Consider the following 54336-nt stretch of genomic DNA (forward strand, 5'->3'; position numbering starts at 1 on the left):
AGAATTCAAAACTGAAAATAAAATTGAATTTTTAAAAATTCAATAACTTTGAAAAAGTCAATTAAAAAAAAAAGACATTCTATCTCTAGACTCCAGGAATTTTCCCTGATTTTTGCTCGTTTGCCTTCCGAGTTCCTTCAAGTCCCAGCTAAAATCCCACCTTCTACAAGAAACATTTCCCCATCCTCTTTAATTCTAGACCCTTTCCCCCTGCTGAGTATCTCCAGTTCATGCTGTCTAGATCCTGTTTGTACATTGTTGTTTACGTAGTCTCCTTTATCAGAGTGAGCTCTTCGGGGGCTGGGACCGTCTTTTGCCTTTTTGTTAATCCCTAGAGCCTGACACATAACAGGTGCTTAATATTTATTGAATGGCTGCTATTTGCTATGTCCTACTGGGCCTGTTGACACTCATTTGCTACCTTCATTTTACTACTGTGCTCAGAAGCTGCTCTTTTAATTTCTGGGATAGTGATGGTGTCTTACTGGCCAAGGTGGTTCCATCTGGAAGTGCTAATAGAGCTTTGCATTTGAAAGCTGTACCGAAGCCACCTCCCAGACTGCAGGATAGAGGCAAATGTTCCACTTCTGAACAGAAGCAGCACCTTCACCAGGCAATTGGTGTGGTCCAGAGTGCAGGCTGCCTGGCTTCCATCAAATCAGGTTGGGAGGTCTCCAGAGTGCAGGGCAGAGGCTGCATTCAGGACTGAAATGGGTCATTACTAGTGGTCTGGCCTTAACAGGAACCTCCCCTGCAAAAAGGAGGGGGCCTCCGTAGTAATAAAACAGGCTTTCAACATGACAGTACTTTATTACTGAAAAAAAAAATTTAAAAAAATTACTCAGGGTAGATCCCACCCTTGAAGGCTCTGTAACAGACCATAGAAATTGAAAGGTAGGGATAAGGGAGACAGTGGTCTTTTAGCATCATGGCACCTCCCACCCCAATGGATGAAGAAGTAACGGACAAAGGTGGCCAATGGCTTTGCAGAATTCCTGAAGCCAGTTCCGCCCCGCCCCGCCTCCCTCCAATTAACTGGCTTCTTCCTTTGCCTCCAGCAGCTTTCTCCTCAACATACCTTTATTAAGCACCTATTGTGTGAGAAGTCCTACCTCTAGTCTGGATTGCTTTCTCTGGACCCAACCCCGGTTAAAAGGGAAGGCCCCTCAATTATTAATCTTAGCCTATCTTATTTGTACCTGGTTTCAGTGGGCCTGTGTCCCCAAAAGCCTCCTAAACATCTTGCTGTAATCCAGGGTCCTCCTTTCTCGCTTGTCCTTCAGGGTCTTATACTAACCCCCAAAGCTGCACCCACAGGTTCCCAGAGGGCATGGATGAAAGGGGCAAAACGCCCCCTAAATTAGCAGGGCTAAAAGCCACTTCTTTTCCAGGCATTTTAATTAGCAAAAGAAAATAATTACAAAATGAAAAAAATAAAAAGCTCATGCGGCTAGGAATGGGGGAGGGTGAATGAGAAGAGAGACAAAGGACGATCAGACTGTGGGGTACACTTATTTACAGGGCAGGCCAGTTGCTTGGCTTTGTACAGAAAATGTCTACACTTTGGGGCAGTGTATAGAATAAATTAAGGAATAAGGCACGGCCTCTATAAGATGACAACCCTCTCTCCCAGCCCAGGTGTTCATGCCTCTCTTTCCCCAGCCACAGATGTGAATATGCAGGGATGTCTAGATATACCACTGTGTGGCTGCATTGGCAGGTTTACGAAGGCAGGTGAAAGGCACTGCCACTGTGAGGGAAAGGTGGCACTGACCCTGGGCCCACAGAAGTGGGGGCAGGGGTCACTGGCTGGGGAGGTGGCACCAGGTAAACCCTTGTTATTGCTTTGCTGGGTGCAGAGAGGAGGATGGCTGCCTGGCAGACTGAGATGTGGGGGAACGGGCTTGTTGAACTATGCTGGCAGAGCTGAGAGGGCCCTTAAAGACCATCTACGAAATCCTTTGATGAGGAAACTGAGGTCCTGAGGGAAAGGACTAGGTCCAAGGTCTTCCCACTCCCATTCCAGGGCTCCTTCCACTGCACCCCAGGTGGAAGGGGAAAGCCTAAAGCCAGGGCCCTTGCTACCACCTTCCAGACTGGTAAGAGGCTATGAAAGCTGCTAGCCCCATGACCACCATACATGTGCACACACACACATATACAAACAGGAGCTCCTGAGGTGACAGTCCCAGGAACAAAGCAAGAGGGGCCAGGAAGGCCTGAGAACAGGTCTAGGAAAAGGGAAGGAATGGGGGCCATGGCCCCTGGCTGAGCATCTCCACAGGGCACAACACTAGCCACCCTCAGGCAGGAAGAATATTTACAGAGATGGGAGGGGGGTGTTAAAATTAAATAAATAGGCCAAGTCAGGGCTTTGTGGGGGGGGGGAGTTATAAATACAGGCTGAGGATAGGTTCTGTTGAACACCTGGGATAGCACACACAAAAGGGGGTAGGGCAGAGATCAGAGCTTAGAGGGAGGTGGGAGAATTGGGGGTCCATCTCTGGGGGTATTGCTGTTGGCTGTGGGGGGCCTGACTGAATAGTGTTGGCTCCCCACCCCCCAAAAAAGAAAGGCACTAAGTAAAGACTCTCCCCTCCATGAGGCCAGAGTTAGACACTGTCCCCCCCCTTTGGTTTCTATGGGGGTGTGTGCGCAGGTCTACCCAGATGTGCCCAGCCTGTCTCCCCCTTCTACCTCTGTTGGGGGGTGAGGGGAGGCCTGTCCATCTGTAGTCTCCCCTGGTGGTAAGTAGAGATAAAGGCCCCCTACCCCCCGGGGGGAGGCAGAGAAGGGCGATGAGCTGTGTCTGTGGGGAGCTGAGAAGGGGGATGGGTTGTGGGGGGAGGAAGCAGAGAGAAGGGAGGGCGGGTTGCTGGGTTCCCCTCCCCAGCCTCTCAGCCCTCAGCTGTTGCTGGACACCAGGCTGATGACCTGCTCCAACTTGAGGCGCAGCTTCTGCTTTCGGCAGCCAACATCTCGGTCCAGGGCAGTGAGGATCTGTGGGCCAGACAAGGCCAGGTGAGGGAAGGCCCAGAAGTAGGTCCAAGCAGCTGCCTTTCTCAAGCAACCCTTCCTTATTTTCCTCTCCAGGGGCTTTCAAAGCCCTACAACCTCCCTGCTGCCTTTGCTCAAAGGAGGCCTCCAATTCTCTGAGGCCCACTCACTTGAGGTCTGGCCCTCCCACTCACTGGAACTCTCTGCTCTTTGCCCGGTAGAGGGGGACTCCTGATCCAAAGCAGTGGCCCCCTTCCTTCTCACTCACTGGCTTCTTTGGGGTGCCTGTGTCACTATTTTCCTCCCCAGCTGCCTTGGGCATGCTCTGCTTTGCTCTCCTCTCCCTACACTCTCTCCCTTTACAATCTTGGCCACCCCTGTGGCATGTGAAGTGCTTTTTATGCATTTTATGCACTCATGTCTGTATTCTGGGTGAACGGGAGTGGAAGTTCCTGGAGCACAGGAACTACTTCACTATTGTCTGTGTCCCCAGCACCCGGCACAGCTAATACGATGTTTATTATATAGTGCTTTAAGGTTTGCAACATGCTTTAATTAAAAAATTAATAAGCCCTTATTAAGCATCTACTGCATGCCAGGCGTTGTTAAGTATTTTTACAAGTATTATTTCATTTGATCTGCCAACAACCCTGCAAGGTAGGTGCTCTTATTTATTCCCATTTTATAGATGAGGCAACTGAGGCAGAGGTGAAGTGACTTGTCCAGGGTCACACAGCTAGTAAATGCTAGAGGTCAGGTTTGAACTCAGACCTTCCTGACTCCAGGCCCAGTGTTCTATCCACTGGACCACCTACCTACCTGTCTCTTGCATTTGCCTGCCTCTTAGCAGGGGCTTAATGAATGCTTACTGAATTGAGCAGACTTGCCTCTGACCTCAAAACCTCCAGCTATGAGATCCCAGTCCCTTCCCTTGTCCCACATTCTCACCTGCCTTCTGGAAATTTCCAAATAAACACACCCTCTTCCCCCAGCCTAACTACCCACTTCTGTGAAGACCATCTCTGTCCTTTGGGCCTGTCAGGCTGGGGCCAGATGGCAGCTGGGCCAAGGAGCATGATATACATTCAAGAAGGAGTACAAAGGCTACCTATGGGGAAGGCCACCTACTCATCCACCCTGGCAGTGTGAGATGAACTGGAGGGGGAGGGTGTGGTGGGGAGGCAAGGTAGGAAGGGCCTCCTCCAACACCCTCGGGAAGAGACCTTGTGGATGGCTGTATCTCCCCTGTCCTGAGCCAGGCGCAACTGCTCTTCTGTGATATCATACACACCTCTCTGATAAAAATACCCCAATGCAACCTTTCTCTTCACTGCTCCCCAGCGTACCCTTCAATCCAGCTATTTGCCAAGTCCTTCCAGTCTCTGCACCTTTCCTGGCCATCCCTCTACCTGGAATGCTTTCCACTTGTCCTGCCCCTTCAAGGCCCCCAGCTTAGAAACACACGCACAGGCCTCCCTATCTATGCCAATCATAAGCCCCTTTGCTACATGCTTTGGTGCTCCTTAAGGCAGGGTCTGGGTTTCACTGATCCTGGGCCACAACTTCAAGCCACCCCATAACCCAGCTTAGGTCCCGCAGGTCCTAAATAAGCAAGTAACAATGAAGATGCAAACACTAGAGTTTCTGAAGAATCCTGAGAACACAGAGCTGGGGCTGAAGGCCTGAAACCTCCTGCTCAAGGAGTAAAGGATGGGGGATGTGGGTTGGGAGGTGGGTAGGGGCAGTGAAGAGTGCCCCAACCTCTTCCCGATATTTGTTGATGTAGAAGTAGAGCTCGCTGAGGGCACTGAGGGTGTTGAAGTCATTGGCGTGGAGGCGGGACTGTTCCACGAGGTAGGCATCCATATCTTGGTCGCTGATTGATGCCATCTTTGAGATATCCCGATAGTACCTGTTAGGTGGAGGTCATAAAGGGAAGGAAAGGGAGATTCCTTGGGAGGTCCCACCATCTCCCTTCCAGAACAGGACAGGGTGGGCAGCAAGGATCTCATTTCCCATCTCTCCATCACTGGAGCCACCGCCCCAGCTGTTCTCCCATACCACCCCTCTCTCCCCTCTGAGAGCCCCCTGTTACAGACAAGGATGCTCTCCAACCCCTCCCACCAGGCCAATATTAGCCTCCATATACCTTTGCTCACACTGTTCTCTGTTCCAACCCTACCCGGATTTTGAGGCCCAGAACAGGCCTTGCTCCTCCCTCTCTATGGTCTCTGCGCCATTCATTTGGTGATTGGTAGATGCTGCTTTGTAATGTTAGGTACACATCTGATCTCAGCTGCACTAGAAATTCCCCAAGCAAGGCCAGGAGTACAAACAGTAGGTGCTCAATAAATGGGAACTGATTCCCTACCTAGCCCATTCTTCTATGCCCTAGACCATTTAAAGACAGGGGGCTGCCCCCTTTCCTGCTCTCCTTCTATAATGAGCTAAAGCAGTATTAACACCTTCCCTGCGTACCCACTGCCCATTCCACTGCTGCCATTAATGGTTCTGGAGGGGAAAGCAGCTGGCAAGCTACTCCTGTCCCTGGTACCCAACTTGTAGCCTCCACAGCTGGACAACAGTGCCCACCTCTCCACCCAGGTCTTGTAGTTGGGGATATCCTTGGCATAGAGGAGCTTGTTGGAAGGTGAATCCTTGCCCAGCCGGTGCTCAGAGGTGGAGCATGAGTCCATGAATGTCTGGGCCACCACCGACAGGCAGGCATCTGTGATACTGTTCTTGTGAATGTCGAACACAAACTGCGGGTTCTTGAGGACGTTCACCCAGAAGCGGAGAGGGAGGCTGTCAGGGATTCCCAAGGACTCCAATGAGGGCAGGGTCTACCCGACTGGCCCTCCTAATCCTCCCACCACATACCTCTCCCCGACTTCCTCCACAGCATTATGGTTTCCCCAGCTGGCTCTTCCAGTTCATGAACTCCTGACTCACCTCTTCATGCTGGGTCCCCCACTAAAGCTTTAGTGCAGATGCCAGGCCAAAGAAGGTATCTCTACGCCTCTCAGCTCTTTTTTGGGGGGAGGGGGAGCAGGGAGGGAGATTAGGTGTTACAGTTCTTTCTAGTGTAGGAGGAGGGCAGGGGGATTAAAAAAATACACTCTTTTCCGGAGCTCTGCCCTCTTCAGGATTTGAGTAACTATGCAGCTGATTTCAAAATGTGCCTTAAAGCCCTTCCTTCAGCTCTGGCTAAGTCAGACTTTTCTCTAGCCCTCACACAAATGCTAGGCTCATTTCCTGCCTCCAAGCCTTTGCTTGTGCCACTCTCCCTCCCTCTTCATCTACTCTGAAAAACCTTCAGGGATAAGTCACGGTATGCTACTAAGAACTGCCAGGTCCATGAATAAAGTAGAGTTGATTTCATTATGGGTGCCCCTGGTTTTAAGCAAACCCAGTATGTGAACACTGGGATTTCTTTAAATAGAAGAGGAGGATGTGGTCTCTGGAAGGCATTCCTGCTGGGTTCAGCCATGTGGCTAATGATCCACAGCAGCTCCTCACTTTACACCAAGTACTTCAGACATTCAGAGAACTTCAACTTACACGTGGCCCTTCCGGGGACACCCTCACTGGGCATAGTGGGGCACACCTGGGAGAGGCAAAGTGGTATGCAGAGATGGAACAAGCCACCAGGTTGCCCTAAGGTCCTTAAGCAAACCCCAGGAGGCTCTGCCATCTCCTGGAACAGTAGTACCAACTGGCAGGTAAAAAGAATTTATAAAAAGAATCCTGTGTTGAGCCTGACTTATATCTGTGCTCTCTCCCAACCACCCCCGGGTAGAACTAGAGGCTAGGCCAGCAGGACGGGCAGATACCAATTGCTTTTCCAAGTGTGTCGCACATCAGGGTCAGCTATCTGCTGCCGGTCTGCCTGCTCATCCAGGAAGTCGAACATGTACTTGATGGCAAGTGGCAAGGCTGAGCCCCGGTGGGCAGTGCTGAACACTGTCTCAAAGAGGTCATCTACAAACTTCTGCAGGGTACCCTGGGGAGAAGAACACAGGATATGTGCCCACAGGGGTGAAAGTACAGGAGGCCCCCGGAGGCCAGGGGCCATGGTGAAGAACCGGAACCTTAAATTTATCTCATCCAAAGCACTTCTTTTCTACAGGAGGAAACAAAGACCCAGACAGGGTTTGTCCAGGGGCAAACAGAGAGTGAATGGCAGTGCCCAAACCGAAGCCAGGGATCCTGGCCACTGTTTCCACTCCATTGTCACTATTTTTGTCCAGTACTACTGAAAAGAGAGCCACCACTGCCAAGTGATGTGCCCACAGACATCCAGAGGCACTACTGAGTCACAGATGTGCGGGGAAGCAGGGCTTTGGATGAAATAACCAGTGAGAAAATCAAATCTGTGCTGAGAATAACCTACCAGAGTCTTTTAGAATGTTATTCTTCTGCCCTAAATTCTCTCTGATAAGACATGAATATACTATTTCTGATGCCTATCCAATTCCTCCTCTGGGAAGGCAGATGACCCTACCCTTGGGAAGGCTCTTTTGGGGGCAACAGCTTTGATGGTTTGACTAGAGGGAATGGCTTCAATCTCAGGCCTGGGGACAGAATGAACTGCTCTGCCCCAAAAAAGAGAAGATCAGTACCAGCTGTTATGGCATCTGAGGAAACTGAGGCCACCAATGAGTACCACTGGCAGGAGGAAGTGAAGGAATCTGAAACTGATAAAATCTCAACCTGTGGAATAAGGGCAGCCCTGGGTGAACACAGCACAGCTGTGGCTTAACTCTTAACCCTGCCCGGTGCCCACCCTACCTCCTGGCAGTGGGGACTGACCTTGGTTGCCAGCAGCCGCGTCAGGTAGATCTCAGATACCATCTTGCTGCCCCGGTCACCCTCCCTATGATCGGCGTGGTCATGGTTTTTGACCAGGTGCCACAGCTTTGTGCCTGTCTCCTGGTCAGGTGTGATCATGGGTGCCCGAGAGCGGAGACTGTCTGGACTACTGGAGGTGCGGAGCAAGCTTTCTGTAGGAGAGTGGGGGAGAAGGGAGGGGCACTGGCATGAGGCGGCGGTGAGTACTTGAGAGTGTGCCAACACACAGATTCAGAGGGGCCCCAATGCCACCTCTTCCCAGGAAAACATGTTTGTGCTGATAGAGACATCTTTGGCTTTGATATCATCTTCCTCTCCAAATCTAGGATGTCCCCAAAATCTTAAGTCTGTTTTTAGCTATTAAAGCTTTTGGGATATGCCATATACTTTCTTTCTCTTAAGAAGAAAAAATCAAAACCAACCCATCACCTGTGTCTGAAAATACATGCGGCCATGCCAGGGTCCCCTCCAGCAGCAAGGCCTTTATCTTAGAAAGGGAGGGAAACAGGCACAGAGTTCTTTCTCCAACACCAGGCCAGCTATGAAGGCCAGTTCCAGGCCCAAATGGAGCTGGCCTTCCCTGAGTAGAGATGCCAGGCCCCAGGGATCTCTTCCTGCTCTGGGCTTCCTGACACGCCTGAGTGACAACTTCGCAGATATATACTCCTGCACAATTAATCTCTCTCTCTCTATCTGTCTGTCTCTCCCTCTCCCTCTCTTTCCCATCTTCCCTCTTCTTGTGACTGAGGCCTCAGCAGCCAAAGGCCAGCTCTGACACTCGACAGCTGGCTGGGGAGAGGAACATCTGACAGAGAGGCCAGGTACAGTGAAGGCCTCCACTGGTGGTCCCTGCTCACCATAGCGGCTGAGGGAACGGGTGAAGGTGAAGGAGTTAGCGATGTTGTAGGCAGACACTTGCTTGGGTACCAGCGCAACTGAGGAGCCATCTGTCACCTGGGAAAGGAGCGAGCACAGTAGGATCACAAACCTAGAGATGGAAGGGCCCTTGGAGGTCACCTAGTTCAACCTCCTTCCTTTTACACAAGAGGAAACTGAGGCCCAGGGAAGGGAAGGGATTTGCCCAAGGTCACATACAAGTAGTAAGGGGCAGAAGTAGGATCTGAACCCATATCCTCTGACCCTTCAAATCTTTCTCCTATAGCAGAGGGGAAGAGGAAGCTAGGGTCATAAAGGGGGGGGGGAAGTGGCAGCGGTGGAGCGGGCTTCCCTACTGAGAACAAAGTACTGAAGGGAGACAGGACAGAGGAAATAAAAGGGGAGGAGGACAAAGGGATGTGCCAAGGCTCACAGAAACATGAAGCCAAGCAGCAAGAAACTCTCCCCACCTGGTAATGTGCCAAGGAGTTGAGTCTCTTCCAGTCGCACTCAATCTTGGTGGTAACATCCTCATCCTGCAGAATGATCCGGGTCACCCGACCCTGACGCCATTCTAGAGGGATGAGGGACACAGCTGAATGGAGGATGGGGAGAGATTGGCCCATGACCCTGGGACACACCTGAGCCCCTCCCAAGCCTGAGGAAGGAAGCCCAGCATCCCAAATCTGAAGGGCCGTCAGAGAGATCAGCAAGGCATAAACACGTGTTTGATAGAAGAGGAAACTAAGGCCACAAAGGGAGAGTGACCCACTCAAGGTCAAACGGTAGAATGGTTAATAAGAATTATTATAATAGCTAATATTAATATAGTGCTTATTATATGCCAGGCACTGCGCTAAGCACTTTACAAATATTTTCTTATTGGTCAAGTATCAGAAGGTAGGTACTCTTATGAGCCCCATTTTACAGAGAAGGAAACTGAGGCAGACAGAGGCTAAATGACTTGCACAGGGTCACACAGCTAGTAAGTGTCTGAGGTCAGATTTGAACTCAGATCTTTCCACGTCTAGGCCTAGCGCTCTCTCCACTCTGGTGCCCCCTAGCCGGCCAAGAGGATCTGCTGACTTTCGGTCCAGGGCTCTCTATATGTGCCTGTGTGCCTGACTGGGGTAGGGCCAGGAGGGGGACAGCAAAGGAGAGCTGGCAATGGCTTTGCCAGAAGCTACCTAAGTCCATGTCATCTGCCTTGGGGCGCTGGGAGTAAGGAATGCCCTTGTACACGGTGTCCAGCAGCTTGTCCTTGGCCTGAGTGATGGTGTCACAGTTGAGAACTTTCACAGGGACCTCTACGTTGCCCTCACTCTCAGGACACACACAGTGCAGGGTCTGGGGAGGAAGGAGGAAGGTGGCAGGAGTGGGCTCAGCCTTCCTTCTCTACCTTTGGGAAGCTGCCCATGACGGTACCTTTCCTTCTATTGCCCCTTCCTTTCCCACCCCCACCCCCCATGCCCCAAAGGGCTCTCCTAGCAGACATGAGGTCTATGTCTCTTCCCTTTCAAGTGGTCAACAGCCTTAGCCCTCACCAGCATCTTGTAGTCAATCTGCTGGCGGATGAGTTTGTCCTCACTCAGGGAATACCGGGCTTCCCCTGTGATGGCGTCGATGGGCCCCTTCTCCATCTGCTGCTTGATGGCACAGAAGAGCATGAAGAGGGGTTCCCCTGCACATTCCTGGTCCAGGGAGAGGCTCAGTGAGCACCACAGGAGACAGCGCAAAGCCTAACTTTCTAGGAACTTCCTGGACTCTTGGGTAAAGGCTCCCACCAGAGCCAGGGGCTCTGCTCAAAGCCTGGGGGGTGGAGGGAGGGAAGCAGGAGCCCAGCTAAGCAGCACAGCTAAAGAAAGGCCCAGGCCTTCTGGGAACCTTCCAGGACAGGGCAAGGCCAGAATCTCCCTTCCCTCAGACCCCTGGGCCTTCAGAGGTTCAATTACCTTTAGGAAGCGGTGCAGCAGGAATGTGAACCAGTTGGTCAACATCTTTTCTGCTACTGATTCTGTCCTAGGAGATTCCATGAGGCAAAGGGAAATGAGGAGAGTTCATTTGTGGGCACATAGAGTCCCCAGCAGAGAGTCACAAACAAGGGCCCCCAGAGATTCCACCCGCCAACACAAAATCCACAAGAGATAAGCTAGAGACCTGAGATGCCAAGATGGCCAGAGACACCCAGACAAAGGTGGAAGAATCCATCCAGACAGTGATCTACAGACAACTGCCCCCATCCTCAAAATGTCTCTGAGGCCCTGAGCGATAGGCAATGGGGGTGAGGGAGCGGGGAGGGCTGCGGGCACCTACCTCCGCAGCAGCAGCTTGGGGTGGTTCTTGCTCTCCAGGTTCTTCTCGATGAGGTCAGCAAGCAGCTGCTTGAGGAGGCCAGTGGCATAGTCCATTCGGCCCTGCAGTGCCACCATGGTGAGGGAGGCCACGTTGCCTCGGTCACGCATTGAGAAGCTCCTCTGGGCCTCCAGGGTGTGGATGAAGGTCAGCACAAAGGCACGACTGTGCAGCAGCTGCCCAAACAGGTGTAGCGCCTTCTCCATGTTGGGAGGGGTCTAAGGAAAATGGCAGGGGAACAGAATGGGAGTGGGAGGCAGACAGGATTAGAGTGGGGAGGGGGGCAGAAGGTGACCAATGGGCAGGATTAGAATGGGGGAAGGGCCAGAAGGGGACCAATGGGCAGGATTGGGGGGGGCGGAATTGGAGTAGAGGGGGCTAGAAGGGGACCAATGGGCAGGATTGGGGGGGCAGAATTGGAGTGGAGGGGGCCAGAAGGGGACCAATGGGCAGGATTGAGGGGGGCAGAATTGGAATGGGGGAAGCAGAACTGGAGTGGAGGGGACCAGAAGGGGACCAATGGGCAGGATTGGGGGTTGGGGGCAGGCAGGATCTCAGTGCTTTGCCCCAGGGATGACTCACATCCAATTCTTTGAGTACAGGGTGCTCTTCAATTCCGGGGAACAACACTCGCATGGCGTAGGTTTTATAATCCAGGAAGGGGATCTTGACCCCATCCATATTATTGGTCAGTTCATTGATATCTGTCTGAAGCTCAGCAAAGGCTAGGGGGAAAAGAAGACAGAAATGCAAAAGGGCCCAAACAGACCCAAACAAGGAGGAGGAGATGGGGCAAGACAAAAGATGGGGCTTGGCTAGAGGACTCCCCCAGCAAATGCCGATCTCTCCGGCCTCGTCTCCCACAGCACTACCCCTCCCTTCACACACAGAAGTACTCTTGGCCTAGCCCTAGGTCTGATACCTTCCTTGCACTCCAGGGCCACGCGAGACTCCAGGTTGTCCATTTGTAACTGCAGCCGCTTGAGGGTTCGGTCAGCATCTCGGGTCTTGCGTTTGTAGGCAATGAGGACAGCCCCAATGGCAAGAAGCAGCAGCCCACCACCTGCTCCGAGGCCAGCCATGGCTGGTAGGGTCAGCGCCCGTTCTGCATAGATGTGCAGTGTCCCTGGCCAGAACTCCAGGCCCCCCACCAGGATCTGCCAATGAAAAGCAAGGTACATGGGACCTAGCTGGACTCCATGGCCCTTCCTTCATGCCTGATAACAATCTGGCTTCTTCCACCCACCCTATCCCCTGCTCCACACCCGCACCATGACAGGCTGCTTGCCAGTCTGGGTCGGCGAATCACAGAGAAGCTGAGTGTCAGAGACAGTGAGTGCACATGGCTGGCCCCCAATCAGCACAGTGTAGTTGAGCCGGGAGCTGCCTGATGCCACTGGAATGAGGTTCTTTCCCTACGGAGACAAAGACAGGCCAGAGTCACATTTGGGTGCCCCAAGTGGGCCCATGCCAGCCCAGTGCCCTGGCTAGCACCCTCTCTGGCTGTTGTCATGCCCTTCCAAGGGCCTGCCGTTCCCCCAACACCTTGAGAATGATATGGGAGCCCGGCTTGATGTCCAAGATGCCAGTGGGGCCAAGGGGCTCAAAGCTGGGATTGGGGTAGTAGGTGAAGGCTGAACGGTCCAGGGTCCGAGTAGCCTGCACATGATCCATTAGGAAGCCAAACTCATCTGGATGCTCTCCTTCAGAGGGTGGGTGAGAATGCCCATAGAAGATGCCCGGGGCCTTGCAGAGCATGACAGTGTCATTGAGCACTCGGCAGGTCTGAGGGGGAGGGAGAAGGAGAAGGTGAGTGGGGAGGGTGGAGGAGAGGGAAAAGAGGGTTTGGGGGGAGGGAGGCACATTCAACTTACATTAATTGTCTCAATGCCACGGTACTTGGCTCGAACTCGCGGCTCCTGGACTGTCAGCAGATGGGTTCCCGTTACAGTGATGGTCGTACTGCCACTATAGTGGGTAGGAAGGGAAGGAAGAGAGCTGAGGCCCCCTGCACAGCCTGCCTAGGCCAACCCAGGCCAATCCCTCACCATGGCACAGGACGAGACTCAGCCAGGAGGCCCAGAGGGCACAGGAAGCCTTGGTCACCCTGCACCAGGCAGTACACATAGCAGAAGCAGGACCCCAAGCTGACTCTCTGGAGCGGCCCATTTGGCCTTGCCTGGCTGGGGAAGAAAAAAGATGCTCACTTAAAGATGCTCCAGGCTGGCTCCAGGAGGGTAATGGTGGGATCCTGAGTGTAAGTGTAGAGCACGGCTGGGGTGGAGATGTTAGCACGGTCAATGCAGACGGTGATGGCAGCTTCGCCAGGGCCCAAGCCTGAGCTGGGGGAGATGCACAGGATTTCCTTGGCACTTCTCCTAAGGACAGATGGATCAGATCAGGGTGAGGGGGACCAGGGCCCCAGCTACCATACAATGCTTTCCCCAACAATCCCCTTGCCCTGTGTTGGGCTCCTTACTTCTGGAGATTCCTCCATCTATATATCCAGCCTCAGTCTCTCTCCTGATAACTGTCCCACATCACCTACTGGACATTCTACCTGAATAACTTCTCAAACTCAACATGTTCCAAACTGAACTCATTCTCCTTCCCCTGTGACCTCCCCTCTTCCCAGATTCCCTATCGCTGCCTAGGGCACCACCATCATCCTCCCAGGCCATCCTAGACTGCTCCCTCTCCCCCTCCCTCACCCTCCCAGGCAAGGAATTGCCAAATTTTCCTCTTTCCAGCCAGCTGGCTCCCATAGTTACACTCTTGTGGCTAGGTCCGGGCCGGCCCTCAGGCCCTGACACACATTCTTTCCTCATCCCCACCTCTTTAGAATTCCACAATTTCTTCTGGGCTCAGCTCAGGTACTCCTGCTACACAAAGCCCTCCCCAATCCTACGCTCATGCCCCTCAAACCCTCCACTGCATTTACTGGCCTGGGCACATGTCGTTTTCCCCACTAAAAACTGTAAATTCTTCTAGGGCAGAAAGTATCTCTCATTTTTATCAGTGCCTGGTGTTTAGCACATTGCCTGGTACTAAAGGCCTGAAGACTGAGTACTGCCCAGGAACAGTATCCTCCCCTGCTCACCTCACAAACTGGCACTCTCTGTTCCTCACAGCCACAGCCACACTGCTGCCTGCATCCAAGTGGCTGCCAGAGATAGTGAGCTGGGTGCCCCCAGAAGCTGGCCCTTGGGTGGGGTTCACTTGGTCAAAAGTTGGGGTCTGCAGCAGAAGGAGAGGTCCTGAGAAAGAAAAGGATCTCCCCTTTTTAGCCAAGCCCACCCCTGAGCCCACCCCAGAAATCACTCCACAGGACCTTTGGGGAAGAGAAAGAAGGAGGGAGGGAAGGAGGGAGAAAGGGGGGAAAGGAAGGATAGAGAGAAGGATGGAGGAAGGAAGGAGGGATTTATTAGATGCCTACTGCGTGCCAGGCACCGTGCTAAACACTTTACAAATATTATCTCATGTGCGCCTCCCAACCACTCTGGGAAGTTAATTCCTATTATATTCCTTATTTGGGGAATGGGGAAACTGAGACAGATAGAGGTGAAGTGACTTCCCCAGGATCACAAAGCTAGTAAGTGTCTGAGGCTAGATCTTCCGGACTCCAGGCCCCAGAGGTCTTTCCATGGTGCCACCTAGCTGCCTTAAGGGGGAGAAGGCAGGGGCCAGGAAAGAAGGCTTCATTCTGGGGAAACCAAGGCAGGGAGGGAGAGTGGCTTGCATGGGTCCCAGGGAGATCTGAATCAACGGGCTGAAGGGCCTACCACGAAGGTGTATAGCTGCTCTGACTGGGTCCGGTAGTCAGCAGAGCAGTCGCCCACACACAGCTCCACAGGCCCTGGCAGAGGGCTGGGCACCAGAGACTCCTCCATCTCACACACTATCCTGGCAAGCAAGAAAGTGCAATGAGTGAGTGGGTGCAAGCACTGAGGTCGCCAGGGCCTGGGAATGAGCAGGAGGAGAAGCTGGCCCTGGCCAAGCACTGCCAGCTCCCTACATTGCTTCAACTTGCCACCCTCTGCCTGCCTTTGCTGGGGGTGGGGGGGGTGGGGGGAGAGGTGAAGCAGAGAGAGAGGAGGGGCCGGGAAGCACGAGTACACATGTGTCTGTGTTCAGAAGAAGAACAAACAGGCTGCTGTGCTGGGGGGGCTTTCAGCTTGAGCGATGGGGGATGGGCCAGGGGAATGGTCTGGGTGCCCACGGCTCGCTTACCGCTCAGCACTAATATATGCAGCAGGGATGGAATTGCAGCGAACGCCTGCTACTCGCACACCAACTTCATGGTATGTCAGGCCTAGGTTCTCCCCCAACACAGTCACCTGCGTGCCCCCTTCCTTGGGGCCCTTCACAGGATAGATCTGTGGGAGATGGGGGCAAAGCAGGGTGTAAGGAGCTCCTCTCCTCACAGCTCCCCTATCCCAAAACAGAAAGAAGGCCCTAGGATATGGGCTCACCTTGGTGATGCGTGGATGGCTGCATCGTGGGTTCCTCTTGCTCGGGTGCATCCAGTTGCCCTTGGGCATAGGACAGTGGGCCCGCAATTGACACTTCTTTTCCGAAATGCACCAGCCACACTCAAAGCGGGGGTCAGCCTTCAGACACAAACCACAGCTCTCCCTCTGGGCCCAGCACTTATACAACAGGGCTGTGGGTAAACGGCCAAAGGGTACGTTAGTGACAGGGTTAGGCTCCAAGAGAGCATCTTAGGGCAAGTTCAGGGGACAAGAGGACATGAGGACAGCAGAGCCCAAAGAAGGAGGGAACTGGGATTCAGGTCCTCACCTTGTTTCGAACAAGCTAGGCGGCCATACCAAGACACGAGTCTTTTCTGGGCCTCAGCCTCCCCCTTTTATCAAATGAAGAGGGAGGTCTAGATGATCTCAAATGCTCCTTCCAACTTTGAGCTTCTGGGGTTCTAGGAGGCCAGGTGCCATAAGGGAGCAAGGAGAAGAAAGAGCTGCTCTCACCTTTGAAGTTGTCTGGCTTGTCGATGTAGAAGTCACCATCCCAGACCACAGAGAAATCTAATGCCACAGCTCCCTGTGCATCTCCCTCATAGGAATACTGAGAGGAGTTACCAGGAAGGCAGGGTCAGTGTTACCATAGGGACAGGGAGCCCAAGCCCACTGGGGGAGAGAGAGGGCTGGACCATTTGGCAGCTCCTCCCTGCCTCCCCCCTCCCCCCGCCCATGACCATGATCACTCCCCTCCCCCACTGATCCAGAAGGCTAAGAGGTTAAGTGAAATAATGGGCAAAGGGGGAGGCTGGACCTCTGGAGAGGAGACCCCAAGATTTCCATGGTAACAGAAGCCTGGGCTGTATCCTGTTACCGAGCAACCTTATTCAACTTCCCATCTCTGTTGGCTATCTTACTTAACATACACACACACACACACACACACACACACACACACAAAATCTCTCTCACACACACACACATACACACACACAAATACACACTCACACACACACACACACACTCTCTCATATGCACACACATACACACACACTCACATACACTCACACACACTCACACACACACCTTAACACTCCGGGGCTGAAGTAGGCAGTCTGACACTATGGCCACCTCCTTGAATCTAGGCTAGTCCTGCCCCACTTGAGGGGGTTTCCATCAGGGCCCCTCCCCACCTCAGTCTCAGGCCAAGGCAACAGCCGATGCCCACCCACCTACCTGCCTGCATCCTCACTCACCGAGGTGTTCTGGCACTGTACGCTGCTGCTGTTGAAGCGGATGGCAGGCACCCTCTGCTGCCTGCCCTGGATGCGGAACACACATTCATAATTCTTCTGCCCTGACTGGGGCTGGGGCAGGTTCTTGGCTCGAAGCGTGAGTGGCTGAACCACACCCACTGGGATCAAGATCTCCCCACTGGGCAGAATCTCTGGGCAGCCCTGTGGAGGAGGAGCATATACATCATTTGGCTTGGTCCCTCCTTCCCCAGCCTCCAGGGGCCATGCCATCCAGAAGAAACAGACACATCTAATCTAATATGTAACACTGGAAGGGGGTGGAGGCATAGAGAAGCCTCTACCTTGAGACCCAGCTGGCCATACTGGTCACTGACCTCCTAGCTGGAGAGTCAGGAGGGCCATGGGCCAAAGCAATGGAGGAAACTGAAGGCCCCTAGGGCCTAATTCCATGAGCTGAGCTGGTTTCCGTACTGGCTTAAATTGATCCCATCCCAGAGAGAGACAAAAGACAAAATGTGGCTCTGGCCACATGCCCCCTGCTCCTTCTGAATACCAGCCAGAACCAATACTTCTTCCCAGCTGCTTTCTCTGCCATGTGCACACACGTGAACACACACAGAGTATCTGAGTAGGGGCCTGGTTTTTTAACCCCAGGCCAAGGACACAGTCAGGTCATACTCTATCATAGCGGATGTCTCTAGCAGGGCCTGGGGGACCCAGGATGATAAGGCTAAGTGCAACCCATCCCTCAGGGCCTAGAAGAAGGACCAAATGACCCCTCACCTCCCAGTGTTTGAATTTACATGCCATGGGGATAACGTCAAGACACAAGGCCAGGCCCAGCTTGACTTGGGGTGGCAGAGGATGCCCAGAGATGTGTGTGTACGCACACTCCCCAAATGCACTCAGAAGCTCTGAGAGAAACCAGAGACATTGCCAACAAAGCCACTTGTTGGAGAAGCTCTTAGATGGTCGGCCCTGATGTGCGGGCAAGGAAGGCCCTATGTAGTTGGGCAATCACATCTACAAGGGAGAGAAAAGGGCATCAGCTACCTCAGGGGGAAAGGCAGCTGTCATCATGCCTCTCACCTCAGTAGTATTCACCCGGCCCTCCTGAAAAGAGCACTCCCTGGCGTTGTCTGTGCACATGTGGCGGTACTTACACCAGTGACAGGGGTAGGGGCTGCTGACACATGACAAACACCTGAATGGAGAGATAAGAAGGTTCAGGAATGGCAAAGCCAAGAGGGGGGCCAAGAGAGAAATTATTTATTCAGTTGGATTACAGGATTCAGAGCTGGCAAGGACCTCAGCGGTCATCTAGCTTTGACCCCTTCATTTGACAGCAGTGGAAAGTGAGGCCCAAGTCATTCAGAGGAGCCAGTTAGAGGCAGGACAAGCAGCCCAGACTCCCAGCTACCAGTTCAGGGCTCTTTACAATCTCAAAAAGGAGGGCAGTGTCCATCAGCCACAGGCAGGTCTGAGGGGTGAAGGGCTCACCTGAATCACTCCCCTGTGGCCCAGATGCTCCCCTAAGTCAATGACCGGCGCAGAGATGGGAAGAGAAGTATCTAAGCCCAAAGGCACCTGAAAGTATTCACACAAGTGGACAGTCCTGGGGGGCAAGAGATAAGGCTTAGGGGCCCAGGGAGGGAGTCCTGCTTCTCTGGGTATACTGTACATTCCTGGGGCTTGCTGCCTAGGAGTCAAAGGATCTCAGAGTTGGAAGGGACCTCAGTGACCCTCCAATTCAAACCATAGCAGAAAAGGAAACCTAACTATGACATCCCTAACAAATATTCATTTAGCCTTTGCTTAAATCAGTCAGGCAAATATCTATTAAGCACCTACTATGTGCCAGGCACATGCTAAGCACTAGCTACTAGCTAGCATTTCTACAGCATTTTAAGGTTAGCAAAGCACATCACAACCATCATTTCATTTGATCCTCACAAAAACTCCAGGAAGTAGGTGCTATTATTATTATCCCTCTTTTATAGGTGAGGAAACTCAAGACTGAGAAAGGCCTCACCTAGAAAGGTCACCCAGCTAGGAAGTGTCTGAGGCTGGAATCCCCCTCAGGTCTTCCTGCCTGCAGGCCCAACACAAAGGTCTCTAAGGAGATGGGCAGTCCACTCTTCCTTAGGAAAGTCCTAATTGTTGAGTTTTTCCTAACAGCAAGTCTAATTGAAGTCAAGGACCATCTAATCAAAACCCTTCATTTTACAGATGAGGAAAGTGAGGCCCAGAGAGAGGGAGGGGCTTGCCCAAGGCAAGGAAGTCCCCTTCATTGCTGGTTCTGCTGTCTGGAGCCAACCAGAACAACGTTGCAACTTCTTCCACATGCCAGTCCTTCAGATGCCTGGAGAGAGCTGAGGCTAGCACCAAGCAACTCCTCCTCTCCCTACAACCTGGATTACCTCAGTGGACATGGTTCAGCTGGGCAGTGCTTTTTCTCTCCTTCAGTCCCTCCTCCCCCACCAAAAGTCAACAAAACTACACTTTCAGGACCCTGGGGACATAGGCCATGAGACTAGGCAGCAGGCCCCTCCTGGTCCTGAAGGCAAATCCCCAGGGAAGAACCAATATGTATCCAAGGGCCCATCCAGCTGATATTCACCCTCCCTCATGCCTCCCCTGTCTGCAGCAGGCAGGGACAGACACCAAGGTTACATAATCTGCCGAGATAAAGAATGAGCATTGGTTTGGGAGTCAATGAACCTGCATGCAAATCCTACTCCTGATGCTTCCAGTCTCTTCTGCTCCCCTGAGCCTCAGCTTCTTCTTCAGTAAAAGTGGCTTCTGAGGCCCCTTCCAGCTCTAGGTCTAAGATCCTATGTGTGTGGCCTCTCTGGGCCTACTTCCTCAACTATAAAATGAGGAGGTTAGAATAGAACAGAGGGGTCAAACACTTTCTAGCGGGGGACCAGATTAAAATGTAACTGGGAAGTGGTTAACAAAAGAAATAAAAATGCAACAGAACATAGATAATGAGAGTCTGTGGTTTTCTAAGTCAGCTGTGTGTCTATAAGAAGCCCATGAGCTGACATGGGCTGGGGTGGGGGGTGTACTGGCTGTACAGCTGAGCTCTCCTGCTCACTGGCACCTGGGCCTTCTCTCTGGGAGTCAGGATTCTTTCCTATCTGTGAAATATGTAACCTACAGGGGAGATGAGGAGTGTGTCACGTAGGGAGGAGCTGGGGCTACTCCTTGAGGGAAAAGGGGCAGAACCCCAGCCTTGGCCCAGCCCTCACTAAGTGGGAAGGACTCACGACTGGAAGGTGCTGCAGTTGTAGAAGACAAAATCAGCCTGGGCAAACTTCAAGCCGGTCTCTTTGGAGTGTAGGTAGAGCTGGACAGTAGAAGTGGCACCTGTGGGCAGAGTGGGGGGGCAGCCAGTAAGCTAGGCAACCTACCCACAAGGATGTAGCCATGGCACCCGCTCATGCCCACTTACCATGCCCACCAGTGATGGCAGGGATGTCTCGCAAGGAGGGGGAGAGGCACTGTAGCTGTCCTGGGGCCAGCAAGGATGCCTCGTTCTCAGCCATGGCCTCAAAGGAACAGCTCACTCCCCCAGTCAGGTCGGGCACATTCTGTACCAACAAAGTTACCTGCGGGGGGCACAACGACACAGGGGGCCAGGGCTCAGAGGGGCCCTATGGCCCAGCCCCCAGGCCCTCATCCCATTGTTTTCTCCCTCACCTGCACCTCAGGCACAGTGACAGACACATTGTTGGGCTGCACTGACACATGGACGCACTCACTGAGCACCTCGGTGAATCGGTGTGGCTCCCAAGCCCGAGGGCACTCCCCCTCCCGGCAGCATCTGAACATCATGCATGTGTACAGTGAGAAGGGGCGGAAACACAGCCTTAGACACCTGGGCCAGGCCAGAGCCAAGCCATACCCCTCTGAGGGCCCTCAGCAATAGGCCTGAGCTAGGCCTCATGCTGGCTGTTCCAATGCCAGCTAGGCCTGCTCTGGGGGGCGGGGGGGAGGGGGGTGCATCACTGGACTGGAGAAATGAACCAAACTCTGGCCTTAGCAGCCTGGGGAGGGAGGAGGTGGAGCTAGAGCACCAAGCAACCACTCATCCTCCAGAGGCCCCAGGAGCAGACAGACGTCATCAGGGGATGGAGTTTCCGCTCCTTAGGTGGAGTGGAGGCTTAGGGACATGAGGACAAGACCGGCCTGTCCTAGGGCCTGGGGGAAGAGACAGAAAGGTAAGCCATGGGGGGTGGGGGTAGGGTGGGAAGCAGATGCTTCAGAGTTCTTTCCAAGCAGGCCCACCCTGCTTTTCAGGGGCAGCATACTGCTCTGCCTGGAGGCACCTTTTTGTGGGGGGTAAGGAGAAGGAAACTCTAGTGTGCCCAGGAGGCCCCAGAGTAGAAAGCTGACCCCCCCCACCCCATCCCTCACACATGTGCCCCAGCCAATCACCCTGAGCACGCCTAACCTTGGAGAACGAAAAATGAGACAAATGTGGCACTCCTGAGGCCAGAGCCTGTTGGCCCAGCTCTGGTCCTGAGCAGGTCTGAATGGGGCAGGGGCAAGGAGAGGAACCACCTCTCTGGTGAGATTTCCTCTGTGAAGAGGTCTTTGGGAGAGGAGAACCTGCTAGGCTTTCTCTCTTCCCATCCCTTCCCTTCCCTTCCCTCCAAACTACTGCTGCCAGAACCAAAGAAGGCAAAAATACTACCTCCCCCCCCCCCCCCCCCCCCGGCCAAGAGCAGAGCTAGACTAGAAGGTAGGGACCCAGCTGTGTTTAAAGGCAGAATCCCCATAGGCCTTCATGGCACAGCTTCCAAGGCTCAAGGAGGAAGGAGAGGCATCAGGGGCAGCTAGGTGGTGCAATGGGTAGAGCACCGGCCTTGGAGTCAGGAGGACCTGAGTTCAAATCCAGCCTCAGACACATCACACTCACTAGCTGTGTGACCCTGGGCAAGTCACTTAACCCTATTGCCTAGCCAAAAGAAAAAGAAAAAAAGGAGAGGCATCAGCCAGAAGGAACCACACTGGCCCAGGTCAACCACAAGGATCAGAGTGCTGGGCCTGACCTAAATTCAAAGCTGGCCTCAGGCACTTACTAGTGGCTACTAGTGGTATGACCCTGGGCAAGCTGCTGAGGGAGACCACTATCTGCCTCAGTTTCCTCAACTGTCAAATTGAGACAACAGCAGCACCTACCTCCCAGAGTGTGGTAAGGATCAAATGAGCTGATATTTTTAAGTTGCTCAGCAGAGTCCATGGCACATAGTAGGCTCTCAATGAATGCTTGTTCCCTCCCTGATCCCCCCAATGCCACCTGGAGCAAAGTGGCTGGGGGGAGGGGGGGCTTCTCATTTCATGTTTGCTTAGGTGAGTCATCACTCACACTCAGGCCCAGGCCCCACCCAGAGTGCTGGCCTTCCTAACTAAGTGAGCCTGTCAGCAGGGGTGTAGATGGGTGGGGGATTCCTGCTGCCCTTAGCCCCATCATACCCTCTCACTTTTCCTCCACTTCCTTAGCAGCTTAATGATGAGGGCGAGGAAGACTGCCTTAGGGGCTCCTTCCCACTAGGTCCTGCTCATACTGGGGGGGGGAAGAAAGAAAATAATACAATTTTGTCTTTGTATTCCAAGAAGAAACATGGCCATGGTTGAATGTGGAAAGAAATAACTAGAAAATACTTGGGAATGCTTGGAACCTCAGGGAATTTCAGGTCATGAGAATCTAATCCAAGGAAACAAAGCAAGAGTGCTACTGCTGGCCCCCCCCCACCCCCAGCACATCTCCAAGAGAGCTGCCCCAAGGGGGCTGGTAAAGGCCCTGGCCCCAGCCAAGGACAGTTCTCAGCTTTCCTTTGGCCTCAGGTATTGACAGTACTCCCCCTCTTCTGACATCCCCCACCCCTGGCTGTGTCTGCCCTACTTCCAAGAAGTAACCCAGGCAGCCTACTTGGAATAGGACAGGCCACTCACTTAATATTAGAGGGAGGCAGACAGCAAAACCCACCCTGCCTGCCAGTGCTGGATACTTCAGGGCCAGGGGAGAGAGAACCCCCTGCCCCTGCCTGGCTTCCTCTGTTCTTGCTGGCTTTCCTGCCACAGACCATCCCCCCCCCCAACCAGGGGAGCCAAATGCTACTTAGGAATGTAGTTAAGTCCAGAAGGAAGAAGAACAATGGAAGAGACAAGGGGAAGGCTAAAGATTGGGCCTGGTGTCCCCAGGCCCACAAAGATCTCTTCTTCTTGGGCCCTGTGTGGCCTTGCTGGGCTCTCAGCCCTAAGCTGTCTTTCCACAGTACCCTCTTCCAACACCCCTGACCACCGCCCTTTGCCAGCTTACTTGTTATGAAGCACACACCAGCCACAGTGGGGATCCCCAGAGCCCAGGCACGCCCCACAGTGAAGATACTGCTCACACGTCTCCACGGGGACCTGGCTCACCTGGGGATCAGAGTTGGGGGGATGGACTCCGTGGAACATCTGCACCCAGCTCTCCCCCAGCTTTGCCAACCTCCTGCCCTCTCCCTTACAGGTACCTGCTTGTCACTCAGGAGGTAGATGTATTGATGGTCTGGGCTAAACAGAAGATCTCGGAGAATGGGTCTCCCCTCTGCCACAGGCACTGTCTCATACAGATGGGCATCATGGATGCCATCTACACGAACCTAGGCCAGGGAAGCAAAGGGAGGGGCCTTGGATAAAGGGAATGTGGGCCCTGCCCCTCCCCCCTCCAAGTTCCTCCCCACCTCCTCCAATCTGTTCTGCTCAAGTTCTCACCCTAGTTAACACTCTCACCTCCACTCCCAATCACACTCCCAATTTGGGGGGGGGAGTATAGAAAGAAGCCTCTTTGTATTAGGACACTGTCTGCTAAGGTAAGGCAGGCAGGCAAGTGACGCCAGGCCTGGGTTGTTGCCTGGCCACAGAACATTAGCACATTGACTGAGTCAAATCTCAAACACACTGGCTATCTCTTGGGGGTAGGGAGGCAGTGCTGATGGGAACATCTGGCCCCCTGATGAAGAAGAGGCATTGTCCCTGGGGAAGGAAATAATCCTGGCTCTGCCCCTTAAGTTTCTTTAAGACATCTCAGAATCCTTAGGAGGAGAAAGAAAGAACATGCTGTAAGGTGCCAAGGTTGTCCAAGAACCCTAGGACTGGGAGGGATCCTAAGGGGCCCAGCTAGTAAAAGGCTAAGGGTTCAGGAGGATCACCAGATTGGACAGACTGATTACACCCTGTCCACAGACAGGGCCCCACTTTCCATTAGCCTACAGCTGAATCTCTTAATCTAGGGAGTTCCCAGGATTCCTATCTCCACCCCACCCCCACCACGCCCAACCAGGGAGCATTCAGCATCCCCTCCCTGAAGAGTGGCCCCCTTACTGTAAGTCAGGAGGACTATAGACCCAAGGATCACAGAAGGAGAAGTACCCGCCCCAGAGGGCCACACTTTGGAATGGGATGTTGAATGGGGATTTTCACATTGAACAGGGAACTAGGATAGAGGGGAAGGAAGAAGGAGCTGAGTCAAGCTGAGATCTGAAAGAGGTTGGGAGGGGTAGAAAGAAGGCCGGCCAGGCCTTAAGCTAAGTCAGGCACCCTAGAGTAGCCAACTGTCACCTTTTCTTGGCTACCTCATAGAAAAGACATCCTTCTTCCCACCCACCCCAAACCTCTTTAAAGATCAGGAGGCAGAAGAAGGCCATGAGAGGGAAAGGGAGGCAGGGGTTGGGGGGGAGAACAGGGTAGCCCAAGTGCCCCAAGCCCCAGAGAGGTGCCAGCATCAGACATGGAGAGGGTGACTGACACATAGGCATGTGAGTCTAAGAACAAGCTGAACTCCTCCCCCCATCTCCTAATCAAAGCCCAAATTGGAATGTCTTGCCTCTCTGCTTCTCTTAAAAGGCTTCCCCAACCAGTCTCCCACCTGAACTTCCCAGAAGCCTCAGGAGGTAGGCAGGATATCCAGAGAAGGGAAGCACAGTAAGGCAGCCATGAGTTCCTAAGAGTATTAGTGGGAATCAGGGCAGGGGGGAACCCAGCTAAACACAGGACAATGGCACAGACAAGATGAAGATCCTGATCCTGACTTACCCCACAGTCACTACTAGCTCTGGCCTTGTACAGAATCTCCCCTTGGTCTCCCTACTCCTTGACCCTCCCTATCCAGCTGTTCCTTTCTCCCAGCAACCTCAAAGTTACCCTCTATCTATATGACTCACAGCTACTGTCACCATGCTCCTAACTCACTCCATGTCTTTCACTGGCTCCCCATTGCCTACAAGATAAAAACCCAACTCTTCAGTAAGGCCTTCCACTGCTGGGTCCCTCCACTCCAGCCTAGACTGTCTGCTCATTTTCCTGAATACAAGCCAGGCTCATTTTCCCATCATCTGTCTCTCCCCAAAATGCCCTCACTCAGACTATCCCAACCCTTCCCTGCCTTCAGGGCTGCTCCCAGGACCCCCTCCCTAATCTCAGTTCACCTTAACTCTACCTTACCAGGGATCTCTTTGCCATATGTCCTCTTTGCCACACTTTGACAAGCTTGCTGAAATGTTGCCTCAGAGTTGTCCTGTAAAACCCTGCTTTGGCACTAAAATGACAACTCTTCGAGATGGCATTCAAAGCGAAATCCAGTGTGGCTCTCCCTTGTGCAAACCAGGCCCCTCCTAAGCCAGCAAGCCATTTCCCGTGTAGCAGACAGCCCCTAACCCTTACCTTCTTGAGGTTGCCGTTGCGGGTGCCAATGAAGACGACCGAATGCTGGCGGTAGGTGTAGGCGGCCACACTGGCCATCCCATCTGATCTGTCCTCGAGCAGAGGCAGCCCTTCAATCACCTGTAGCCCGCCCAAGGGCTGGTTCAGGACCAGGCCACAGAAGTTCCCCATTTATCTGCATGGGCTGGGGTAGAAAGAACAGATGAAGTTTGCTCTCCTCAGTCCTTGGAGGAGAAGACGCTAAGACCTGCTGTCTATGAGGCTGCAAGGAAACCAGCTGGCTACCACTCCCTACCTTGCTAAGAGAGCCCCATACCAAACCTGCTCAAGGGTCTCCCAAATGTGTCCAGAGTGAATGCACTTTGCTATCCAGATACCCACCACCTCCAACCCCCAGTTTCTCCAATATCTGCCCACCTGGAATGGGAAAGGGAAAAGTGAGTGAAGAAAGATCGCAAGGAGAGGGAGAGGGAGGGATCTGGATCTCATGCTCACTGTATTGATACAGGGAAGTTCCTTATTCAGCAGCCAGGGCAGAGACAGTTTGCCCTCTCCACGGTAGCAGGACTGGATGCGGCGCCGAATGTGGGCATTGATGTCCCTGAGAGTAAAGAGGCAAAGGAGTGTCTGGCGGGGTGGGCTAGCACGGTTCTTCTGACCCTGGGAGAAGATGGTAAAGAGCACATCCTCATCCTCTGACACCCCCAGTGTCTGGGCCAGTCGGGGGCCAGGCTTTGCCAAGTGGGCACTCTGTACCAGGCGGAACTCCACGCCGTCTCTGGAACAGCCAATGGGGAATTCCACATAGGAGTAGAACTCCGAATCACCAGCACACATGCGCACAATCTTGGATGTAAAAAATTTCTCGCCAGCTGCATCTAGGAGGGTCTGCTGGGTATCAAGCTGCAGTGTCAAAAAGTAGACAAAAGACTCACTCCCAAAGCCGTACACATAGTAAATGTCAAAGGCCGGGTACAGTGACAAGGTATCTGAAGGGATCTTGATCTGGGAGGATACAAACTCATCCTGGTACACCTGAGGAAGGGAAAGAAAAGAAAGAAAAGAAGGGAAATGAGAAGAGGAAGAAAGGTGAGTCAATTCTGACCCCCAACCACCATGCTTAACTGATTTAGAGGTGCTGGGGAGAGGGGGGAAAACCCTCCACTACTCCCATTTGAAATGGCTCTAGAAATTGCCCCTCCAAGCCTAAGGTGGCAAGTTCAAACTTCCTTCAATTATTTTCTCCAGTGCTCCTTCCTCTTACTTGTTGATATATAATGAGCATAGCCTGAGACCTGGAAGGGCCCTCAGAGGCCAGCAAACCCAACCTCATTTTACAGAGAAGGAAATCCAGTCTCAGGGAGGCCCAGTACTTGCCCAAGGCCATGCATGGGTTCCAGGCCCTGAAGCCAGAAAGGCCCTCAGAGGCCATCGAGTTCAACCCTCTCATTTTACAGATGAAGAAACTGAGGCCCAAGAAGGCCCTGTGACCTACTCAGTACCACAAAGATACTTAATGGCAAAACTGGGATGAAAACCCAGACCTCTGACTCCCAGGTTCACACACTACTTGCCTTTTGGAAAAGTTCTGGACTGTAGAGGGGATAAGAACCCCAGAGGGAGACTACCAAGAAATGACCGAGCCATGATGCATGTGAGATAGGCACATACACACATAGGAACATGGGTAGACAGACCCAGGGATTCTTTTCAAATCCAAGCGAGAAAAGGGCCAATTGGCTTAGTTGGGGGGATGGGAGGGAGCTTTTGGAATCTGGACATGAGGCCAACATGTTCTCAGCTTGACTAAGAATGCCAACTGTACTACCATCCAACACTCACTCAGTCCATCACCAAGCCTTTATGAATTGTTTACTCTGTTCCAGGTAGTGGGCTAAGTGCTGGGGACAGAGATACCAAACCAAGAGTAATCCCTGGCCTCAGGGACAATATATGATCCTAAAGCACAGGAACTGGTTTCATTTAAGTCACTGGCACAAGTGTTGACTAGCACAGGTCAAAAGGCGAAGTCTGCTGGCCTTCTGCCAGGTGTCTCCCTAGGAGGCTCCCAGTCAAATCCCAAATGTGTCTGATATCTGCCCACAAGGCTGTCACCAAAGAGCTTTGCCCAATGTCTTACAAGAATCCAAATATAAAACAGTAAGTCCCTTTCCCTGACCTACCAGTCCAGCAATCCTGTGTGAAAAGGAAATGAGTTGAGCCTTGGCCGACTTTGTTGGGGGAGGGGGAGGGTATTCAAAGGGGGGTTGTGGTTGTGTTGCTGTTACTGAGTCATGGCCAACTCTTCATGACCTCGTGGACCAGGGGGTTTTCTTGGCAAAGATACTGGAGTGATTTGTCATTTCCTTCTCCATTTCTTTATGCAGGCAGGGATTAAGTGACTTGCTCAGGGTCATACAGCTAGCGTCTGAGGTCAAGTCTGAACTCTGTCTTCCTGACTCCAGGCCCAGTGTTCTATCCACTTGGCCACCTAAGGGGGGGTTACCAGATCCTATGTAGGATTTTTGGCTAGGTCCAGGTTGGACTCAAGGTCCCTTGCCCAATCTAGTCTATGATTCCATAAACATGGGACATGTACTCATGCACCACTGCCAAGCTCCCAGAACTCCCATGGAGTGAGGAGAGAGCCAGAGAAAGAGTCACTACTCTGAATCCTCTTTGGTTAGCATTCAGTCCCAGCAAACCCAAGCTGCTCCTAGTTGCCTAGTTCCAGGAAGACATCAGTTGGAGTCTGAAACAGCTTGTCCAAAGGCTTAAGATGGCTTAGGACCTTCCCCACTCTTTGCCAGAGGATCTAGGGCCTCCTATCCTTCAGAAGGAAAAGCTGCTGGCAAATGCCCATCCATTCCCCAGAAGAGAGCCTGAAGAAGATTCACTGACTTTTAGCTTCTCCCTGATTTCTGAAATATACTGTAATTCGATCACCAACCCTCCTCAACCCATCCCTGACCAGGCAGGGGTGGCTTTCTTCAGGCAAGTTAGACTCAAACCCTCCCCCTCAATTCCATGATGCCACCCTCATGGCCAACTGTAGCCCACACCCTGGACCATCCTTCCAACCCCACCAGGCTACCCACCAGGCTGAACATGTCGGCACTGTCCTCATCTCGGATGAGCTTGCGGGAACTGAGGGTGGGGAAGTACTCTGACTTGCCATCAATGGCTGTGCCGATGAACAGCTTGCTGGGCTCTGATCCCTGCTCCACGATGACCCCAGCCATGGTGTCTGGCTCCTGGGCCCCTGACAGATAGTGTTCCTTGCGATGATGTGGCTCACCCAGTTTAAAAAGGTCATCGAGGCGAAGAAACTGGCAGATGCCCTGCCAGATGCTGCCACAGGCCACCAGGCGCCGACTGGCATAGTCGATGAGCAGCAGTTTGTTGATGTTGTCGGTGGGTACCAAGTGGTGGGTGCAGACCCGCATGCTTGGCGGGGGATAGCAGCGGGCATTGTCTTCAATGGGGCCAGTAATGTGGGCACGGAGCTCTGTGAGGTTTGGGGACAACTTGAATACCCGGTTCACAGCCCCCACAAACACTTCCCCTGTCCCCCGGTGCACAGCCAGGTGGGTCAAGGTGGTGTCAGCTGCAGAGAAGGTATGGAAGGGGCCCACAGCTGATAGTACCTCGTGGGGAATGGGCAGGAGCAGCAGCAACAGCATCAGTGGCAGGAAGGGGGCTGATGCCTTCGTACATAGCACTACAGGATCTCCCAAGGCCATGGCTGGTCCTGGGCAAGCAGCTGCAAGCAGAGCCAAGTCCCTAGGGCAAGACTTGGGGAAAGAAGGAACAAGGTTGGGGGCTGTTACTCTCTCAGACATCACACAGCCACCACTGGCCACCCAACTAGGCTAGGCGTACTAGGTGCAGTAACATACTGAAAGAGCCTGTCCTCGATCCACCCTCCTCCTCCCCAGGAGCAAGCTCAGCCTCCTACTTGTCATACACTCGGTTAAATACTCCAACGTGTACAGAAGAAGAGCAAGGGTCTGCCCTGAATCCCCCTGCCTACCCTTCAACAACATCCAGCTCCCTGCCCCATTCCTCCCACATGCCAGACTCTACAGGGAAGGAGAGAACAAAGGGGATGATGCTCAGGAAGGAAGAAGGTGGCCTGGTCACTGAGTAGGGATGAGAGGGAATGGAGGAGGAGAGATCAGTGAGGCAGAGAAGGACAAGAAGGGCCAGTGATGGCGATGGATTTCTCTGAGATTAGCAATCATTAGAGTAGGCCAGCAGGCTTCTGGCCATGCCGGCAATGGAGAAAGCAGGCATGCCAGCCAGCCAGCCAGAGTAGCTGTAAATCACCCTCAGCCTCCCAGGGAATAGGCTAGTGAGATAGCTCATTACCACACCAGGCCCCAGGGGAGGCGGGAGCAAGGAGAGGAAGACCACACCCAAGGGGTCCCCGAAAACCCTGTCCCTCCCTGCTTTTTGCCCAAATGGAAAGAAGGACCCCAGAGACTAAATCCCTAGAGCCCACATCTGCCTACAGAGCCCCAACACCCCATCGAGTCACAGGTGGGATGAGAGGGAAGGACAGCAGTAGCACATAACCCAGCCAGAGCCATGCTGGGCCAGCATATCTGGCAGCACCCGCCACCCACTAGGACTTGGCTCTTTCCCTCTTCCTGGGGCTGGTGCTTCTCCTCCTGGGATGCACAGTATGGGGCAGAAAACAGCTCAGCAGAGTGGGGAGGATGGAGCTGTAAGGCACGATAACCTCAGAGCTGCTGCCGTCCTTTCTTCAACAGCTGCTTCTGTCGCTAAGGCTGGCCAGCTCCTGGGGTGGGGGGGTGCCTGGCTTGAAGCAGAGCTCTAGCCCCCATCGCCCCCCCCAACTCCCAATCAAGCAGGGTGGAACCAAGATGGAGCTGTAAGACTACAGCTCCGAAGCCCCCATTTCTGCCCCCAAGCCTAGACTATAGAATAGGAACCCTTACTTTCCATCCCCAACAATGCTCAGGGCAGATAGCTGAGCTGTCGTTCCCCCCCAGTCCCTGGAGTCTGCATTCCCGCTTCTCCTTCCCACCACCTGCAGCACTCATGCAGACACAAAGCAGAGCATGGCTGGGGGTGGGGTGGGGGGCAGCTTTCCTTCAGCCACAATGCATCAGGTCAGTAAATCTCACATATACACTCAGCATCATGAAGACACACAAACAGCTATGAACACTCAGTCACTCCAACACAGCCTCCCAGACAGTCACCAAGACAGAAGAACATAGATGGCAGCAGGAACATGGACACCCGGCCTCAATCTTCTCAAGCCTACCTCCAAATCAGATTGTTTTGGGGGGTGGGGTAGGGAGAGGGTTATAAGAGAGGAACCATGGCAGTCCTGGCGCTGGCGCAATAAGAGAAACTTACACAAATCACTCCAAACCACCAATGCCACCCCCCAGCTGTGTGTAATGGGAGGGAGTCAGGGAGGTATGGCACTCTCCCCCAGCTGCCTTTCCATGCCAATCCCTCCCCTGGCCCAATCTCAGCTCCCCAACTCCCTAAAATCCCAAGCCTCTCTTCTCTTAGCCCTAACTACTGTGAGTGGGCACCCCCTCTCTTACCCTGGGTAGGCACCATTGCCATTTAGTGGGCTTGAATACCCTGACAATGGGTAGGGATGGCAAACAGTGGAAGATACTGTTCATTGTATTGCTGTATTTGGGGATAAGGGATGTAGGCCATGAGGCATCACTGACTGGAGGTGCCACAGACCTAAAGAAAAAGGTGTTGTTTGGCCTGGAGGCAGCAACCTTGCTCTGGCTGCCCCACAATGAATCGGTCCACTCCTTCTAGGCCACACCCACTCCACAGGGCCCAGAGATGGAGGAAAACAGCTCCAGGAGCACTGGCAATGAAGTGAGAACCACGATGCTGATTTTGCCCATACCCTCTGTGGTTGAGGGGGGCAAAGAACAAGCTGATAACACAGGCAGAAGGGTGCCAAGGGGTGGGGGTGAAAGGAAAAGGAGAGCTACTGTCTGGACGAAGGAAAGCGAAGACTCTACAGCCAAGCTTCAAGGAGGCCCAGGAAGAGTCAAAAGGGGGGAAAAAATTAAAAAAAAAAACCAGTATCCAAGATAAACAGAAAGCAGGCTAGTTCTGGGAGAGAGGATAAACCTGCAAAGCTGGAGCCCAGATTAAAACTATATCTGTTTATTCAGCTCCCTGGAACCCCAGAATGACCCACCACCCTCCCTACCTAAATAAGGAATTTGGGCCCAGAAACGTGGCACATGGGCCCAAGCAGGGAAGTGGATAACCTGGGGAGGGGAGGGTGTGAGGGTTCTGCTTGAGAGTAGGGGAGTTTTGGGTCTGACCAGGCCTCCTCACCCACTCACTCCTATTATATGACAGCTTCTCTCTACCAGCGAAGCGGGAGTCAATTACAAACAGCTCCAGAAACACACACAGGGAGCTTTCCTCTGATGGGACTCCCATGATTTAAGACGCCTTCCAGATCTAGAACTAACGAACATACAGACAGCTTGCTTCATCTACAGCCCCAGAAGATCGGACATAAGCAATACCCAGCTCCCCCAGCTCCATACATCCAATTCTCCCTCCCCACACAAAGAGCCTCAGTCCACAAATATCCAAGCCTTTTAGTTCTTCACCCAAAGTACTTTGGGCCTACTTTGGGGTCTCTCTCCCCTGCTCCAGAACAGCACAAAGCCAGCACATCCCTCTCAAAAAAACTAGCCCGAGTGATCACATCGATCCAAAAGCCCCCTCCCCCATAGGAGGGAGGTGGAAAGTCATGGATTCCAGGGTCTTCGAGGAGGGGGAGGGTCTGTTGCCCCGATCCCAACACTCAATCCTCAAAGAAAATCTCACCAAGTGTGGAGCGGAGAGGGTGGGTGGGGAGGAAGGCAAGCTGGGGCCGCACCCACTTCTTCCTTTCCCAGTAGGGGCAGACAGGTGACTGGGGATGGCGCGATGAACTGGGATGGGGAGGCGAGGCCCCCAGGGTGCAGGGGGATCCCCGATCTGCGGGGGAGGGGTCACCTACCTGGAGCTGGATGCAAGAAATGGGAGGGCAGCAACCTGGAAGCTTACACCGGGGCCCCCCAAACACTGATGCCTACAATGGTCGGCGTGAGGGGGGCCCACCAGCGCGAGCCAGGCCCCGGATGGGGGACACACAGACTGGCCGCCCGGGGAGGGGGAGGCGGGGCCAGGGGGCGGGGTGTGAGTACCCGCGCCTCGAGGCCCCGCGGCGGCGGCGCCCCGGCCTGGGCTCCCTGCTGTAGCTCAGCCGCCCAGTGGCTATGGGCAGGTCAGGGCAGCCCCTAGAAGGCTAGTCCGTGGCTACCTGGGTGCCGCCACCGACACCACCACCGCCGCCGCCGCCGCCGCCGCCGCCCACACACTGCGCCCGCCGAGCCGGCCCGGGCCTTTTAAACTCGGACTGTACCATCTGGCTGGGAAGGGGGTGGAGGTCGAAAAGTCGGCCTGTGAGGAAGGGTCAAAGCCCAGCGCCCCTCCATCAGAACTCGAGCACGAAAATTCTGAACTTGGGCCCCCTTCGGTCGTTCTCAGGGAGGGGCATCCCTGGATACCCCTCGGGGAGGAAGCTTAAGGATCTTAGGCCAAACCCCCTCTCGCCTTACAGTGGTGGCGTCTCCATTGGTGAATTCTCCCCCCTCCCCTCCTACCTTGGTGGAGCCGGCACCGTAGGCAAGCAGGCGGGGAGGCTGGCTAGCTGGCTACTAGTGGCCTGCCTCACAGGATGGGGGTGTGCGCCCCATGCTAGTTGATTGTGCATATGTTAGGTGCAGACAATTTTATCTACCCGGGACCGAGAGATGCTGACATAAACTTGCCTCCTGTTGCTCATGATGGTTTAGGAATCGGACTCCACCTGTTAGGGCCCCTAGGTCCCTTCAAGGAAGCTCAAATGCCACCTTCTTCAAGAGACCTTTCCTGATCTTCCCCAGTCAGTAGGCCCTACTCCCAAATCAATTGATATTTATCTTTGCATGTATCTTGGATTTTTTTTTTATCTTTGAATATGTTGTATCCATCCTGAAACTCAATATGTCCAAAACAGAATTCTTTATTTTTTCCCCTAAACCTTCCCTACCTTCTACCTTCCCCATTATTATCGAAAGTAACACCTTCCTCCCAGTCCCTCAGGCTCCCAGCCTAGGAGTTATCCTGGACTCCTCACTCTCTTCCCATATCCAAACTGTTCCAAGGCCCATTGATTTCTTTGTGGCATCTTTAGAATACGCCCCCTTCTCTCCTCTGACACTGCCACCATTTTGGGGGCAGGCCCTTACCACCTAACACAGGGATTATTGCAATGGCCATGGGACCAGGAGGGGAGTCGGGATGGGGAGTGTCTGCCTGCCTCAAGTCTTTATCTAATCCTCCTTTCAGCTACTAAAGTGCATGTTTGACCAAGTCTCTTCCACCCCCAGTCCTTCCCCCCTCCCCCATTCAATCATCTCCAATGGCTCCCTATCACCCCTTGGACTAAATAGAAAATCCTTTGTTCGGCTTTTAAAGCCTTTCACAGCCTGACCCTCTCCTACCTTTTCCAGTCTTCTTACATGTTATCTACTGCCCCCTTCCCTCATACTCTTTGATCCAGTGACGCTGGCCTCCTGGCTGTTCCACAAACAAGACCCTCCATCTCTTGGCTCTGGGCATTCTCTCTGGTAGTCAGTCCTCCACACCTGGAATGCTTTCCCTCTTCCACTCCACCTACTGACTTTCTGGGCTTCTTTTAAGTCCCAGCTAAAATCCTATCTTTTACTAGAAGTCTTCCTCAACACCTCTTAATTCTTGCCTCTTATGATTATGTTCCATTTATCCCATCTATAGCTTGCTTTGTATACATTTGTTTGCATGTTGTCTCCCCCCATTAGATTGTCACCTACTTGAAGGCAGGACCTGTCTTTTGCCTCTTTTTGTATTCCTAGTGCTTAGCACTGTGCCTGGCTAGAAGCAGGACAAATCAGAGATGATCAGCTGAGGTCAGGCCCTAGCATTAATGGGGGTTCAGGAATGGCTTCCTGGAGAAAATGTTGTTTTAGCTGAGACTTCAGGGAAGCCAGGAGACAGAGCTGAGGAGGAAGAGCCTTCCAGGTATGAGGGCCAGCTAGAGAGAATGTCCAGAGCCCGGAGATGGAGGGTCTTGTTTTTGTGGAACATCCAGGAGGCTGGGGATCACTGGATCAAAGAGTGTATGTGTGTGGGGGAGTGCATAAGGCTTAAAAACACCAGAAAGGTAAGAAGGGGCTGGGTTGTGAAGGGCTTGGAAGGGCCAACCAAGGCAATAGGGAGTTGGGGGTAAGGAGATGACTTGGTCAAACTTACTCTTCAGGAAGATCATTGTGACAGCTGACTGGATTCTCACAGGATAGACTGGAGTAGGGAGAGACTTGAGGCAAGAAGGCAAACCATCCAGCTGTTGAAGGGTAGAGGATAATGTCAAGGTTGCCAGCCTGAGGGATTGGGATGATGGATGGTGGTCCCCTTAATGGTAACAGGGAAGTTGGGAAGAGGAGTGGGTTTGGGGGGAAAGACAATGAGTTCTGTTTTGGGCTATGTGGAATTTGAGATGTCTAAGTGACATGAGAGAATGTAAGCTCCTTGAGAGCAAGGATGGTTGGTTTTGTCTTGACAGTACCTTATTTATTATTAAATAAAAAGTATTTATATACTTGGCAGTTGCAGAGGTGAGGACCCTAATGTCAGATTTCAATATGATGCTTACTCTTGCTGAGCTATTCCATGCCCCCCTCCTTTATTCTTTGTTACTAGCTGTGTGACCCTAGGCAAGTCACTTAACCCCAATTGCCTCTGGAAGGGGGAGGAGTGGGAAGGGAAATGGAGGTGAGTTTGAAAGAAAAGAGAACAATACAATTTATTTTTAAAAAGAAATGCACATGTATAACCTATATCAAATATCTTGCCTTCTCAGGGAGGGGAAGGGGGAAAGAAATTTGGAACTCAAAATTTAAAAAATTTTGCCTTAAAAAAAAAAAGAAAAGAAAAGACAGAGATGGAGGCAGCTAAGTGGCATAGTGGATAGCACTCTGACCTTGGAGTCAGGAGGAGCTGAGTTGAAATGTGACCTCAGACACTTGACACTTACTAGCTGTATGACCTTGCACTTAACTATAATAGCCTCACCAAAAAGCCAAAAAAGAGAGAGAGAGAGAGAGAGAGAGAGAGAGAGAGAGAGAGAGAGAGAGAGAGAGAGAGAGAGACAGAGAGAGAGTGAGAGAGAGAGAGAGAGAGAGAGAGAGAGAGAGAGAGAGAGAGAGAGAGAGAGAGAAATGGGTCTGAAAAGGAGAGCAAGCTTGTGTAAGTCAACAGGGTGGAATGTAACAGCCAAAAGAGCTTTGGGGATTCAGGGCTGTCTTCAGACAGGAAGATGGAGGTCATCGATGGAGCATCTATGTCCTCCATGTCCAATAAGCACTGTCCTCCTCAGACTCCATCTGGAGGATTGAGTTGAATTCTGGACACCAGTTTCAGAAGGCAGAGTGATGATGGGAGGTTTCGAATTCACATTATATAAGGGTGGGCTAAGGGGACAGAGATGCTGAGCCCAGAGATAAGAAGCCTCAGGGAGACAGGGCTGTGCTCAAGTGTTGGAAAGGCCAGGCCACAGAGAAGGGATGAGCCTGCTTCTGTTGGGCCCCAAAAGGCAGAACCAGGAGCAGCAACGGAGGCGAAAGTGCATGGAAGCAAGCTGAGGATAGGAATTGTTGTTCAGTCATTTTCAGTCATATCTGACTCTGTGACCCCCATTTGGGATTTTCTTGGCAAAATACTGGAGTGGTTTGCCATTTCCTTCTCCAGCTCATTTTACAGATGAGGAAATTGAGACAAACAGGGTAACTTGCCCAGGATCTCACAGCTAAGAAGTACCTTAGGCCAGATTTGAACTCAGGAAAATGTGTCTTCCTGACTCTAGGCCCAGAACTATATCCACTGTGCAAACTAGCTGCCCTAAGGATGCGAATGCTTCCTAATATTTATTAAGAGCTGGCTAAGAGTGGAATGGGCTGTCTTGACATGGGGTAGCTTCAAGTAGAAGCTGTGTAACCCCTACTCAGGTATGGTATAGTGGGGAGGGAGGTCCTTTCAGATAAGTGTTGGACTACATAGAGCCTCAGATCTCTTCTAAATCCAATTTTCTGCGATTTCGTGAATAGCCAGTGATACCTATACTGGGACACAAGAGCTCCATAGCAACATAACCCAGAGCCCCAGGAGCCATACAAACCAAGGGGTGGTGGACTCAATCAGAAATCACTCGATCCCCCTTCACACACCTCCATATACCCCGGCCTACCCTACCTCCCACTATATGGATGCAAAACCTTAGACATTCATGCATGCTACTGGGACTGCTGTGAATTTGAGACACTTGGGATACTACCACGCCTCCTCCCACACATACATATACACATCTACTCACACGCATATACACATACCACAACCATATACACACCAGCACACACATCCATGTCTCCCCACATACCTACCCATAGTACTCTACCCACCCACAAACCTATACATGCCCCACCCCGACCCAGCCACAGGACCTCCCACCCCCACATAGCCAGAGACCCCCCCCCACACACACACCCCTACCCCTACACAGCTATGGATCCCCACCCACACATCTCCCCCACAACCACCCATTACCCCCACCTCCCATCCATTCCCTCCCCCTAGAGGCAGGGCAGTATAATGGGAAGAACCTGAGTTCTAGAGTTCTAGTCCTGTCTGTGCCACTAATTTGCTGTGTGACCCTGAGCAAATCCTGTGTCCCCTCTTGGCCTCTGTTCCCTCCTCTAGATCCTGGAAGGGTTGAACAAAATGACCTGACAAGTCTCTCCCTTGTCTGAGGTTCAGGAATTATGTGATTTTACAATGATGCAAACACAAAGCCCCTCCTCAGTTCTATTCCCTGTACCGCCCCGCCCCCCCCAATACTCTCTCCAACCCAACCAGTTATATGCTCAATGCATTCAAGCAGGTTTTAGGTTCTTACAGGAGCCAGGAACAAAGACACCCCCAAGCACCAATGTGACTCCACCCAGCCTTGTGCCAGACTGAGGCTGAGTGAGGTGCTGGGAATCTGGTCCCTCACTTAGGTCACTAAGCTCTTCGCCTTAGAGATGGGGGTGGGCTGGTGGGGGGACCCTCCCTCTGCTATATAAGGAGATCCAGAGTACAGCAACCCTCCACCAACTGCCCCAATGAGGGGTTCCAAGGGAGGTAACAGTGCTTTCCCTCCATAGTTCAAACTCCCAAAGAGCCCTCCTCCCTGCTCCCCCCTCCCCAGATGCTAACACTTCAACAGATGGGGAGAGGAGCCAGGCCTAGGTTTCTGGGAACCAGCCCCCCCCCCCAACTATTCCATATAAGGGAGCTCAGCTCTAGATGGAGCTCACTCAATTAGCAGCCACCCAGTATCAGGCCTGGTTTCCATGGTGACAGAGATGAACTACAGAGCCCCAGGCTTAGCCAAGCCCACCAGGCCTCAGGCCCCAGCCCCCAGCCCCAGCACTAACAAACCCCACCAGTGGGTAGCTGGGAGCTGAGGTTTTATTCTGGGTATTGTAGTCTGATTTCTGGGGAATGCTGAATGCTCCTTTCCTTTCTTCCCTGCCCCAGAGCACCCCCAGACAGGGAAAAGCCTTAGGAGAATAGTTAGGGGAGGATGAGCAAGGTGTTCCTCTGAGAGGAAGAACATTGTTGTTTGGAAAGAGACTGACCCTTGTACTGTGTCTCCTGCCAATAGGGTTGGGGTGGGCCAGGAGGGAGTAAATGGATATCCACGGTGGGGCTGGACAGATACAACTGGACAGGCATAGCATATCTGGGAGTTGGAAAGGATCTTACTCCGAAGGTTATCTGGACCACATGGGACTTGAGCAGCACTCACCTTAGAGCAGCATTCTGAGCAACTGGGCATGTGGGCACCCTGCCCCTTCTCAAAGGTTCATTCCCCCTTCCCTCCACAACAGAGATAATCATTTCCCCTTCAAGGAGGGTGCTTTCTTTATTTAGGAGGGAGGGATGGGATGGAAGCAGCTATTCTGCAGCTCCCTCCTCCAGCAAAAATAAACCAGAATCATTTCTTCTACCTGAGATACTGGGAATCCTTCTCTCCTGGAGTAAAAAAACTTCTGATTATGTGGTGAGGTATCTCTCCCCCTTCCTAATACCTGAAACTGTGCATTCAGAAGCAAGCCTGTTCAGTTTCTTGGTGACTTTCAGATCTTAGCTAAGTCTTTTCCCCTCTCTTGGCCTCTGTTTCCTCTTCTGAAAATTGAAAAGGTTGGACTAGATGATCTGTAAGGACCTTTTCACTTGTGACAAGTGTGGTCATGATTGTGAGCCGCGCGTGGTGTGCGTGCACACACACACACACACACACACACACACACACACACACACACACACACTCCTCGCCCACCCTCCAGTTGGATCCACAATCCTTAATCTCTTTTCCAACCACACTCCACCCTTTGCGGTCAGCTCTCCTCACCCCCATTTACTGGAGGGAATTCCTGAGACACCCACCCCCACCTCAGAGGCCTAACCACAGCTCTTCTAAGAGGTGTGTCAGGGGATGAAGGAGAGTGATGGGAGAGGAAGATTAATCGCTGCCCTTGGCCATAGTTGGGGGAGGAGTTAGGGGAGCCCTTTCTCTGGGTCACCCATCAGTAGGGGGAGGGGAAGGCCTGAAGCTAACCTTCCTTCTACCACAATCCTCTTGGGGCTTGGAGGCCAGAGTTTAGTGAGAAAGGGAGAAGGAACAAGATGGAAAAAAATGATCCTCCTCTTCCATTCCTCTCCTCTCTGTCCTCCTTGACCTTTCTGTAGCTTTTGACACTATCCATCACCCTCTTCTCCTGGATCCTCTCTTCTCTCTGGGTTTATGGGATGGGACATCCCTCTTTCCTGGTTCTCCTCCTACCTCTTTGACTGCTCTTTCTCAGTGCCCTTTGCTGGATCTTGATCCAGGTCATGCCCACTAACCATGGGGGTTCCCCAGAGATCTGTCCTGGGTCCTCTTCTCTTCTCCCTCTAGACTATTTCATTCGGTGATCTCATCATCTCTATGCTGATGATTCCCAAATCTATAGCCCTAACCTCTCTGCTGAGCTCCAGGGTCCCATTTCCAATTGCCTTTCAGACATCTCAAACTGAATGTTTGGTAGACATCTTAAACTCAATAGCTTTGAAACTCAAGTCATTCTCTTCCCCCCTGAAATCCTCCTCCCTTTTAAACTTCCCTCTCACCATTGAGGGCACCAGCATCCTCCCAGGTCCCAGGTGTCACTCCAACCTAGATAGCATCCTAGATGCCTCACTCTTTCTCATCCTCCACAATCAAGTTGTGTGTGTGAATTTCCTTTGTAAGGTCTCTCAAATATCCCCCTCTCTCTTCTGACACTGCCACCATGCTAGTGCAGGCCCTCATCCCCTGGCACCCAGACTGTTACAATAACCTACTGGTGGGTCCATCCTCCAATCAGCCTCTAAGGTGATTTTCCTAAAACAAAGAACCAATGCTATCACCCATTTAAGAAACTCCAATGGCTCCCTATCACCTGTTCAGTTCTGTCTGACTCTTCCTGACCTGGTGGACCATAGCCTGTGAGGGGTTTTTTTGTTTGTTTTTTTGTTTTTTGGCAAATATGCTGGAATAGTTGGACATTTCCTTCTCCAGTGGGTTAAGGTGAACAGAGATTAAATGACTTGCTCAAGGTCACGCAGCTAGTAAGTGCCTGGGGTTGGATTTGAACTCAGGTCTTCCTGACTCCAGGCCCAGCCACATAAGCTGCCTCCTATCACCTGTAGGATCAAATATAAAATGCTCTGCTTGGCCTTCAAAGCCTTTCATACTCTAACCTTCCCCCCCTTTCCAGTTTTCTTACATCCCAGTCCTCTTCCACTACTCTCTGATCCAGTGACACTAGTCTCTTACCCCCCACCCCACCCCCACCCCGGGAATGTTCTCTCTTCTCATCTCTGCCTCCTGGCTTCCTTCAAGTCCCAGCTGAAATCCCACCCTGTCCAGGAAGCTTTTCTTGATCTCCCTTACTGCTGGTGCTTCCTTCTGCTGGTGATCACCCATTTCTCCTGTCTAGAGCTTGTTTGTATATGGTTGTTTACATGTTGTTCCCTCTCCCCCATTAGACTGGGAGCTCCTTGAAGGCAAGAATTTATTTTTTGCCTTTTCTGTATCCCCAGCACTTGGCACAGAGCCTGGCACCTAGGAGACACTTACCAAATGTTTATTGACTGACTTCTCTGCCCTCCCCCCCACCCCATAGCTTGCCACTGGAGGAATCCCAATGGGCAAGAGTGGAAAGCTGGAAGAATGGGGGACAGAGCCCACAAGGGGTCTTGGGAGGTTTTCACTGAAGCCAACATCTCTGCTTCCTTTCCTCTGCCATCCTTCCCAACACCTCCTCCCTCACCCTACCCCACATCCACAGCACACCTGCTTCCCCCTTCTCCCCAGACTTAATGGCTTAGGGGACTAGAGGAGTGTTCTCTTTTCCTCTTTCCAGCAATGAATCTTAGCAATTGTATGAACCCCCTACCAATTCCCAATCCGCAAGCCATCCTGCACCCAGTGCCCACTCAGGGGGCAGAGTACAAAGGCTAACCTGAATGCTGGTTACCGAAAGGCATCAGTGGGGAGGGAGAGGTTGTAGGGAATGAGGTATTGAAAGCTTTCCCTGGGCTTGTCCCCAGAGCCTAAGCTTCTTGAAATAGCCCCTTGATGGATGTTGTTCTTCTCAGCCAGCACCCCCTTCTTCCCCCACTCCTTAGCAGGAGGCTTTGGTGTGAGAGCTGGGTGAGAACCAGCGCTGAAGGTGCAGGGTGAGAAAAGCAGGCCCAGAGGGATGGGGGTGGAGGTGGGCAGGAAGAAGCAGGAGCAGTACCAGGAGGAGGGCTGGAAAGTTTGCAGATCCTTGCTCCCTTCTTGGATCACACCAGGCCTGTCCCTGTTGCCCTACAAGGACTTGGGCTTTCTCCAACCCACCTTCTACCACCCACCCCCTCTGAGAATGACTTAAAAGCACAGCTGAGAAAGGGGGAGAAGGGAGGAAGAAGGAGACGGTTCTGGACCTTTGGGGGAAGGGCTAGAACTTCTGGGAAGAAGAGGGGGCAGGGGGAGGAGGGACCCCTATCTCTCCCCAACCCCCATGCCCCCAAGTTAGCCCTCCTTCCCTCCAGAATTCATAAACAGCTGAAACCCAACACCTCCAAGAGGACTTTATGGGCTCCAGATGTGGCCCTAGCTCCTGGCTATGGAATGGGAGAAGCCCAGGCATGTGCTGAGTGTGCAGAGAGGGGCAGGGCTTGGCTGGGGCCACAAGGGCATGGAGGATGGAATTGGGGTGGGGGTTCTGCAGAGTATGAGGTAAGGTTGGCAGCATGGAAGATGCTGGCAAAAAAGCAGGGGGACTTTGGATGCCAAAGTATATACAGAAGGGAAAAAGAAAGAGGGGGCAGATAGGGCAGCTTTCCCATGCTGGTTTCAACTGTCGGTGCCTGAGGGCAGCCAGGTGGTGAAGAGGATAGAGCAATGGATTTGAGTGCCGGGAAGACCTGAGTTCAAAAATCCAGGGTCAGGCACTTACTAGTTGTGTGACCCTAAGTAAGTCACTTCACCTCTGTTTCCTTCAGTTTCCCTATCTCTAAAATAGGGATAATGACAGCACCTACCACAACCAGGGTGGTTGTGAGGATCAAATACCCCCGATCTGATTTGTAAGATGCTTAGCACAGTACTTGGCACACAGTAGGTGCTTAATAAATGCTTGTGTCCTCCCTTCCTTTTCTTCCTGTCCCCCATCTAACAAGATCAGCCAAGTTCAGCGTCTGGGAAGCCCTCTGCTCTGCCATAACTCACCTGGTAATCACTGACAGCATCACTCTGCCCTTTTCCCCTCAGTCTTTGCAGCTAAGAGCAACAACCCTGGGAGATAGGTGCTGTTATCATCTCCATTTTACAGTTGAGGAAACTGAGGCAAACTGAGGTGAAGTGACTTGCCCAGGGTTCCACAGCTGGTCAGCGTCTGAGGTCACACTGAGACAGGTCTTCCCAAGTCCACACCCAGGGCTCTGTCCACTGTGCCACGTGGCTGCCTTTACTTGGGCAGGGAAGGGCTGAGGAGTAGCCACTGGGCAAAGAGGACTTGGGGAGAAGTTGATGCAGCCCTCTCACTTTCTTCTAGCCTCAACTCTCTACCTGTCATCTCCTTTTTGATCTTCTCCAAACTTTCTCTACCTTCCTTCAGGCCTTTCTCTCCTCCAAGATAACTCTCAAACTCACCCTCAGGAAGCCAGGCCCTTTGTCTGAGTGGCTAGAGTCTCAGAAGGGTTGGGCTACTCTTTAAGCAGAATGGGGAATCCACAAAGACAGGAAGAAGACATGTGTTGTCCTGTCCATGCTCTCTACTGTTACCTCCTGTCCTCGAATTACATTCATCTCTCCTTCTCTGCCTGGGCCAGGGTCAGCCTCCCCCAGCTCTGTCTGCTCCAGATGGCTCTCTTGCCTGATTCACTGGGCCTCTCAACTCTTGGTTTCTGGGGTTGTTGCTGGGCCAGGGTTTGGTGGTGAACCCCATGTGACTGAAATATGTGGCCCTTTCATTATAGGTTATGGCAGGGAGGGGTGACTGGGCTCAGCAAATGTGGCTGGGTAGGGAAGGAGAATCAGGAAGCTGGCACCCAAACAAAGGGAACCACTCTCCACCCTCATCTCAAACCACCAGACACAGGCCCTCCAATTCTCTCCTTTGGTCCTTCCCAGTCTCCCTACCGCCCATCCTCATGAGAAAAAAACACCTGGAAGAACCTTAAAGACCTCAAAAGTCCACGCTGCTGCTGCTGTTTGCTGCCCCTTCCCCACCTCAAACCTTTGCCCAGAATCTGGCCTTGCTGGGGCGAGAAGCTACCCACCACATTTGGATAGGCCAGCACAGCTCCCTGCCAGGAGAATCCTGTCTTGCCTAATGCTGGTAGCAGGGTAGAGGGAAACCTGTCCGGTGGAGGGTGCACCCTGGCAGGCCTGTGAAGGAAGTGCTGGACACTGGCAACAGGAGGTCTTCCATCCCTCCCTCAGATACTTATCAGCTGTGTGACCTAGCAGAAGCCATTTCTCTTTCTGAGCCTGTGTTAGGTAAAACGGAGGTTAACAATAGCACCTATCTTCCAGGTTATCTTTTAAAAGTGCCAAATCCATCTTTAAGCTTCATGGTACCCTAGAAGAGAGAAGCTGCCTGATTGCTGGAATGAGGGCAAAGCCCAGCCCTCTAGGCTCTGCTCTCTACTTGGGCTGAGAAAGGCCAAAGGCCATATAGGGTAAGTTCCCTCTTTCTGCTAGAAAATATTGAGTACTAGGGGCCCAGGAGAGGTCCCAAAGGAAGCAGAGGCTTGGGGCAACTGAGCTGGAAATAACCCTGAGGTAAGCAATTCCACCCTCCAATTTGGGGGCGGCCTGTGGTTGGTCAGGGTGGGGGCAGGCAAGTTAGGCAGCTGTTTGTCAGAGCTTGTGGTGAAGGCTTTAGGCCCAGCTGCAGGCCCCGCCTGCCCCTCTTCTTCCCCAGTGTCAGATGCTAAAGCAGGAAGCTGGGCCTCAGCATCCCAGAATGGGAAAGGGAGTGTAAGGGAGGTTGAAGGGGCTGGCCTCAACTCTCCCAGCCAGGGCAGTATACTTCCTCAGCTTCTCAGGCCACATTGGGTCTGGCCTCAGGGCCTGTCTGCTGGGAGGCTGTTTTTAGGAAATGAAGGAGGGAGGTTTCATCCTCAAGCCCCCACTCCTACCCCTCCTTCCATCTCCAGACTCCACAGCTCCAAACACAAACTGGAACACTAGCCTGTCAGTCAGGTCACTTGATTTCAAAAGCCCCTGACTCCACTTGGAAATTTAATTTCTGTGTTCTGTTCCTTAGTATTGGAGAAGGGCCTTTAGAGATCTTTTAGTGTGCCCTTTACCCATATTTTGTAGGTGGGAAAACTGAGGTTCAGAGAACGGGAGAGACTTGCCCAAGGTCTCACTGAAACAGAGCTGGACCTAGAGATCCCAGGCATCCTCATTTCCAAGGCCAAGAAGATTTCCACTGTATCTTACAGCCAGCTCTGCTCAAAGAGCTCCTCTTCCTCCTTCTCCTCCTCCCCCTTTCCCCTCCCCCCCTTTCCTCCTTCCTCCTCCTCACCTTCCCTTCTTCCTACTGTTTTCCCTCCCCCCTACTGTTTTCCCTCCCCCTCCTCCCTCCCTTATTTACTGGGGTATACAGGGTGTTCAGAGAGGACTTAGCACCTCTGGTGTGAGGGTTTGCTGAGCCCTATTTGGGGATGCTCACCCACCTTTGGTGTCTACCTGGCACCCAACTTTCACCTTTGGGTCCAAGAAGCTATGGCATGTGCAGCTGCCACACCCTGGTAAAACTGTCACTCTGCAGATGGGCTAAACCAGGTTTGAAGGGTGTCTACCCCAAGCACGTGAAGACTTCCCCTGGCCGAACAGGCAGACATGAACAATTTGCTCCTAACAGCCATGAAGGCGGCTGAAGCAGGCTCTGTGGGGCCCTTAGAGCTTGGTCAGACATCAAAGACACCAAGGTCATCCACTGCATCCTAGGCCATGGCTACTCTTGACTTTTATCTTGCCGCTGGACTTCCATGACTCTGGAAGAGAGAGTGAGGCCGATGACTTTGTGCAGCTCTGCCTCACTTCAATCTAATTCACACTTGAAACAAGACATCTCCAGTGATGTCTTCCTTGAAAAGGAAGGAGGAACAACCCTTATTTGCCCCACCCTACCCAAATCTTCCACATGGGAGCTAGTCCAGTCAACAATGTTCTTGCGTGCCCTCTCTTGTTTCCACCATGTCCCTCACATCTGGCATGGACTTTTCCTACCCACCTCTTAGAAGCCTCCTCTGGGAAGCCTTCCTTGATTGCACCAACACCAAAGTGGGGTCTTGCCTTGAACTGCTGTAGAAGGGATTTATCCACACTCACTTTTCCTTCGATTAGTATGCTCCATCTGGTATCGTAGCTCTCTGTGCATCTGCCCTGCCCCCCCAGCCTCCTGCCCACTCCCACTGAGTTCCTAGCACAAGGCCTGCAATGTACATAGACCATTGGAATGTTTGCTGAATTGCCTTAGCTTCTTTGTGGACAACTCTTAAAGAGGCACTGGATCAGGAATTAGGAGACCTGGGTTTGATTCTTGCCTCTGCCACAGCCTATATAACCTTAGACAAGTGACTTCCCCTGCTTGGGGGAAGATGGGAGTTAGATTAGAGCATCCTTGATCCTGGGCACCCCTGTGTACTATAATCCCAAGACCCTAAGGCTGTCCATGGGCTTCCTTCCACTGTGCTTATCTCACGGCCTCCCAAAGAGCCTGGTTGGGGAGGGGGGAATCTCTAAGCTTCTCCCGCCTTCCAAGGAGGTAGCCTCTAACATTAGCTAAAGTGAGATGTAACTGAGGAGTAGGACCTCCTGCACTCCAAAGTCCAACCAAAAGCAAAGACAATCCACCTACTATTAGGTCAATGCCTCCCATGCGTTGGGCATTGACTGTTCTAGGCTCTGATACAAACAATGGCAGTCTCTGCCTTCAACAAGCTTGCACCCTACTGGGGTCAAAAGGGGAGATCCAACTTGCATACTACTAAGTAAATTCAAAGTCAGACATCGAAGGTCATTTCAAGAGGCCAAAGAGTGTTAAGAACAGATCGTTGCTCTGCTTTGTCAGGGATGCCATCAAAGTTGCCAGATTTCTTACCAATCTTTCAGTCTCATCTTCCCCAGAAGATATACTTCACTATATGTAAGAGCCAGCCCAGTCATCTCTGCTGAATAGGAGAGCTTGGAAAAGTAACGAGAGCAGTTTCAAAAAGAAACTTTTGAATATCTCTGCCAGTGAGCTTTGTCCCATCCAGGGTGATATCCTTGGGGACCCCAACCAGGACTCCCTAGGACTGTATAAGCCCAGGCCACTGGGACCCTCCTTCCGAGGCAGTCCTATTCTTTCCCGGTCACACCTGCCACCTTGATGACCCCAAATGGTTCTTACTTCTCAGCCAGCCCCCACCCCCACATTACCTTCAAAATGATTGGAATTGTTTCCAAAAATCAAATGCACCTTCAGAGAACCAAGATTTGCCCCCATTGAGGCAATTCCAAAGAATATGTTGCAGTCTCTGAAGGCTGTTCCCAAAGAACACCTCAAGGAAATTAGTATAACAATACTGACCCACATTTCCTTAGCACTTCAAGGTTTGAAAAAACCCTTTACAGATATGATCTCATTTGATCCACACAGCAACCCTACAAGGTAGATGCTATTTTGATGAGGAAACTGAGGCTGAGAAAGCTTAGGGTTAATACGTGTATGAAGCCTGATTGACTTTATTAGCTCCCATAGTTTCATTGATTATGTCCATAACTTCCAGATATATCTGACCCAAGACTCTCTCCTGAACCTGTCTTGTTATTCCTCCCAAAGAATGCACTCTACGTATCTCAAATTCACTATGTCCCAAACAGAACTCATTAGCTTTTCCCCAAAATTTGTCCCTCTTTCAAACTAGCCTATTTCTATTCAGGGAGCCACCCCTCCCCTCGGCCAGTCTTATTGCAGGCCCTTAGCCATGATTAACGGCTAAATCATGTTTGGGGCCATGTGAGTGGAGAGAAGGGAATGGCTATGAGAGATGTGGAAGTGGGGATGAAAGAGAGGTAAGGAACAGGGTCCTTCCAATTCCCTGACCTCATAGCTTCCCAATGGTCCAGAGCTTGAGAGGCTCTGTGTTACTTCTAGGATCAAGTACAGATTCCTCTTTGGGGCATGTAGAGTTCTTTACAATTTAGCTGTAGCTCGCCTTTCTGGAACTACTGCCCATGACTCCCCTTCACAAACAGTCCACCCAAACTGGCCTGTGGACTGTTCCACAAGCTGGCTCCCATACCTGGACTGCACTTTCAGGATCATCCATTTAGATCTTGAAGGTTATCTGGGCTAATCCCTTTATTTAACAGATGATAAAACTGAGGCCCAGAAAGGTGAACTAACTTGCCCCAAATCATACAGGTACAATGTGCCAGGGCTAGGATCCCCTACTTACCTTCTGCTCTCTTTAGAACTCAGCCCAAAGGCCACCCCCATGTGAAACTTTTTCTAAACTTTCCAGTGACTAGGATCTTTTGAAATGACTTTCTATTTCCTTCCCATGTTCAGACTGTTGCACATGTTGTTTTCTCCAGTCCTCTGCAGGATCCTCGAACCAAGGAGCGGTGTGCCCCTTGTTTTTGGATTCCTAGTGCTGACAGCATAGGATGCCTTCACCATTTGCTAATATTATATCTGCTGTTTTGGGAGCTTAGTTTCTAAGGGGGGTGGGTTTGCAGGGGCAGGGTTGCTGCTGTAAAGGATGGATGAATATACACCCTTTGGTAGTTTGCTGAGATTCCATCCTACTACTTCACAGAATTTTGGGGGGGGGTTGAGGATAAGGTCCCCCAAGGCCCCTTCTCACAGTGCCTGGTTGCTCTCTCCCCAAATGTAAGAACTGGGCCAACCTCAGCCTGCTGTTCCAGTTGAGAGGCCTCTGACTGGTCAAAAGGCATTTTAGTGGTGCTGGGGGTGGGGGGAGGGTATATCCCCTTCCTTTGGGGCTGTCAGGAGACAAACAAAAGGCTCCATTCAAATCCTCAGACTTCTTTCTACTCCTTGGGCTTGGAGCTGTACATCCATCCCCAGGGCTTCACTGCCTGAGGTCCCAGTGGGGAGCATAGCCCTCCCCCTTGCTCTTTTCTCCCAGCTGCCCCAAAGGGCCAAGCATCAGTGGGTTATGGTAGTGGTGAGGAATATATCTTAGGTTCCTCCCATCTCACTCCACCCCCCCCTCCCCCAAGTCTTCTGGCTCTGCTGTAAGTGAAATGGCAAACATCAAGCAGTCTGGGGCTGTTAGGTCCCTGCCTGGAGGGGAGGGCAAGGGTGGAGGCAGGGAAGGGCAAAAATGGCAACAGCTGCCACTTCAATGATCTATAGACGAAAAGGCTTCTCCCCCTTCTGCTGAGCCCATTACACAGGAGGGGGAAAAAGCCATCAATCTCTTTTCAGCATATGCCACCCGGTGGTGTTGGAGGGAGGGAGGGAGGCTGATCTTGGGAAGCTGCCTAGGAGGCTGTGCTGGCTGCTCAGGCAGAGAGGCCGGACGACGGTAAATGGGCACAGCTCCTACTCCTCTCCCCTCTTGCCCTAGTTCCCCCCAATCTTCTCCAACCCTTTCCCCCTCTCCCTAGACTTCAGGTTGCCTTTCCCCACCAACCCAAAGCAGGGGAATAAATGGCAAAGGGGTGAAGGAGGGGTTGCTGTGTGCTAATGGAAGATCAGATGGACTCAATTACTTTTCCCAAAAATAAGATGATAGAGACAAAATTTTGGAGGCAGTCTCTCACCTGGCCTTTGGTTAGGGATTCCCAGCCTTCTAGGACACTGATGTCATGGGATCCATTGGCCAGTGAGCACTCCCCTCCCCCAACCTGAGTCTGGCCCCAGCCTGCCTTAGGGTCCTCAAGGGAGGGGAGTAGGTTAGCTGCCATCTGGGGCTTCAGAAGGAAGACAGGAGAGCAGGAAGTGGGATGTCCCCCTCCCTGCTGCTCTCCCTTGCCCCTCCCTCCCTACTAGGCCAGTCTGACCCCAAAGCTGCCTATTTTACAGAATTCTGGGCTTTCAAAAGTGATGTGGTAGGGTCAGACAGGAGAGACTTGGAACTAAGTGAGGCCTGCTATAGAATGAATGCAAGGGGCTAGCCTGGGAGGGGCTATCTGAAGGCCTATTGTTGGTGGGGGACTCCAAGGCCCTCTAAGCCTAACTCTGCAGAAAGAGGCTAGGAACAGCCTCAGGGTGTGAAGGCCAGTGCTGGGGTAACAGAGGAGCCTTTTCCTAGCAGAGTAGGGTGATGAGGAGGAACCATTCTCCAGAGAGCAGGGCCCTTCAAAAAAAACAGCCAGATCATTGTGGTGGTGGTAGTGGCGGGTGTGTGTGTGTGTGTGTGTGTGTGTGTGTGTGTGTGTGTGTGTGTGACAGAGACAGAGACAGAGACACAGACACAGAGAGAGAAAGAGACAGACATACACAGATAAAGGATGGGGAGCAACTGCTTCTTCCTTCTGCACAGCCCCTCTTCCCAAGCTCTGTTTCCAAGGAGGTGACTCAGAGCAGAGAGGGAGAGAAAGAAACTTTGTTCATGTGTAGCCCAAGTCACAAGCATGGAAGGAAAGGAAGGGCAGGGATAATCTACAAGTGGTCCCTGTCAGGATATCAGAACCAGGCAAGCAGGCACTGAGGAGTTAACAGCACAGGAGGCTAGGACTGGGCCCTCCAGGTGACTAACTCCTCACAGCCATGCGTGATGAGCTGCGTCCAGTCAGATTCCCCATCCCAGGCCAGCTTTCATCTCTCTGTTCCAGTGTGGCCTTAGGGTGTAGGTAGGTAGCTTTTTGGAAAGTTAGCTAGAGCTATCTAGTGCCATCTAGAGACTGTTTTCATCTTTAAACTTTTTCCTCTCTCACTCCTTCCATCTTCCTACTCTCCCTCTCCTTGGGCTCCCTCCTGTTGACGACACTTGCCTTGCCGCCCACCCTCCTTCCAAGCACCAGTCAGTGACATTTTCACTCAGAGCACGTTTGTCCTGCTGGGGGAGTAGGCTCCCCCATGGCCACTTCCAGACTCTCCCTTCATCACCATCACTCAGCAACCATTGAGATTCATTCGACCCAAATTTTTCATCTTTTCTAGATGCTGATGACTATTATCTACCAACCCGCCAGGTTTCCTATGCCTAAATTCAGTGCCTCGATCACAGTTTTTGCACCCTGACTCTTGGTCTCATACTGAAGGACTTCAACCTACATACCTCAAGTATCTAGGTCCTCAGTCTCTTCAGTGCCTATGACTTCCTTCTCCACTCTGCCTTAGCTTCACACAGAAATGGCCAGGACCCCTCCTACCCCTGATCTTGCCATCATCCTTGAGATTCCCACTTCCATGGTCAGGAATTCTGAAATTCCTTTTTATGATCATAATATTGTATCATTCTGACCTTCCCTTTGCATTCTGACTCCTAGCTATTCTTCATCCTCCTAGTACTCTTCATTCTCTCCCATCTTTTTTGCTAAGCCATCAGCCCTGCACTGACTCCGCTGTCCTCATTCCCCATCTCAACCCCTTGGTGAATGAATTCAACTTTACTCTGTCTTCTTGAGTCCCCTGCCACTTGTCCTATCGCTGATCATGTCTTGCCAAATCCCAACCTTGCATTATTCCTACCATCTACCACCTTAACTCTTATTCACACGCTGTTGAAACCACTCGTGACAGCGGCTCTTCCAAACCTTTTCATCCCTCCTCAAACCTCCCTCCCATCCTCTCAGCTGAGAACCTTGCCTCAATGCACAGCAAAAAATGGAGGCCATTAGCACAAAGCTTCCTCCTCTCCCCTCTTCATTTCACATCACTCAGATGTCTTTCCCAGTCTCTTCCTTCACCTGAGAAGAGGTGGCCCTTCTCACCAAAGCACGCATGCCCAAGTGATCCCATCCCATCTTCTCTTCTCTAGCAGGGAAGAGAATAAGCATTTACATAGCACCTGCTATGCACCAGGCACTGTGCTTAGCACGTTTTACAAAGGTTATCTCATTTGATCCTCACGACAATCCTGGGAAGTAGATGCTGACATTATCCCCATTTTACAGTCAAGGAAACTGAGGCAAATGGGTTAAGTGACTTGTCCAGGGTCACATGGCTAGTGTCTGAGGTTGGATTTGACCTCAGGTCTCTTCCTGACTGCAGGCTGAGTGCTCTATCCACTGTACCACCAGCTGCCCTGTCTCTCATCCCTACTCTCTCTTATCTTCCACCTCTGCCTACTGGTTGCTTCCTTGCTGCTTACCTTCTCATATCTCCTCCATCCCTAAAAACCCCTCACTTGATCTCACCATCTCTGCTTTCATCCTTGAGAAAGTCACCTACACTTGCTACCTCTATTTCCTCTGGCTTTGCAAAACTTAATGTGCTTAAAGTGCTAGAATCATTAATCGAAATTGCCACCTCCACAGTGACCAGTGATGGAACTGCCAAAATCAAATGGCATGTTTAGATCTCATCTTTCTTGACATCTGAAGACCCTGACACTTTGGATCACACTCTTCTCCCAGATACTCCTCTTTAGTTTTTCTCTGGTTCTTCTCCTAGCTAATCTCATCAAATCCCAGAGGTTTAATGATCATCTTTATACAATTTCCTAGCCCTAGTCTCCTGAGCTCTAGTCTGGCCTTACCAACTACTGCTTGGGCATTTCAAACTGTATGTCCCATAGGTTTCTCAAACTCAGCACATCCAAAACAGAACTCATTTATCTTTCTCCCCAAAACTGCCCCCTTTCCCAACCTTCCTATTACTATCTAGGGCACTACCACCATCCTCCTAGTCACTGTAATATTGAAATAGCGTTAGTGACTTCATTTTGTGAAATTAAATCTTAAAGTCACCTGAGTTTGGAGAAGTCACAAGATTACCACCCCTCCCAAGAGTCACTCAAATTAAAGAATATCACAAAACAACCCCTTTTTCCTTCTCTCCTCAGTGTCTCCTGATTGTCTCTTGATCCCTTCCTTCAATAAGAAACCAAGTATCTTAACCCTTCCACCTTGTCTTTGCTTCCCTTCAAACTGGATGTTAATACTAAAGTTCTGGGTCCTTGGCTATGGATATCCTTGGTTCTGGCTTATTAGCAACTGGCATGCATTGCTTAATCACTGTCTGGATGATACATGGTTTCTTCATTTCAATGTAACATCATCAAGGCTTGTAACCTTGGGATCTTCTTCAACTCTTCACGGGAACTCATGTCACGTGTGCAATCTGCTGTCAAGTCTTGTCATTTCTGGGGCAGCTAGGCGGTACAGTGGCTAGAGCACTGGGCTTCCTGACTTCAAATCTGATCTCAGACACTTACTAGCTGTGTGGCCCTGGGCAAGTCATTTACACCTGTTTGCCTCAATTCCTCATCTGTAAAGTGAAATGAAAAAGGAAATGTCAAACCACTCCAGTATCTTTACCAAGAAAACCCCAAATGGGGTCACAAAGAGTTCGACATGACTGAACAACTTGTCATTTCTACCTTCACAGAACCTCTGAATATGTTCCTTCCTTTCCTCTGACACTGCTGCTACCCTGGTGTAGGCCATCACCTGACCCCTGACCTACTGCAGTAACTGCTGGTTGGTTTCCCTGACTTGAGCTGTCTCCACTCCAGTCCAACCTCCATCTAGCTGCCAAAGTGGTGTTCCTGAAGTGCAGGCCTGATCTTGTCACCCCCTGCCCCCCACACACTCTCAGTGGCTCCCCATTATCTCCTGTACCAACTACAAACACTGTTTGGTTTTTCAAGCTCTAGCCGTTCGCTACCTTTCCAGTCTTTGGTGCATGACCTCTCCCCCCACCTTCCCACCCAACCTTGCCATCTCCCAACTCCCTGCTCTTTCACTGGTTGTGGCTTTGGACTTCCCTGGCCTCCTTCAAGACAGCTCAAATCCCAACTCTTGCAGAGGGCCTTTCCCAGTGCCATCCCAACTGCTCAAGTCTTCCCTGAGATTCCCTTTCTTACACTATTAAATATCTCATTTGTACAGTTATTTTTATGTTGTCTCCCATTTGAACATAAGCTTTTGAGGGAAAAGGCTGTGTTTTTGCCTTTCTTTGTATCCCCCATGCACAGTATAGTACTTACAACACCATAAGCACTTAAAAAATGTTTGCTGACTGAGTGATTGCCTGAAGATGGAGATGGGGTTTTAGAAAGCCCAGTGGTTTCCTCCCTCCCATCCAGCCATCTCACGTGCACATGTGTGTGTGTATGTGTGTGTGTGTGTTTATGTGCATGTGTGTATCCCAAGAATGTTAAAGACAGAAAGGTCACATATATACCAGAATATCAATAGCAACACTCTTGGTAGCAAAGGACTGGAAATAAAGTGGGTGTTGTAGATGAATAGTTGAACATGGAATGGAAATATTATTGTGCAGTAAGAAATGACAAATATGAGGAATTTAGAGAAACGTGAGAAGATCTGTATTAATTAATGCAGTCAACTAGGTATAACCAGGAGAACAATATACATAATGAACACAGTAACATTAAAGATCACCACAAAGAAGCTAATGCCAACCATTTTTGAAAAATGTCCATCCTCTTTGACCCAATGGTCTGACTACTAGGCACATGCCCCAAGGAAGTCAAAGACAAACAGGTTTTTGTTTTTGTTCACCAAAATCTCCACAGCAGCACTTTCTGTAGTAGCAAAGAACTGGAAACAGAGTAGATGCTCATTGATTGGGGAATGGTCGAACATAGTGTGGTAATTTAATGGAATGGAATATTATTGTACCATAAGAAAGGATGACAACAAATTCAAAGAAACACAAGAAACTTATGGGAATGGCTGCACAGTCAAACAAACAGAACTGAAAAACCAATCAACAAAACATAAATGGAAAGAGAGAAAAAAATGAAGCTGGATAGCCAAATGCTTCTCTTAGAATGACCCAGCTGGGTTCCTAGGGAAGAGCTGAGAAGTGGTGAGCACTGCGCAGACACAGCTGCTGGGTTGGCTGCTTGTACCAAACTCATGGGTTTTTGTTGTTTTCTTTTTAAGTTTTTTTTTTTTAAATATAAGGAATGGTTTTCTGGGTAAGGGGGTAGAGTTA

General features: G+C 51.7%; 1 protein-coding gene across 1 annotated transcript; it reads right to left on the minus strand.

Moving 5' to 3' along the window:
• Window positions 1-1380: 1380 nt before the first annotated feature.
• Window positions 1381-32906, minus strand: PLXNA3 (plexin A3). The gene is given in 34 exon segments (XM_078147997.1): window positions 1381-3000; window positions 4759-4909; window positions 5590-5802; window positions 6831-7000; window positions 7810-8000; window positions 8706-8802; window positions 9195-9298; window positions 9912-10071; window positions 10269-10415; window positions 10677-10743; window positions 11038-11294; window positions 11659-11801; window positions 11999-12233; window positions 12348-12491; window positions 12622-12861; window positions 12951-13044; window positions 13284-13454; window positions 14177-14313; window positions 14859-14979; window positions 15307-15452; window positions 15549-15739; window positions 16062-16158; window positions 16808-17008; window positions 17897-18011; window positions 20080-20179; window positions 20265-20421; window positions 20513-20636; window positions 23139-23239; window positions 23335-23463; window positions 25523-25690; window positions 25692-25706; window positions 26018-26557; window positions 28621-29316; window positions 32559-32906. Coding segments are annotated over 33 exon segments (5667 nt in total). The 5' UTR covers window positions 29266-29316; window positions 32559-32906; the 3' UTR covers window positions 1381-2904.
• Window positions 32907-54336: the final 21430 nt, after the last annotated feature.

The sequence above is a fragment of the Phascolarctos cinereus genome, unplaced genomic scaffold (genome assembly GCF_003287225.1).
Source record: "Phascolarctos cinereus isolate Bilbo 61053 unplaced genomic scaffold, phaCin_HiC Scaffold_8;HRSCAF=390, whole genome shotgun sequence".
Taxonomy (NCBI): Eukaryota; Metazoa; Chordata; class Mammalia; order Diprotodontia; family Phascolarctidae; genus Phascolarctos; species Phascolarctos cinereus.